This window comes from Pelobates fuscus, chromosome 13 (genome assembly GCF_036172605.1).
Source record: "Pelobates fuscus isolate aPelFus1 chromosome 13, aPelFus1.pri, whole genome shotgun sequence".
Taxonomy (NCBI): Eukaryota; Metazoa; Chordata; class Amphibia; order Anura; family Pelobatidae; genus Pelobates; species Pelobates fuscus.
Genome location: NC_086329.1, coordinates 55,026,461 through 55,098,549, shown reverse-complemented (window position 1 = coordinate 55,098,549; position 72,089 = coordinate 55,026,461). Strand labels below are relative to the sequence as shown.

The 72,089-nt window shown below is 42.5% G+C and overlaps 2 protein-coding genes across 2 annotated transcripts; one reads left to right on the top strand and one right to left on the bottom strand.

Moving 5' to 3' along the window:
* Positions 1-43,458: 43,458 nt before the first annotated feature.
* RPS29 (ribosomal protein S29) lies at positions 43,459-47,493 on the bottom strand. Its single transcript, XM_063438950.1, has 3 exons — positions 47,391-47,493; positions 45,723-45,822; positions 43,459-43,669 (listed from the first exon to the last, which is right to left on the bottom strand). The coding sequence occupies exons 1-3, from the start codon at positions 47,450-47,452 to the stop codon at positions 43,661-43,663; spliced, it is 171 nt and encodes a 56-aa protein (XP_063295020.1). The 5' UTR covers positions 47,453-47,493; the 3' UTR covers positions 43,459-43,660.
* A 10,311-nt stretch (positions 47,494-57,804) lies between these two features.
* Positions 57,805-70,152, top strand: LRR1 (leucine rich repeat protein 1). The gene is made up of 4 exons (XM_063439541.1): positions 57,805-58,216; positions 60,180-60,278; positions 61,525-62,252; positions 67,670-70,152. The coding sequence occupies exons 1-4, from the start codon at positions 58,031-58,033 to the stop codon at positions 67,923-67,925; spliced, it is 1,269 nt and encodes a 422-aa protein (XP_063295611.1). The 5' UTR covers positions 57,805-58,030; the 3' UTR covers positions 67,926-70,152.
* Positions 70,153-72,089: the final 1,937 nt, after the last annotated feature.

The following is a 72,089-nucleotide window of genomic DNA, read 5'->3' as shown; positions in this document are numbered from 1 at the left end:
TGACCAGTCGCAGCCTGCACCGGGGTAAGGAAACAGGGACTTGTATGCAGATCCTGGAGTGGTAAGCTTTTCCAGTGAGGCTGTAAATGTTAATACAACTTTAAATTTACAAATTTTTAATTCAGATTTGCATAATGTTCAATAAACGGTATTACACTGTATTTATTCTCCTTTCCTTTTTTGAGGTTAGTGGAGATTAAGCACAATTAAGAAAAAAATTAAGCTGATCTGAAGATACTGTAGATATATGTTTTGTATGTTTTTTTGATTGATTATTACAATTAATTAAATAATGCACAGGATAGGTGCAAGTGACTGGGATGTGAAAAAAAGATGTGGTATACAGGGTGTGTGTTAATGAAAAGTGAGGGGGAGAATGTCATAGGGTTTGTTCATATTAGAAAAAAAAAATATATATATATATATATATATGTATCATGCACATTTCAGAGACCCTGGTTCCCAGCATTGGCTGCTTCTTTAACAGGCTCTGGGACCTGTAGGCCAATCAAAAGGCAGAATCTTGGGTGAGATTGCTAGGGGTGGCATTTTCTCCAACATCCGTGACTCTATGTCTGTTAAATATACAAGTTATTATACTATTATACATATATAAACCTTAGAAGTGATGGTTTAATGCTCTCTAACTCGGTCTGACTCAGTAGGATCTTACTGACCACTCCAGGTAGTATAGTATGACAACACAGCAACACAGCAAATTTGCACTAATTGATGTCATGCCATTAGAGAAGGAGGGCAGCAATTGGAGGGGTGAAATGGAATCAACAATATATCAAGGCATCTAATTTAGAAGAGGAAAAGGCCAAAATGTTCATTGAGTGGGCCTCTGACCTATGCTGCAGGGAGCTAAGATTCATCACTGTCATAATGATTCAGACCATATCTGACAGCACCCTGAATGCTGTTTTACCAATGAATGTCTATGGAAAAAAAATGTTGTTTTGTATTGTTTTGTTTTTTTGTATACCTTTATTACCGGTATATTGTTTTCTCATTTTTTTGCTACTTATATAAATTATTGCAGAAATAATTTCTGGTGCAGATATAATCAGATCAGGAATCCTAATATATATTGATTTAAAAAGCAATAAACTGACTGTGGGGATGGGGGGGGGGGAGCTGTGATGTGTAGTGAGGGTTTTATTGTCCCACTCCTGCTTACCTTTTGGCAGCAAAGTGGAGTTATCCCTGAAGGTCCAGTGGAGATCACACTGGGGAAACTGGTTCCCAGGGGGTCTAGTGGGGTAGCATTATGGTCTGTATGTCTATTGGGTGCAGACCACTTTGAGAGTTCCATTTAATATTTCACTCAGTAAATGATTTAAAGTTCTACCTACGGTCATTTATATTCACAAGGTAACACTTGAAAGAGATCTGCACCTAATAGAGGTGCAGACCACTCCGCTCCCTCCCTTGACAAAGGGAGGGGTGCAGGACCAAGCACTGAGAGGTTTTGATCTACCTGTTGGATCAGGGACAAAGCTGAAGTACCTGGCTCACAGAGATGGGCCCCTTCGCAGACAGAACCAGAGCCCCAGGCCCATATAGGGGCCCAAGTAAACAATGAATTCCTAAGCATCTTGAAAATATATAGATTTGGCAACGTTAATCCTTGAGCAATCAACAGTTAAATTATTGCAATAAAAAGGACTAAAATTAGCTGCTTTCTATTGGCATTAAGAGCTGGGAAGTGGGTCTTATTTGTAATTAACTGCTAACCCAGCAGAAAGACATTTAGTTGATTTTGTACTTAGCAGGAATTAATAAATGGGTCCTTAAGCAGGGGATGCAGAGCAGGAGATTTAGTGAATTGTGCACCCAGCCTCTCATTACGCAGTAATGACAGAGCTGGCATTTCCTGCATATATTTATTAAAAACCAGAAAATATGTGTGTTAAATGTCCAATTAATCATATACTTAATTTATACATCAACATGACTGTATCATACAGCTATCAAAATGGAATGTAACATTTCAGCCGTCACCAAATGTCGAACCTGGGATAATAACGCATTTCTATTCCATGCTTAACCTGTGTCCTTTTTCATGCTGATAGAATTTATAATCGCGCTATGAACATCTATTTTTTTTATAGAGTGAGGTAACTCTGCCACCTAGCTGCCACTTTAGAAAATTATATTTTTTTCCAAATGGGATAAAAGATTCCATAGAATATTTTTTACGTTTACTTATCTACCACTAGCAAACGTACTTAGCACTTTACAGAATATTATAGCAGAGGAAGGCACATTAAGTGCAGCTTTTATACAATGTCATCATATTTTCTTTATGTAGCACTAATAAGTGAGCTGAGCACTTAACATGATACATTATAGTAGAAGGGATGTAAAGTAAATGCAAAAGTTATACAGTTATATATATATACATTTACTTTTATTTTTAAACAGCGTTAACAGGTGTACTTGGCAGTAACCCTTGTCCTAGGCACTGCTATTATTCATAGGGCTTTATAATTCAAGAAAAATACATTATGAAAATTAGTTTTACACTAGCTTTCCGTATTACATGCAATAAAAACTGTAAAAAGGCAACGTTTAATGTAAGAATGATCGGTGCAGATCGATGCCGCCATCTTAAGTAGATGTGTTTTTTTTTGTGAACTTTACAACACAGGTACAGATTTTAGGATATTTTTACTAAACACCCATGCTTGCTTACCAAGTAGAGAAACCGGTGAGTTTCAAGTGTTGTTTGTTCTTTCGGATGTCTATAAGCATTTTTTTTAAAAATCTTTCTGCTGCACGTATAAGTATTAAAAAGATTGCACTTAGAATTATTGTATTTTTAATAAGTAGTACAACACTACTAGCTGCTATATAGCTGCACATATATTTAACATATATTACCCTTGCACTTATAGGACTTAAGGTTTAAATGTAAATGTATTTTTTGGGATGGTCACTTCTCTAGAATTTACACCGCTGCATAAAACATTGAAAATCACCATGTGAAATATTACATTTTTTTAAATTATATTATAAGACTTGACATCATAATCCATTTCAGACAAGGAAAACCAGGGCAAACATTGTTTAATTTCTCTAATTTTCTGTATGCTTCCTCTATTCTAACTACAAGGTGCAAAGTACATACCTTATAACGATGATTGACAGGGAGCTAAGATGGAGACGCTCAGGTACAGAATAAACAGGTGTGGAATTATACTATTTTTATTTTTTTTTTATTTCACACCTCACAAATACATGTATGTTCTTCATGGGTAAAGAGACAGAATGTTAAAAAAAACCTGGGAAGTGACAGTTTCCCTTTAAGATAAAGCAGCCAACCATGCAAGCATTTAGGCAGCTGGTCGTTTGATTATTATTAATATTGATATTTATTATGGGCCAACAAATTCCGCAGCGCTGTGCAGTGGGTGGACGAACAAGCACGTAATTGTAACCAGACAGTTGGATGCAGGGAAGATTTGAGAATAGAGATTTGTAAGCCAGTACCAGGGTTTTAAATTGAGCCTATGGGAAGCCAATGTAGGGACTGACAGCGGGGGAAAGCGTGGGAGGTGCAAGTGGACAGGAAGATGAACCTCGCTGCCGCATTTATTTTAGACAAACCGGGAACACGTAAGACCACCGAGTAGAGGATTGTAGTAGTTGGATTGTAGTAGAGAGCTGATAGCATTAAATAAAGGCAAATGTGCGCTATGTTTTTGAGATGGAAGCAGAAGGATTTTGAAATTCACTGGACACAAGGGCTGAAAGAGAAGTTGGAGTCAAAGAAAACACCTTGACAGAGAGCCTGTGAGGTAGAGCAGATGGTAGTGCCATTGAGCTGGAGGGAGAAAGACACAGGAATAGTCTTGAGGGACCAAAGAGAAAAAATTCTGTTTTGGACAAATCAAATTTAAGGAAATGAGTAGCCATCCAGTTGAAAAATCACAGAGATGCAGTCACAGATACAAATCAATAGGGGCGGCAAGAGATCAGGAGAGGACAGATAGATTTGTGTGTCATTCGCATTGAAATGATATTGGAAGCCAAAGGAGCTGATGAGTTTATCAAGGGATGCAGTATAGATCGAGAACAGTAGGGGACCAAGGACAGAACTTAAGAAAACACCAACAGAGAGGGATTGGGGAGAAGATGCAGAGAGACAGGAGGAGATCCAGGTGAGAGCAGTGTCTTGTAGACTGAGTTTACCGAGGATGATAAGAAGTTGTTGATGATCAACAGTGTCGAAAGCAGCAGAAAGGTCAAGGAGAATTAGGATAGAGTAGTGACCACTATATTTTGCAGCAATTAAATCATTGGATACTTTGGTCAGAGCTGTTTTGACAGCATGACAAATGTGGAAATCAGACTGAAGCTGGTCAAGCAGGGAGTTGGAGTTTTACTTGACAAAATGGCACTCATGGATATTTCTTATCAATGAACTGAATCTGGCATGGAGCTCTGTTTACACCAGAGCCATAATATACTGCTGCTCAAAAAAATCCCTTCTGCTCTTTAACCTCCACTCACACAGACAATGTCCCAGAAGTCCATTTTGCATCCCTCCTTGGCTGAAACAACTGTCATCCGCACCTAAGTAGAGACAGTAGCTCCACACACTACTGGGACACAGACAGATTACAAATATATAATAATAAAGTGCACAATCAAGCAACTTGACCAAATTCCATTTAGAACTGGATCACACTGATCATCCATTACTGTCTAAGCATGTTCTTGTTTTATAGAATAGACTTTGATCTGTTGGTTGAAGTGACCCACGGGATGGACTTGTTTGATCAGTCGTAGTGCTTGTTATCTATGGGAGAGGAATTCTATTTTGCCAAAGACAACAGTTAATTTCGCCGGGGTATCTTTTTTGCTGGATTTTTAGAAACTTCAAAACTACTGTGCAATCATTTAGGGAACTGATTGCTTAATTATTATTATTATTATTTATTAAGTGCCAACAAATTACTCGAACAGTGGGGGGACGAACAAACACATAAGTGAAACCAGACAACTGGACACACAGGAGATTTGAGAATAGAGATTCGTAAACAAGTACCAGAGTTTTAAATTAAGCCCTATATCTTATGGGAATCCAATGTAGGGACTGACAGAAGGGGAAAGCATAGGAGGTGCAGGTGGACAGGAAGATGAACCTCGCCACTGCATTCATTATAGACAAATCGAGAAAACCTAAGACTATTGAGTAGAAGATTGTAGTAGTCAAGGCAAGGGATGAATTAGCGGGGGTATCTTATTTGCAGGATTTTTATAAACTACAAAACTACTGTACAAACATTGTCTTGTTTCCTGATGGGTCTGAAAATTGGTGTTTCTTCCTAGTTTTTATTCTGTTTCCAATATGAACCCCGCCTTGCATTGTTCTGAAACTTTAACACGCATGTTTGTGTTGTGTTATTGCAATATTTTTCTCAATTTTATGCCTCTTACAGAAAAATAGTTGTCTTTTTATGGCTCCAGATTTATTTTCCTTGCCCATTATCTCATTTCGTTTTTTTTTATACCTGTGTTTCATCAGAAAAATAAACCTCATTAGACTCTAGTATAACAGACTGTTTCAAAAGTTTTGACATATCAAAACTCGGGCAGTTTTATGATTGGATGTCTGTAGACTTCTTGCTCCATAGCTCAGTATAAAATATGAGACAAAGAGAAAACTAAAGACATACATACTATGTAAATTTGGTAAAGAATGTACCTATATGAGATTGGAAAGATCATGTGGTATAACTAATGGAATTGACAAAATAGTGGAAGATCTGCAGAGACATTTTTCAACAGATGAATGGAAATAACTCTTAGAGGTAAAATACACCTTGCCTATATTGCCCGAATCTTGCGACATTTTCTGTTTTTTTCTGTGATTTATTTCTTTTTTAATTGCCATGATTTACTGTTTAGAGAATAAAACACACAGGAATGCCAATTTAGTTGCCGAAGTTGGGAGATGATTGTATGAAGAAAGATAAAAATTGCCATGAATTGCAACATTACAACTATCTAATTTGAATACTTGTATGTGTTCTAAGTGGCCCCTAAAACCAATTTCTTTACCCATGTTTGTTTGTTTGTCATTTCTGTGTAGTTTGTGTTCTGTTCAACTGTATTATGTTAAAATGGAAGAATGTATTGTTTCATTACTCAAATGTTATACATTAATTGAATCTCTCCATAAAAGATTAATTGAACACCAAATAATCAAGCTAGGTATAGAAGTCAGGATATGTTCTTATATTTAATGAAAACAGTTATGTTAATATATGTATTAAAAAATGATGATAAAAAAAGTGTGAAAAACACCTGTTTGCCTAGCGTGACTATTTTTGTTTTATTTTCTTTTTTTCAAAAATTAGAGGCTGACTTCACCAGGATGTGTTCAATTTTGCTTTTCAATTTTGTGTTACAATTGTATCTGTTTCCACAACATATGTGTATTTGACATAATTCAATTTTGCATTTCTTGTACTACTCAAATACCTCAATAACAAATGTGAGGGTCCTGTCCTGCTGTCCTGGTTTGCTCCCTGGTTTCCTGCATCTAGGAATACCTGGTAAATTAATTTCAAATTTAAGGTCAAAATAGATTAGCTGGAAACAGCTATTTTTCCTGTTTGGCTGCTTTGGTCTTAAATTTGAAATTCACTTGAAATCAGTACAGCACAGACACATCCTACATCCCTATGCAGAGGTTAAACATGTACCAAATCACTTTATAAGCACATCGGCAACACTGGCTCGGGCTATCCATAGTGCCTGTCAGTCAGCCTGGTTGGTTTGTACGCATCCCAGGCTGGTACACCAATGGACTCTCCAGTTTACTGTGCAATCCAACACATTAGCATGCAGTTCCTCTACTTCAGTGGTGCCCAAAAGGTAGATTCCCAGATGTTGTAGAACTACAATTCCCATGATGCCTTGCGTGCCTTTAGATGACTTTAGAATGCCAAAGCATCATGGAAGCTGTAATTTAAAAACATCTGGGTATCTATCTTTTTTAGGGCACCCTTGCTCTACATGTTTCTGCCTTCTGGTGGCCCATTGTTGAGAAGTATGCAGTTTGTCCAACTCGGCTATTTTGGCCTAAGCTCTACAGGTCCATTTTCAATTCTTTACAATTTCCCATAAGCTTCCTTGTCTTACATTTCAGATCTGGGGCTGCCTTCCTCTCCAGATATACTGAATGATTTCTCTCTAGTTTCAAGAGTTTCTCTAAAACTTGCTTGCTCTAAAAAAAATAAAAAAAAAAGCAGTAACCGTCTATGGGGATGTGGTATATTTTCGTTCTATTCTTTTTCCCTTATTGCAAAGAGACCACAGATTGTACAGAATTGTAGATCATGTCTTTGTATGTTTATTTGCTTTATTAAGCCACTTAATTTATATATAATTTTGCTGTAGTAATTTTTACACTGTAAACTAATAGATATAGTTATATGAAAATGATTTGTATTCAGTTGTGTTTCTTAACATAATTGGCGTGAAGAAACAGATTGGCGTTCTCTCGCCACGGCTAGGCATTTCTAGACTTCTCATCAGCCAGGATGCTTCTACAGAAAACAGAAAATCATTGATCTCAAAATGAAATACGGCTGGTGTTAAATAAAGAACTGACAGGCACAATAAATTAAGCACATCATCCGTATTCTTTCTCTCAAGTAGAACATGGCTGTATTGAGTGATCCTAAATAAAGTCATTCCCTGCTGGTTCCTACAAGCCTGGAGGAACAGAGGGGGTTAATGAGCAATCATTACCCTCATACAGCACTAAACATATTTAATTTTTAAATGAGATATCATAGAGAGAGAGAGAATGAGAGAGATGGGTGCAGCAATGTAACAGCTGAAAGAAAAGATATATTGGACATTTCTAATCCACAGTTCTTTAGAATGATTAGTGATTTATACAAGATCAACAATGAAATTAAAATTAGAGTTAGGTGAAAATTGGGCAAATTTCTGGCACAGCACTATTTATAATATCATATTATAAAGAAGCCCAATATTGACCCTAACTCCCCATCCAACTATCGTCCTATCTCGCTATTGCCTTTTGCATCCAAGATCCTTGAAAAAATTGTGTATGCGAGATTGACAGACTTCCTCGAGTCCAACTCTCTGCTAGACCCGCTTCAGTCTGGTTTCCGCACTAAGCACTCTGTGAAAACGGCACTGACCAAAGTATCCAATGATCTACTCGCTGCAAAATCTCGTGGTCACTACTCTATCCTAATTCTCCTTGACCTGTCTGCGGCTTTTGACACTGTTGATCATCAACAGCTTCTTCTCATCCTCCGCATATCGGTCTACAAGATATTGCTCTCTCCTGGTGCTCCTCCTACCTCCCCCAGCGCTCTTTCAGTGTTTCTTTCTCTGGCTCTGCTTCTTCTCCCCAACTCCTCTCTGTTGGTGTCCCCCAAGGTTCAGTCCTTGGTCCCCTACTGTTCTCCATCTATACTGCCTCCCTTGGTAAACTCATTAGCTCCTTTGGCTTCCAATATAATTTCTATGCAGATGACACGCAAATCTACCTGTCCTCTCCTGATTTCTCCCTGTCTCTCTTGACTAGTGTCTCTGACTGCCTCTCTGCTATTTCTGACTGGATGGCTGCCCACTTCCTTAAACTAAACTTGACCAAAACTGAAATTCTGGTCTTTCCTCCCTCAAGTGTTGTTACTCCTGTGTCTGTCTCACTCCAAGTCAACAGTGCTACCATCAGCTCCACCACGCAGGCTCACTGCCTAGGTGTTCTCTTTGACTCCGACCTCTCCTTCAAGCCTCATGTTCAATCCATTGCCAAATCATGTCATTTCTATCTCAAAAACATTGCGCGCATCCGCTCCTACTTAACGCCAGATGCGACTAAGGTGTTGGTCCATTCCACTGTCCTTTCTCGCCTTGACTACTGTAATCCGCTTCTCAGTGGTCTTACATGCTCCTAACTTGCGCCGTTACAGTCCATAATGAATGCGGCGGCGAGGCTCATCTTCCTGTCCGCCCACACCTCCCATGCCTCACCCTTCTGTCAGTCCCTACATTGGCTTCCTATAAAATGTAGAGCTCAATTTAAAATTCTGGTTCTTGCTTTCAAATCTCTACATAATGCTGCTCCCACCTATATATCCTCCCTTATACACAAGTATGTCCCATCTAGGCCCTTACGATCTGCTGAAGACTTACGTCTATCTTCTGTCCGTACTCCCACCTCTGATGCTCTCCTTCAAGATTCCCTGAGGGCTGCACCGTTCCTGTGGAACTCGCTTCCCTCCTCCGTTAGATGCTCACCCAGTCTCCACTCCTTCAAAAATCGTTAAAAACCCACGTCTTCATAAAAGCGTATCAATTAAACTGTTAATAGCTTCCAACTGATTCCTCTTCTGCAACTGTCACTAGTCTAATACTATCCTTACCTTTTTGTGTCACTTTACCCCACTCCCTCTAGCATGTAAGCTCATTGAGCAGGGCCCTCAACCCCTCTGTTCCTGTATGTCCAACTTGTCTGGTTACAACTACATGTCTGTTCATCCACCCATTGTAAAGAGCTGCGAAATTTGACGGCGCTCTATAAATATCATAATAATAATAATAATAATATTCACCTAACAGACTCTGTCAACATGAAGCAATACCTGCATGGTTATTCATTATAGTGGGAATTAAAAGAATTTGAGATTTAAGGACAAAATAGCCAAACTGGAAACATTATCTAATCTTCCAGTTCGGCTACTCTGGCCTTAAATTTGAAATTCACTTTGTGTTCTCACGTTAGTAAATAAACCTGCTGGAGTGCTATATAATAAGTGATATTATAGGAAAAAGGCCAAGACATTACTGGGTGCAGTACGTTAAAAATATAACAACATATAACAAGAAAATGTCAGAATAATCTCACTCACATTTCATTGAGCCTAAATGGATTGGCTCACTTTATGAATATTGTTGACTCTTAGATTTGTAAGCTTATTTGAGCAGACCACTTTTCATCTCTGGTATTTAGCAATATTATTTTGTTTGTCAATCTTGCTGTTATATATACCCTTCATATAATTGTAAGGCACTGCAGAATATGTTGGCACTATAAATGCTAATTATAATTATATCAAAATGTACACAAACTTCCATATTATGTCCTCGGGTCCCAAGCTCATAGTAGATGGACACTTGGGTCCCCTTTCCATACACACTATAAATGGAGGGGACAGATAAATAAGATGGAACATAGATGTCCTATCTACCTTGTACCAGGAATCTGTGGATAGGTTTGGTGCCCTCATACACTAGAAACACAGATACTCAGAAAGCAAGCCAGTTTATTATGGCTCAGTGAAATGTGAATTGGGAGTATTACATTTTTATTTTTACACATGTAGTTTCCTTAAAGGGACACTCCAGACCTCTAAAACACCTCAGTGTGTCCTCTTCTTATATTTTTCAAAAAGTGCAGATTTCAATACGAATTTACACTTTTATAAATTTATCTTGCAACACCTCCATGGCTGTCAATCAAACGATTGGTCTTGTTACTTCCTGGTTATTTGGCACAGTGGAGATAAACTCAAGAGGCAGCCAAATGCTCAAAGCACCTTCGTTCACACTGAGATGCATTAGAAAGTCTGTAATTGGACAACCACATAACCCACAATTTAAAAAAAATGCATAATTAAATGCATACATGTTTTCATTGAGGATATACCTACTAAACAGTAATTTGGATGTTTTTTTTATTTATTTTATTATTTGGTTTGTGGAGTGTCCCTTTATATTGTCTCTATATTTTTTGTTGTTGTTGTTTTGTTGTTTGTGTGTTTGTTTGTTGTTCATATTGCCAATGGCCATGCAAAAACAAAAAAAAATAGAAAAGGCACGTATGCATTGAAGGCTCATGCATTTGTTGTAAATGACCAGGTTTTGCAGCTTCTGCAGTACGTTCCTAAACTCTCCCAAGCGCAATGCTCCTATAATACCCACAGTACTGCTTTATATCAGGGGAGCCCAAAAGATAGACCCCCAGATGTTGTAGAACTGCAACTCCCTTGATGCTTTGCATGCAGGGCCGTCTTTAACAAGGGGCAAACTGGGCAGCTGCCCCGGGCCCTGTTGCTCCTGGGGGGCCCAAAGCAGCTGCCCTGTGGGCCCCCTGCCCGCAGCCAGGTCTGAACAGCCCACAGGATACTAAGAAATATTCCGGTGGGCTGCTGCAGGTGAGGTAATCAAGGGCCCCCGGCCCTTTAAGAGAGCTCCAGACCGGGCCTCTGTCTTCCTGCCTGCTGGGAGGAAGTGTTGTGAGGTCACTTCCTCCCAATTAACTGAGTGCCGCTGGGGAGGAGGAGGCATACAGGGAGAGAAGGTGACCAAGAGAGAAGGTACAGACCAAGAAGAAGAAGACTCCCATCAATCTCAGCCATCCAGCTCCCACTGGACTCCAGGGAAGCCACACTTCTGTAAAGGTAAGGAGGGTGGCTAAACTATGTAAATTGATATGTGTGTGTGTGTGTGTATCTGACTGTGTGTGTATCTGACTGTATGTATGTGTGTGTGTATCTGACTGTGTGTGTGTGTATGTGTATCTGACTGTGTGTGTGTGTGTGTGTATCTGACTCTGTGTGTGTGTGTGTGTGTGTATCTGACTCTGTGTGTATCTGACTGTATGTGTGTGTGTGAGTATCTGACTGTATATGTGTATATCTGACTGTGTGTGTGTGTGTGTGTATCTGACTATGTTTGTATATCTGACTGTGTGTGTGTGTGTTCTGACTGTATGTGTGTATATCTGTGTGTGTGTGTATATCTAACTATGTGTGTGTCTCACTGTGTGTGTATGTATCTCAGTGTTAGTGTGTGTATCTCACTGTGTGTGTGTGTATGTGTATATCTGACTGTTTGTGTGTCTGACTGTTTGTGTGTCTGACTGTGTGTGTGTATCTCACTGTGTGTGGGGGTGTGGGGGTGTGTATCTCACTGTGGGTGTGTGTATCTCACTGTGTTTGTGTCAGTGTTTGTGTGTATATGCGTGTGGAAATGCATACATCCCATCTAACATTGCACACAAATACATTCCGGGGGAGTGGGGGTGGCGGGGAGGGGGGCAGGAAAGGGGGGGGGTGGCAGGGGGCGGCGGGGGGGGGGGGGCAGGAGGGCAGGATCCAGGGGGCCCAAGCAAATGCATGCCCAGGGTCCAATCAATGTTAAAGACGGCCCTGTTTGCATGCCTTTAGAATGCCAAAGCTTCATGGAAGCTGTAGTTTTCAAACATCTGGAGAACCACCTTTTGGGCATCCCTGCTTTATATGCACAGCTGTAGAAAAGCTACAAGCCAAACTAAAACTCCCAGAAACCCGTGCTGTGATCCCTCCTATTGGATATTGCATAGTTGTATTACTGGAATCATACCATTGCAAGCTGGTAATAAGACCTATAACGCAAAACCAGTCATATTTTTATTGATTGATTTTTAAATCAAGGATGAATCATTTAAAAAAAAAACCAAAAAAAAAAAAACAGCATAACTAACTGTAATTAAACCTACGCCGAGTGTCATATTAACAGCTCAGGATAGTCAAGGTGCTTTTTCCTGTACTGTTCACTTGTACCTGTCAGTCTCACTGCACACCCTACTTGATGATCTCTGAGACTGACAGACACACTCTCTTCAGTGTACAAAACAGACAGTGTTAAAGGCCTTTTTAAAGTGCTCCTGCGAGTCAAATAACAGAGGCCTTCCTTTATCTGCCATGCTTCGTATTGTGTACAGGCTGTGAGACACAGGTAAAATACTGTAAAAGAACGCAATGTGGTAGCATTTGAGTTAACAGGGGAAATTATGGAGAGATTGTGCCTGTCTCCTGTCACTGCTGCTGCTGGCTGTCATTGTGACACTGGGATCGGCTGCTGAGTGGAACAGGTCATGCAAATTGGAAGCTGAGCTGTCATATTGGGTTTATATCTTCAGTAAAAACAAACCGTCCTTTCTCTCTGCCACATCCTCTGCATGATTAATGCCAAGATCTGTGTACTATATTCTGCATTGTCGCAGTCTGTTTACAAAAGCCGACACAGATTGGGAACGGGACTACATTATCCACAAAAAGTCTAATTTGAAGCACTTACAACAGATACATTGAGATGGCTGGCAGGTAATAGGCGTATAACACTTATTTTTCAGCCTGGCTTTGTATTAGATCTGTAGAATTTGCTCTCTGCCTCTCTCTCTGTACTAGTCCTTAAAACCCCATTAGGCGTTTTCAGACAATTGTACGCTGTATAAACCTTCTGCCTTTATCCTTAACAAGCTAAGAATCTCTCTCCTAGTTTTACAGTAACCTTCATAATAAGTTCTACTTTAACCTTCGTCCCTGTGCTGTCTTCAGCACCAAGGAACCGGACTTACAAATCAGGGATTGGTTTACAATTATACAAAACAATAAAGAAGCAATTATGGCGTAATAAAACAACAAATAAATGGTGCATTTAAAGTTACCAATTGTCAAGTCACTACACAAAACACAACAAACAAAAAGAGACAAAGGTGACAGCGGACAGAGTATTTACAATGAAAACTCTTACCCTACTTTTTAGGTACAATAGAAGAAAACCTATAAAGGAAATAAAAATACCAAAACTCTCGTAGCGCAGTATATTAAGAGAAACAAGTAAGTCTAAATTGGCGCCTTTCAAACATCACTTCTGTAGATTCTACTAAGATGTTGACATTCTTTAGTTACAACGTATTGCGACATCTCTGAAGATTCATAATATAGAATGTCACTCTATTAAAGGACAGTTTTGAAATATTAATAATATTATGAAACTTGTCCACTAAGTGGCCCCTAAAACCAATTTCTTTACCTGTATTTGTTTGTTTGTTTGTCATTTTTGTGTGGTTTTTGATCAACTATATTATGTTAAAATTGAAGAATGTATTGTTTCATTACTCAAATGTTATACATTAATTGAATCTCTCCATAAAGAGAGATAGATTTATTGAGCACCAAATAATCAAGCTATGTATAGACATCAGGATATGTTGTTATATTTAATGAAAACGGTTATGTTATTATATGTATTGAAAAATTATGATAAAGAAATTATGATAAACAACATTACAAAACTATATAACACTACAGCTCTTAACAGCTCAAAAAGAGCATTCTGCTTTTCAAACATTCCATAATATATAATATATAAACTACAAATTTCTTACATTTACCTATTAATACTATTAAGATTTGGAGGGTGGAGCCTAACCTTTCATGGAGTAAGACGCGTGAGCCCTTAGCTCTCCGACCCCAGGCGCAAAATCCGCATCCATCGACTAATATCGCAGCACATCTCGACTTCAAGCACCACCACCCAGTGTGTTACAACTCCATACAGACCTTCCGACATGGGTTGACACAAAAAACTTAAGGAAATCACTCCATCCATGTCCTTGTTTTCCGCGCCAAAGAACGAGAGTTGCCATGCCATCTTACTCTCAGGGCCTAACGGACTCGGGCTCAGAATCCGACGAAAGTGAAAACATGGAAGGATCAGAAACCCCCCTAACCAAGGGGAATCTCCAAAAAATGCTCAGAGAAACTTCCGATGATATAAAGGCCTATAAGGAGTTTAAGCATGCGTGGGATAGGCATAAGGCTATCCTAACTATAAGATAAGGCCAGGGACTAATGAAAGTATTTAGAAAATTGGGCAGACTAGATGGGCCGAATGGTTCTTATTTGCCGTCACATTCTCTCTTTCTATGTTTCTATGTTTACAATGGCTGCGCTCAGGGACATTTTAGCCGCGAGGCAAACAAGGCATTTGCCTTGGGCGGCATTTTCCAGGGGGCGGCAAAAAAAGCCGCCCCAAATGCCCAGGGCAAATGCCTTGTTAGCATTGCGGCTAACAGACATGCTGGTCGGGCAGGTGGCGCTGGCGAGTGGCTGGCGAGGGAGCACTTCCTCTGAGCTGTCTGCTCAGCTCCCTCGCGCGCCGCAGAGTGAGGCTGGGAGCCGTAATATGACATCATATTCCGGCTCCGCCTCCCAGCCTCACTCTGCGGCGCGCGAGGGAGCTGAGCAGAGAGCTCAGAGGAAGTGGCTCTCACCAGCCGCCCGCCCGCGCCGCCCGCCCTGCAACAAACCCCACTAGACCCCAGGGAGATAGAAACCCCCCCCCCCCACCAAGCATTCCCAAAGGTAAGGAGGCTGGGGGGGGTAAATAAAAAAAAATGTGTTAAAGTGAGTGAGTGTGAGTGTGTGTGTGTGTGTGTGTGTATATGTCTGTCTGTTTGTGAGTGTGAGTGTGTCAGTCTGTTAGTGTGTGAGTGTGTGTGTGTCTGTTACTGAGTGTGTCTGTTAGTGAGTGTGTGTGTATATGTCTGTCTGTTAGTGAGTGTGTCTGTTAGTGAGTGAGTGTGTGTGTGAGTGAGTGAGTGTGTCTGTTAGTGAGTGTGTGTGTATATGTCTGTCTGTTAGTGAGTGTGTGTGTGAGTGTGTCTGTTAGTGAGTGAGTGTGTGTGTGAGTGTGTCTGTTAGTGAGTGAGTGTCTGTGTGTGAGTGTGTCTGTTAGTGAGTGAGTGTGTGTGTGTGTGTATATGTCTCTCTGTTAGTGAGTGTGAGTGTGTCAGTGTGTGTCAGTCTGTTAGTGTGTGTGTGTGTGTGTGTGTGTGTGCATGTCTGTTAGTGAGTGTGAGTGTGTCTGTTAGTGTGTGTGTATGTCTGTTTGTGAGTGTGTCTGTTAGTGTGTGTGTGTGTCTGTCTGTCAGTGTGTGTATGTCTCTCTGTTAGTGAGTGTGTGTGTGTCAGTCTGTTAGTGTGTGAGTGTGTGTGTGTATGTCAGTGAGTGTTTCTGTTAGTGTGTGAGTGTGTGTATGTCTGTTAGTGAGTGTGTGTGTTTCTGTTAGTGAGTGTGTGTGTTTCTGTTAGCTAATGTATGCGTATCTGTCAGTGAATGTGTGTGTGTGTATTTAGAAGGCAGGGCGGGGGGAAGGGTTGGGGGGGGCGCCTGAGTTTTGTCCTGCCTAGGGCAGCACAAAACCAGGATACACCACTGGCTGCGCTGGAAAGCAAATCGCCAGCCTCAAGGAAGACATGTAAACCCTTGCCTCACGCACCAGCCATACTGAACAACAACTCTTGGAAATACAGAATAAATCCGAAGCACACGACCACAAGATCGATATCCTGAAAGAGAAGATCCTAACCCTGGAAGACAGCCTAAAAGACTTGAACAATAGATCCCGACGACAAAACATAAGCATCAGGGGCCTACCAGAATCGGTCCCACCGGACACATTACTCCCTACTATTAGGGCAATTTTTCAGTCTCTGCTCCCAGAGGCATCCGGCCAGGAGTTATTTATTGAACAAGCACATAGGGCCCTGTGCCTGCCAGCTCTCAATGCCACCCATACCCAGGGACATTATCGTCAGACTTCTACATTTCCCCATCAAAGAACAAATAATTAGTGCTGCACGTGAGAATCCACCACTATACCAAGGGACTTCCTTACACTTTAACCAGACCTGGTGCTGTCGACCTTGCGGAAGCGAAGAGAGCTTAAACCCCTTACCACTGCGCTGACAGAACAAGGCTGGAGATATATGTGGGGACACCCCTTCAAACTCATGGTCAGGAAGGACGACCAAACGTATACCCTCCATCAAGTTACCGAGATTAAGGACTTTGCCATCCTTCTGGGCATCTCCCTGCAATACCCACCAACTGTGGCCGCCCAACCTACACCATCAGGCACTGGCCAAAGACACAGGAACCTACCTCTCCCACCCTGCCAGAACCCCAGAAAGCAGTGTCCTTCTGCAGCGAGTGGACTTTCCCAGACTGTTACCTGAATCACAGAGCCCAGAGCCAGGGCGTCCTACCTTCCACCTCCACCAGGTTTTTTCTTTCTGAGCTCGGTCCTACACCGTACTAAATCTGCTTGATAGCGCTTAAACGTTAATTATGCTTCCCTGCTTGTCCGGATAAACGGACACTTACAGACCCCCACAATGCAGCACAAAGTTTCATGTTCCCATAGTTGGTCCTAGACCACCCCATGTATTATATTATTTCCCTGCAAATCACCCATGCCAACAAAGGGGACGCCTCCATGCAGGCCTCCCGTCTCCCATAGCCCAAGCACTCCAGGCAAGTGTGTAGTACAATTACCTCCTCACACTAACAGCAAGTGCCTACGGCCACGAATCCATGTAAAATTGTATAACACTTATATTGTTTGTACCTGACCTCAAACCGTTTCTAAATGTATATAACTAACGCATGATGGTATTCAGCGCTAATGTATGTAACTGCACTGCCAGACCCTTTCCTCCTGTACTAATTACCACCACGAATATAGCACACAAGCTCCAATCCCCCGCTGATCCATGCAGATAGGTACCAGCCCCTACAAACCGGCAAGATCCAGAGACCTCCCACCTTAACCCCTCACCCAGGAGCGTAACCACTAAATGGTCAAACCACCCAGGTGCAATCTGGAGAGTTGCAAACACTCCGGCAGCCACAACCTCTCCCAGGTGTAATTATTCAGAGCTTGTAAATATGCTTAACATTGTTTAAAGGGTATCTATGCTAACGACAACACCCAAGTTACAAATAATGCCAGTTCCCCCCACGACCTACCCACAATTATCAATAGTACAATCAAATGGTCTCTCGGTCTGGTCTGTAACAGCAGACATGCACCAATCCCCACAAAAGAGCACAAAGCCCAATGCCCCTGATTCAGGTCAATATAGTCTTTTCAAGGTAGATAACTTAACCCACTGAGAGAGGCTCCCCCATACAGGCCCCCCATCTCCCTTAGCTCACACATTCCTGGCTAGTGTGCAATACACCTACTTTCCCCAAATACCGGAATGCGCTGACGGCCACAACTCACGTATAAGTGTATGAATCTCCGGTTATCTGTAACTGGTCTCAGACCGTTTTATATGCACATGGCCACAGGAGGAAGGCACAGGGCACGAATACAAGTAGCTGGGGTATACGCCCTGCAGACGCGTCCTCTCCCTCTCACCATCACCCCCTCTACCTCTTACCATCACCCTCTCCCATCACCATCACCCCCTCTCTCATCATCACCCCCCCCCCATAAACACAACACACTTCAAGCAGCTACCCCATACACATAAGGTCCCAGACAAAAACGCAAACATGCTCAGACATACATTTACACACACACACACACACAAGGATACTCTCTGTCAGACACACTCTCAGGCACATACACAGGTAAACTGTGCATCAATGTGTATATGTGACAGTGTGTTGTATTGCAACTCTTTTTTGTTAGTGGGGCCTCATGTTTGAGTTTCGCCTAAGGCCTCATAAGGCCTCTGGATAAGACGCAACAACCTTACCTCATCACAGGTCAGAAAGGCTAGACCATAAGGGGACTGACAACAGGGAAAAAAAGCCCGGAAAAAAATAATCTTAAACATTTCTGCATACCCGGACCGGGCCAAACTATCCCTCCAAGGCAGAGCCCCAAGTCCCCACCCGTACCCAAACCTTTTTGCCTTTTTAGATGGTAATAGGTTAAATATTGTACATATTTTTTCATAAATATTGCTCATGATGTTGTTGTTATCCCACGCAAAAGTATACTCCAGGGACCCAAGGACAACCCTTGAGGGCATACTACATGGGCCAGAGGGAACAAACACCTCAGGAAGGCAGTAAATGACCACGACCTATAACAGAACGCCTTACTTCACACATCACATTTCAACCCCCACGGGGCTTGCCCTCTGAGGGTGAAAACCCATGGTACTTTAGGGACTAACACAACGAGCTAGCTCCGAAAGAAAGGACACACAACGACCAAGACCTACAGAAGGCCAAATGGCACAGACTGATGGGGAACTACGCATAGGGAAAAGCCATGAGACGGCAGGCCCCTATACATTTCGGTAAACTGGCAACACTCTCCCCCAGGACAGTGCCCCAACAGAGGAACACCTCCTACCTCTCGAAACCTCAGAGAAGCGCTCTGAGAGCCCGGGGGGAGGACGATCGGCCCCACTGACGTCCAACCTCCTTCAGTAACACCCCACAGACTGTACCCACACTACCCCACCCTGCCACCTTCAGGTTAAAGGGACGTCTCCACTACAAACAAACACCTACCCACCACCCCACCATCTATATCCTCCGCTCACACAGCTCCTGGAGTCCCACTCCTCCTCACCTCGTCTTACCCCCTATCCTTCTTCTTTATTTTTTCCCTTTCATCCTACTTACCCCTCAGCCCCATCACAACACATACACTAACAGCTTCATCACCACACACCACAACCCACACGACATGCCACAATGTCGGCCTCTCTGACATACCTATCTATAAACTGCAAAGGCCTCAACAACCCTTCCAAAAGGCATCAACTCATGTGTTGGGCAAACATATCAAAAGCAGATATACTCCTTCTGCAGGAAATGCATTTCACTCAGAACAAACAGTTCCCTCACCTGAGCCGGCACTACCGGGAAAACTTCTTTGCCAATTCTCCTACGGGAAAACAAAACAGCATGGCCATTGTGGTCCACAAAACTTGCCCATTATCCATCGACCGCAAGGTCATGGATCCACAGGGGCACTACCTCACGGTCGCGGGCAACATTGACACGCACAAATATGCATACACGGCCGTTTCTGCGCCTAACACCCCTTCCAGCTCCTTCTGGCAAACTCTGCAGCACACCTGGCACTCTTTCTAGGTCAGACGGTTGGAGGGCCCTCCAGGCGCCTACCAGTTGAATTTGGGAGACGAACGAGGAGAACATTTATCTGCCTTAGCTCTTGGGGGTTGGTTGCGTGCGCTAGGGTGTGTCTGGCGTCTATCTACCAAGGGCAACAGCGTGGCATTGTAGTCCCCTCCTACTATGTACACAATACATAAGGGAAGCATTAACAGGACATGGGCAGGACAGGACTGTACATTAACTGGGAATACAAGACAAAATAAAACAAAATAAAACAAGACAAGAGATACAAGGCAAAACAAGAGGAGACATAACTAAGTACTATATATGTAATAAACATTTAGACATACATAAATGGCCAAGATGTATGCAGCCCACAACTGCGCCAAAGTACTCCAATTACGGTGGGTCCTAACTGCCTAGAATGCATGACTAAATAAACAACAATAAAACGCACACAGTACTTACCTGCAAAGAAAGGAGTAGAGGAGTAGAGGAAATGAAACCATTGCCTGCAGGAACAGACTGAATCAAAAAGGATTATATGAAACGGGTGTGGCAACAAAAAACAAACATTTAAAGTAATCCAGGAGACTGGGAATTCCAGGAACGGATTAAAGGAATGAACCCAAAAAACCCAGCATAAAGAAAACCAGACGTAGAATAGAAAACCACAAAAAAAAAAGAGTACTGGATAGCATAAGCCAAGGCCATACATCTCTGCCGTCCATATGAGGTCATATGTGTCCCTTCCTGTCTTTCTGCAAACGCCAGACGCATCCCAACCCTCATGCTCTCCCTTGACGCGAAAAAGGCGTTTGATAGACTACTGTAGCCCTTCCTTTTCGCAACTTTACAAAAATTCGGCCTCCTGACACGTTTCATAGATGCACTGTGAACACTCTGCTCTGCTCCCACCGCCAACCTTCTTATTCCGTTCACCCACCCACCCACTGTGAATGGCACAAGGCAGGGGTGCCCTCTATCCCCGATTCTGTTCGCCCTTTCCCTAGAGATGCTCCTACAAGCACTCAGAAAAAACGCACACATCACAGGTCTCAACATAAGGGGTGAAGAATAAAAAAACTGCAGCTTATGCGGACGACCTGCTTGTGATCATAACAAACCCTCACCACTCCATACCCCACCTACTCTCGGCCCTAGAGGAATATGCAGGGGTATCTGGCTATTAAGTCAATATAGCTAAAACAGAGGCCCTATCGATCCAAATTGACCCACTTGACCTTGAAAACTTGCAACGATCCTGCCCATTCAACCTACAAAACACACACATACACTACTTAGAAGTTTACTTGCCGGCAGACCTATCAAGCTGCTACCCCCTGAACTATACACCCATTCTACACAAAATTACACAAGATATACAGTTATGGCAAGACATGCCTATATCCTGGATAGGGAGGCTATACTCCATTAAAATGAACGTCTTGACGAGGCTCCTGTAACTTTTCCAGGCCCTCCCTATACCAATTTCAAGACCAGATTTCAAAAGCCTACAAACCACCATAGATAAATTCACCGGGCGAACAAACGCATCAGAATCAAGCGACAAATGATGTACATGACTAACCGGGCGAGGGGCATTAGCCTACCATATCTAACACATTTTTTTCACGCGACACAACTAGCTCAAGCCCAAAACCTACAGGGTTAAAAGGTGGGTGGACTTGGAGCATGATATCTTCGGCAGACACTTCCCTTCCCTCTATATCTGACTGCCAAAACAAGCCAGGCCACCCATGCCTCGAACAACACCTGCACTAGTTAACACCATCAAAGTATGGGACAAACTGGCGAGCAAAAGCAGACTAATCTCAACACCAACCCCACTTACACCAACACTCCGCAACACACTATTCGCCCCAGGGATGAACCTGATGGACTTTGTGAGATTCTAAGACAATCTCCTCTGCCTGCACTATTTTTTCATGAACCAACAAATAACACCTTTCTCAGAACTCCCACAACAAACCCCATTTAGAACCTTTGACTTTTTTTTACCATATGCAGATCAAGAGCTTCCTCGTCACACCGATTAACAAACAGGCAGGTACCACAGCCCTAACACACTTTGAAAAAACATGCACACGAGCCCCAGTCCAAAAAGAACAGATATCCGCACTCTATACTCAACTCATACAACAAGTTAAGGAGGGATCCCTCACATACGTGTCAGCTTGGGAGAGGGACCTGGGCCCAGCAGAAGACCCCAAAGATTGGGCAGATATATGGTAAGCGACAGCCACATCCACATCCATCTAATAGGCTCTATCCCTACGAAACGTGTTAGACATCCAGAAGATTGAATCAAGCACAGTCACAGCCAGCAAGGATCCGCCTGCAAGCACCTCTATCCACTCTAGATTCCGGATCCGTTGTAATCTTCATCCCGTGAGAGCAGTGCTCATCCCTCGATGTGAGGTCTGTAGTGGAACACACTGTGAAACGCACGTCGTCCTCACCGGCGGTCTGGACACAGAGGATACATTTACTAACATCATCCCCATCCATCACGGTCTGGCTTAAAGGTTCTCTTGCTTTTAACGTCTCCTATAGACTGACTATTTCACTGTGATTTTAGTTTTACCTTAATTTTTACATTTAATAAACTGGTTTTATTTATATATCCAGTTGTTCCCTTACTTTTTAGTGTTTTAGTGATATTGTTAATTTTGCTTTTCAGCAACCAGTTCCATATACTGGTGTGCTTTATTTTATTCTATTCTATCTAGGGGACATTATTTTGATATTTTATCTGCATAAAAGTATACTATTTTGGCATTGGTACCATCCACCTTGTTTTATTTCCATAAGCAGGGTTAGAGGCACCTATGCCATACATATTCATCTGTTCAGTATTTACACTGATATTGGGACATTCAAGTGTTGGAAACGGTTTTACTATTATTAAGCATTAATTTATTACTCATCCATTTACTGATTAGCTCCTGGATACATCGCAATCATGCCTCCACTCGCTAAACATGAGGACAAACCCAACACCATCCAGCTACCCACACCGACTGCACAACGTTCCATGCATCACCACACTGAAACCCCAAGGGGCGATATAAAGTACTGTGTAACAGGGACCCGAAAATGGACTTGACACCCAACCACCCCGTGGTAATCCTACTACTACCCCCCCTCTTTCATCACCCCTGCTCAACCAGATCGCCTCATTTACACCCGTGAGAGGCTGACCGACTTTCACTCTATCTTAATGTTCACTGGTTTTATTTCATTTATTGTTGTTATTATGTATGTTCCTTTTATAATGGCAGACCACAGAAATTAACCAGTATGTGCCTCAAACTGCATCGACCATACGGATGACCTGATGAGCTCACAAGCTCACAGCACCACACCAAAGAAACAATATTATGTGTCAAACCGCCTCATCAATACTGTTCATAAATTGTTTAACACCCCTGGTATCTATTGACTGTAATCTTTTTGAACTGCCTCTAAAATGTAAACATTGCACTTAATGATTAAAGATATTTGAAAAAACAATTATTCAGAATACTATAAAGATTTACTTAAATTAGGATAGTATCACCTCCACTTCAATTATAACACACAAACCTAAGGTGCTTCTAAATTGTTTTTTTTTTAATAAATAACAAATAGCTTAACTCCGCTGGTCACTCACGTACTCTTGCTCAGCCCATTCCATATGCAGTCCACATTGTGTGGTCGCCGTTCGTATAGTGAAGAAAACGGCGGACATCTTGTTGCACGAACACAGGCAGCAGGACTTGGTCGTCGAATGCCTGGAACTCTGAGGCAGCCACTCGACGACCTAAACACCGGTCAAAACACACGAACGCCTGCTTCTGGCTGCGGCAAGCTAGGAGAACCTGGTTCGACGGTTTACTATAATATGAGCCAGGGGATTCATTCGCCTTTTTAAGGATTTCACTATTTTCCGTTCGGATGAAAACGCAAAAACTAGACTGACCCCTATAGCTAAAATCATGGAACTATTTCTGGACAGACTTATTCAGAGTGGTCGGTCAAATCCTTTAACCCCATGGCGATTTTACTGTGTTTGTGGGATATATTGGGCGCTATCTGGGGATATGTAGACTATGGGGGTTCGGTTATGCGAAATATGGTTTTATGTATATTAAAGTGTTTTGTGAATTTTCTAACTTTGAAATATTTGGAGATAATTAAGTTTACTATGACCACTTAACCCAATTATCTCCAGGATAGAGAGGAGGGATTACACTGTTTATGTGGGAGTGTTTTACATTGTAACTGTATGTTGATTGGTTATTGTAATGGTGTCGCTGTTCCCCACAAAGTCCCTGTGGGAGTATACATTGCTTGGGGACTTGCATAAAAGGCCGAGCTGTGGCCTCCATTAAACAGATTGTTTAACCCCTTCATGAAGTCTTGGCTCATGTTTGGGGGATTGGGAGTTTTAATCACTACACCTTCTGCTATACTTGGATTTCGGGAGATTCTGCACGGATATACTCAGCTAGAGTATAGGTGATCCGTTACAAGTTCATACACTTTTGGTCACTTTACACCTATCCACATCCCTTGGACATTATAAAATGCTTAGGATACATTAAGATCTGCTTGATCATTTCATACTGTAGCAGACTCCGGGTAACCCGACTGGTTACCTCCGCTTTTATCTTCCTTCAGCCGCTCAGGAACCATTTTAGAATATAAAGAGACTGATTTCCCCCCAGTAACTGGATGACACACAGCTTTGGAGGTACAACACTGACTGAGATCTGTTTAATTTGTCACAGATAGTTTTACATGCACAGACCCCTGCATGGGGTCTCCAACACAAAACAACAGGGGTTTCAATCCCAAGAAGCTGATGGAGGATGGAAGAGGGACAAATCAGCCAGTTCAAACTGGGCTGGCAGTGTCCCTGTGGCAACGCCCTGCTGTGACAGGAAAAGGAAGGGAGAGGGGGAGAGGCACAGACAAGCAATACATTTTACTTAAAGGACCACTCTAGTGCCAGGAAAACATACTCGTTTTCCTGGCACTAGAGTGCCCTGAGGGTGCCCCCACCCTCAGGGACCCACTCCCGCCGGGCTCTGGGGGGAGGAAGGGGTTAAACTTACCTCTTTCTCCAGCGCCGGGCGGGGAGCTTTCCTCCTCCTCCTCTTCTTTCTCGCGACGTCATCTGCTGAATGCGCATGCGCGGCAGGAGCCGCGCTCGCATTCAGCCGGTCGCATAGGAAAGCATTCATAATGCTTTCCTATGGACGTTTGCGTGCTCTCACTGTGATTTTCACAGTGAGAAGCACGCAAGCGCCTCTAGTGGCTGTCAATGAGACAGCCACTAGAGGCTCTGGAGGCTGGCTTAACCCTCAGTATAAACATAGCAGTTTCTCTGAAACTGCTATGTTTATAAAAAAAAAAGGGTAAAAGCTAGCTGGACCTGGCACCCAGACCACCTCATTAAGCTGAAGTGGTCTGGGTGCCTAGAGTGGTCCTTTAACTATACTTTACAGAGCTGCTGCCCCCCCCTCTTTGTTGACCCAGAGCTGCATATACAGGCACATGTAAAACAGTCTTAAAAAATGGCGCCGCAAGCTTGTGGCCCACGCCAAACAAATCAGGCCATCCATCACATATCTCCCCTCCCCCCCCCCTAGAAATAGACAGCGGGCACTTGGGGATAGGGCACTTAGTGACAGACCAATTTGTCCATCACACACCACGCCTATCCACTGTAGGCATATGCAAATATATTAATCCACAGTGCAACACCTCTTCCAACTTTAAACTCATCCAGATCCATTTGTCTACCATAGAACACTTAAACCAACTTCAGACCAGTTTAAATAAATTTGATTAAAATATAGCACATCTTTCCACTTGAGACCTATGCAAATACTTCAGTCCACAGTGAAACACCCCTTCCCACTTCAAACTTCTTCAGGTCCTGTCAACCACCATGAAACACATCTTCCAGCTTGAAACCCACTAAGATCCTTTTGACCATTAGAGACCACTTCTGCCTGCTTCAGAACAATCTATATCTCTTTTCTCATCACTACCCACTTCAGACTCCTACAGATACACTTGTCTATATTATCAATACCTTTTTTCATTTCAGACCTATTTAGATCCCTTGGTCCACCTTAGAAAACCTCGTTCTACTTGAGACCCACAGAGAAACAAATGTCCATCACAGAACAACTGATTAAGATCATATTGTTTGTGAAAGATCACCTCTGCCTGTTTCTGATCGATCCAAATTCAATTTTCATTACAAAACACCTCTGCCCACTACAGACCTTCTAGATGCCTTTGACCTTCGTTCAGGCGCTGGTACAGCTGAGCTCTGATATAGCTCAAGCAAATGTTAGTGTAATCCCTACAGATCACACGTCATTTTGCACATACTGTATTGAACTATTATTTTTATCTCTGTTTCCCTACAGGTTCAAAGTGTATATCATCCATATATATTTGTGTACGTATACCACTTTATAAATACTCTTTGGGCGCGGTTTCTTTCTTTTGTTTATATGTTCCACCACTCACAAGGTTGGGAATTCTTGTATTAGTTGCTGCAGCCCGCTTTTATCTTTTTTTGTATTCGTTTTTAGTGAGCGCCTATTATATTTTTGCCTTTGACCTTCTGCTTACTAAAACCCATGTGAGAAATTCATGTACGCTTAATTGGACAAACTTTTGGTTTTATCTTCACTAAACTGTTTCTATTCAAGCCGGGCACATACCAAATTAGAAAGTGAAATAAAGGAAAGACAACATTAATCCTCCACCGGTCCAGAAAATGTTTTATTCAGTAAGCCAAGTATTTTTAGTTCCCTAACTGCAACATGTAAAATGAAATGAACAAACTGCAAATACAAGGCCAGTCAAAATCAGCTCACATTGATAAACTGCAAAGCAGCAGTTTTTCCAAATGATCCACTTTCCATAATGTTAACGCTGAGGCTGAGCTCAGCTGAATCTGAAGAATTTAGACAAATATTGTCCAGCTGAGTTCATTATTGGTAATCCCTGTCACATGGATTATGTGATGTGCTTGGAGTTCATCCCTTGGATTTGGTACAAGTTCTGTTACGTTATTTTACACTGTATTTGTCTATAATATTTATTATTATTTGTCATTAAACGGTCACTCAACTGCCCAATTAAGAATAAGAGAAAAATACTATTTAGTAACCATATCCCCAGTGAAAACATGCATGCATTAAATTATGCATTTTTTTTTCATTGGGAGTATATCTATAATCAGCTTGCAAAAGTCACAGATTCCTTGTCTGCAACCATTGCAAACCCTCCCCAGCCCAGACTCTGTATGGGTGTCCATAGACTTCCCGATACAGTTCAATGAGAAGTCTTTGCAAGGCAGGTGCTCTGGTCAACTTGCTGCCTCTTATTATTATTATTATTGCCATTTATATAGCGCCAACAGATTCCGTAGCGCTTTACAATATTATGAGAGGGGGGATGTGATTATAAATAAGACAATTACAAGAAAACTTACAGGAACGATAGGTTGAAGAGGACCCTGCTCAAACGAGCTTACAGTCTATAGATGAGTTTAGCATCACTGAGCTAAAATACCTGGAAGTACTGTACTAATTATCTGATTGACAGCCAGTGGGTGTAACATGGGTAATTTATAAAAGTGCAAATTTCTATTGAAATATACATTTTTTGTGAAATAAAAACCAGACACACTCTTCACACATACATCACTTCAGCAAGCTGTGTGGACTATTCCTTTAATTTATCATTTACAGTATCCTTCCTGCCAATATTTTTGTCAGCTCAATAGGGAATTCTATCATAACATCAATGGCTTGTGTGCATCCTATAACACCAATATTTTTATTTGGTGACTACGTGACGCCAGCCCACGAAACCCCTCCAGCTCTGCCTTTTCTGAATGCACCAAGTGGGTGGGATGGCCCTGACTAAATGTTTATTGAAACCCATTAACCTTTTTTATGAGCTTTTTGTATTGGTACAAATTCATTTTGAAACAATAGATTGGAAATCTGATTTTTTTTTTTTATCCTGCATCTTCCTTTGTGAGTGCAATCAGCCCTCATTTCTATCTATCAAGTTCCATTAATGGAATTCCAAATGTGTTGCCCACCTACTTAGTGCAATTACCAAAATTCTAACAGCAATATGAAAACATTTCCCGATTCTTTGTTAATGTGGGCTGAAGAACTCAAAGTAAGAAAAAAGGGTTCATCAGGATTTAAAGGTTGGAAGTAAACATTTTGGATGTGATTGTTTTATGTGTACAGTTGGGGGGGAGTGGGGGAGAGTGTTAGAGCAACTCTGTTGGTGCTTGTGAAGATGAAGCTGTATATATTTGGGTCATTATTTATATAAATTCTAATAAAGATGTTTTTAATATTATGTCTTTTTTCATTGTGCTATTTAGTGTGGGACATTTTTCAAAGAATTCAGAAATTCGGGTAATACTGTTTTGTATATTGTATCATTGCTCTTATTGTACGTTAAATTGTGAATGGTTATGATGTTAGGAAGATGTCCTTGCAAGCTTACTTTTAAAATTATTTGAAATTCACTTTGAATTCTCACTTTAGCAAATAACCCTGTTAGCCGTGGCAAGTAGAAATCAAACCCTGAGTGAATGTGTTTTGGACCTTTCAGGGTTACAGTGGCAAGCAGGGCCGGCGCTACCATAAGGCGGCACAAGCGTCCGCCTTAGGGCGCACGGACCCGAGGGGCACAAAAATGTCCAAGTGACCGGGGTGAAGGGGTTCTGTGTGCGTGAATGGGTTCTGTGTGCGTGGAGGGGTTCTGTGTGCGTGGAGGGGTTCTGTGTGCGTGGAGGGGTTCTGTGCGTGGAGGGGTTCTGTGTGCGTGGAGGGGTATTGTGTGCGTGGAGGGGTATTGTGTGCGTGGAGGGGTTCTGTGTGCGCGGAGGGGCTCTGTGTGCGTGGAGGGGTTCTGTGTGCGTGGAGGGGTGCTGTTGGTGGGGGGGTGTAGTATGTGTATGGGGGGGGGGTTATAGCATTGATATATTTAAATAAAAAAAAAAAGCTTTATATTTCCCCCCTCTCCCCTTACCTTTGGTCAGGGGAGAAGGGGAACTCTTCAATCCCTGGTGGTCCAGTGGTGGCGCGTGCTGTTCAGCCTGCAGCTCCTCTGGCTGCAGGCTGACTTCGCTCTCCTCCTGCGAGAACAGCAGGCAGGTCGGGGCATTGCCATGGTAACGCGCGGCAACGCTCCAACCTGCCTGCTCGCAGGAGGAGCGTTCTCGCTTGCAGGTTCCTGTCAGACCGGGTAGGGGAACAGAAGCTCCCCTACCCGGTCTGCCTGCTTGGCCACGCTACATTCTGTGACCGGCAGGAGGGGAGCGCATCCCTCCTGCCGGTCACCCTGTAATTGCGCACCAGGAAAAACAATTAAACTTGGGGTCTGGTTGGTGTTTCCACCTTCCAGGCCTCTAGTTTGAGTGTAGCGCTGTATAGATCTATTAGGAAATAAGTATATGTAAACTCACCCCTCTTATTTGCTTGTTAGGAGGTGTACATAAAAAAAAAGAGATATACAGAATAATGGTGCAATATTGCATAAACCCAGTCAATAAATATTTGTAGTGAGTTCTAGTTTACTCACATTTTTAGAGCCTTTTTAGATTTTAGGCTCTAAACTTCCAGGCTTCCGTGTCTTTAAGGTAGACAGTGTGTATCAGGGTCCCTGAGGTAGACAGCTTAACCTTGTAATTGCGGCCCGGGCTGGTGCACACTAGGCGGCCGCGCACCGGCCCCATAGTGTGCCGGCCCACGGGGAAATTTCCCGGTATCCCGGTGGGCCAGTCCGGCCCTGGGTCTCACGCCTGTCCGGTCCATTCTATCTTGAATCTTGAATATAGATGCCATCAAGAGGCCAACACCCCGCCATATACGTTTATATCCACCCCCCCTTTTTTTCCCATTCGGGCCAAATCATAGGTAGAGCCTCTCAAGCCACTGGGCAAACTAGCAGGGCCTCATTCGCCCCATTAGTATAATATCATTTCGCCACTTGGCATTCTTACTAGGCTGCCAGTTCCTAGTTATTGGTTGTAAGTAACCCTTTTTCATTTTATTTCCTCATAGCATGTCTAACATTTCGATCCAGGGTGACGAGTTACATAGTTACATAGCTGAAAAGAGACTTGCGTCAGCCTTCAGCCTTCCTCACATATGTTTTTGCTGTTGATCCAAAAAACCTAGTCTGAAGCGCTTCCAATTTTGCATCAAACTAGTTATCCCTTCCAAGCACTCCTGCCAGGGCAAATTCCCCAAAGCAGACTTAATGATCCTCCAAGTCCAGCTTCAAGTTACAAGACTTGAACTATTCTAAAAATCATAGCTGAATTGAAACTACAAAATGTGCCTTTCCCTGCCACTGTTAGGAAAGCCGAGTTATTCCATTTAATGAAAGCCCAAAATGACAGTGGGGGGGGGGGGCACTATTCAGACTAGCCTGTCCGAACTCCGTAGCATGATGTCTTCTCTTACGGCTTCCATTAATACGATTAATAACCCTTAAGAATCTCTGGAGAATTACAACCTGACCACTGGTCCTGGCGTTACTGCCAGTAAGTATTTCTAGCGCCCCTACTGACCTGAGCCAGCCTACTTCCATTACTGTTTCTAATCCTCCTTCCAAAATTGTTACTCCAGTCCACCTTGTCCCTACTAACTTAAGGAAAGACAATTTGGAAAGTAAGGACATTAATTTGATCTCCCTGCTTATAGCCTCCCAAGACGTTATCGACAATAAGTCTTACTGGTTTGGTGATCTTTCAGTAGTAATGAAAGCTAGAGATCCTAGGCTGAACAAGAAACTATGTATACTGGAGTTTGTGTTGACCTTCACAGGGATGTAGTTTGCACTGTTCACCCACATCGTAGGCAAGAGCTAGATTTATATTTCCATAAACTGGTGGACCTTGGGCATAAGTACGGCGGGTTTGCATACTTCGACTATCATAAGTCATTTTCTGCTAAGGTCGCGGCTGCCCTGGCACAATTTAATGTGCACACAGATTGGAGCCAATTAGATACCAAATTATTTTGCCGGCACTTCGCAGGCCTCAAGGTCACAGGTTGTGCAAATTGCGCATCGACTTCGCATGCCACCAATCTATGCCCTATGGATGTGAGCTTGCCATCGACTAGCCAAACAACGGCACCATACAACTACAAACCACCACAAAAGGACTTGAAAGACAAGCTGGGTCAGCATATTGTTTTTGTTGTCAAATCGCAAGTTTGTAACAATTTTAATGCTGGGAGATGTGGGTATAGTGTCTGTAGGTTGTAACACGTATGCCCAAGGTGTTTTAGAGCACATGCAAAAACCATGTGCTAAAACTTGCTCTTTTGCAGGCAATGACTATCCCCGGTAAAGGTTTACGTAGTAATACATCTCCTGCCTTCTCACCCCTCCAGACATTTGGTTGAGTTTTTGAGCACTGGGCTTTTGGAAGGGTTTCACACGGGTTTAGTCTCTTTTCCCACTGGTGTATGGGAGTGTCCCAATTTACAGTCTGCCTTGCAAGATTCCCCTACTGTATCTTTGCTGTTGAACAAAGAGATAGAAAATGGGTTTGTGATTGGCCCCTTTTTGTCGTCGTCACCGTTTCCAGCTGGAGAACCAGTCCGTAAGTTATTACATCTGGCAAATTTAACAGTAAAAAATGACTGATTATAGATTTCTTGGCTCCTCATTCCTCTACAACACCTAACCTCAATTCCTTGATCCCATCTACTGATTTTTTACTACAATATGCAAGGATATACGATGCCATAAAAGCCATACTCTATCTAGGTCACAACGTTTGGATGAGTAAAACTGATATCTCCAACGCTTTTAACCCCTTAAGGACACATGACATGTGTGACATGTAGTGATGTCGCGAACATAACATTTTCGGTTCGCGAACGGCGAACGTGAACTTCCGCAAACATTCGCGAACCCGCGAACCGGGCGAACCGCCATAGACTTCAATGGGCAGGCGAATTTTAAAACCCACAGGAACTCTTTCTGGCCACAATAGTGATGGAAATGTTGTTTCAAGGGGACTAACACCTGGACTGTGGCATGCCGGAGGGGGATCCATGGCAAAACTCCCATGGAAAATAGGGACTGTTCCCCCTACATAGGGTCACTTGGCAGATATGGATTGACACCTGTCCTCAGGGACCCTGATACACACTGACACAGAGCAGAATAGGGATTGTTCCCCCTACGTAGGGTCAATTGGCAGATATGGATTGACACCTGTCCTCAGGGACCCTGATACACACTGACACAGAGCAGAATAGGGACTGTTCCCCCTACATAGGGTCACTTGGCAGATATGGATTGACACCTGTCCTCAGGGACCCTGATACACACTGACACAGAGCAGAATAGGGACTGTTCCTCCTACATAGGGTCATTGGCAGATATGGATTGACACCTGTCCTCAGAGACCCTGATACACACTGACACAGAGCAGAATAGGGACTGTTCCCCCTACATAGGGTCACTTGGCAGATATGGATTGACACCTATCCTAAGGATCCCTGATACACACTGACACAGAGCAGAATAGGGACTGTTCCCCCTACATAGGGTCACTTGGAAGATATGGATTGACACCTGTCCTCAGAGACCCTGATACACACTGACACAGAGCAGAATAGGGACTGTTCCCCCTACATAGGGTCACTTGGCAGATATGGATTGACACCTGTCCTCAGGGAATCTGACACACACTGACACAAAGCAGAATAGGGACTGTTCCTCCTACATAGGGTCACCATTTTTAGCCCAAGGCAGCTCATCTCATCAGGCTTTTTTTAGTCGAATGTAGCGCCCACTGTCAGTCCCTTCGGGATCCATCCCTCATTCATCTTAATAAAGGTGAGGTAATCTAGACTTTTATGACCTAGGCGACTTCTCTTCTCAGTGACAATACCTCCTGCTGCACTGAAGGTCCTTTCTGACAGGACACTTGAAGCGGGGCAGGCCAGAAAATTGGGATAGCTCAGGCCACAGGTCAAACCTGCACACCCAGTAGTCAAGGGGTTCATCGCTCCTCAGAGTGTCGATATCTGCAGTTAAGGCAAGGTAGTCTGCTACCTGTCGGTCGAGTCGTTCTCTGAGGGTGGATCCCGAAGGGCTGTGGCGATGCGCAGGACTTAAAAAGCTCTGCATGTCCTCCATCAACAACACGTCTTTAAAGCGTCCTGTCCTTGCCGGCGTGGTCGTGGGAGGAGGAGGATTACTTTCACCTCTTCCCCTGTTAGATTCCCGTTGTGCTGTGACATCACCCTTACACGCTGTGTAAAGCATACTTTTTAATTTATTTCGCAAATGCTGCATCCTTTCCGACTTGTTGTAATTTGGTAACATTTCAGCCACTTTCTGCTTATACCGGGGGTCTAGTAGCGTGGACACCCAGTACAGGTCGTTCTCCTTCAGCCTTTTTATACGAGGGTCCCTCAACAGGCACGACAGCATGAAAGACCCCATTTGCACAAGGTTGGATGCCGAGCTGCTCATTTCCCGTTCCTCCTCCTCATTGATCTCAATGAAGGTATGTTCTTACCCCCAGCTACGTACAACACCACGGGTACCAGATAGGTAACAACGAGCACCCTGGGATGCCTGTTGTGGTTGGTCTTCCTCCTCCTCCTCAAAGCCACATTCCTCTTCTGACTCCTCTTCCTCACAATCCTCTTCCAGCGTTGCCGCAGGTCCAGCAAGCGATGCTGATAAGGCTGTTTCTGGTGGTGATGGTGACCACAACTCTTCCTCTTCACGCTCATCTACGGCCTGATCCAGCACTCTTAGCAGGGCACGCTCCAGGAAGAAAACAAATGGTATGATATCGCTGATGGTGCCTTCGGTGCGACTGACTAGGTTTGTCACCTCCTCAAAAGGACGCATGAGCCTTCAGGCATTGCGCATGAGCGTCCAGTAACGTGGCAAAAAAATTCCCAGCTCCCCAGAGGCTGTCCTAGCACCCCGGTCATACAAATATTCATTAACGGCTTTTTCTTGTTGGAGCAGGCGGTCGAACATTAGGAGTGTTGAATTCCAACGTGTCGGGCTGTCGCAAATCAAGCACCTCACTGGCATTTTGTTTCGCCGCTGGATATCTGCAAAGTGCGCCATGGCCGTGTAGGAACGCCTGAAATGGCCACACACCTTCCTGGCCTGCTTCAGGATGTCCTGTAAGCCTGTGTACTTATGCACAAAGCGTTGTACGATCAGATTATACACATGTGCCATGCACGGCACATATGTCAACTTGCCCAACTTCAATGCCGACCAACAAATTTGTACCGTTGTCACAAACCACTTTGCCGATATCCAGTTCCTGCGGAGTCAGCCACTTTTCCACCTGTGCTTTCAGGGCGGACAGGAATGCTTGTCTGGTGTGACTTTGCTTTCAAGCAAGTCAAACCCAAGACGGCGTGACACTGCCGTATCCGGGATGTGGAATAGTACCTGGGGAGCTGGGGGGGTGCCGTTGATGTGGAGCAAGACGCAGCAGCAGAAGAGGACTCAGCCGAGGAGGTTATGGAAGAGGATGGAGTAGGAGGAGTAGAGGAGGTGGCAGCAGGCCTGCCTGCAAGTCGTGGCGGTGTCACCAACTCCTCTGCAGAGCCACGCATTCCATGCTTGCCAGCCGTCAGCAGGTTTACCCAATGCGCAGTGTAGGTGATATACCTGCCCTGACCATGCTTTGCAGACCAGGTATCAGTGGTCAGATGGACCCTTGCCCCAACACTGTGTGCCAGACATGCCATTACTTCCTTTTGCACAACCGAGTACAGGTTGGGGATTGCCTATTGTGCAAAGAAATTTCGTCCGGGTACCTTCCACTGCGGTATCCCAATAGCCACAAATTTTTTGAACGCCTCAGACTCCACCAGCTTGTATGGTAAAAGCTGGCGGGCTAATAGTTCAGACAAGCCAGCTGTCAGACGCTGGGTAAGGTGGTGACTTTCTGACATTGGCTTCTTACGCTCAAACATGTCCTTGACAGACACCTGACTGTGGGCAGATGAGCGGGAACTGCTCAAGCCGAGAGACGGAGTGGCGGATGGTTGAGAGGGGGCAAGGAGGACAGCAGTGGTTGACGTGGCTGAAGATGCTGGACCAGGAGGAGGATGGCGGCTTTCAGTTTGTGTGCTGCTTTTACTCGCGTTGATTCCATAGGCGTTTGTGATGTGCGATCATGTGCCTACGCAAAGCAGTTGTACCTAGGTGGGTGTTGGACTTCCCACGACTCAGTTTCTTTTGGCACAGGTTGCAAATGGCATCGCTGTTGTCAGAGGCAAACACACAAAAAAAATGCCACACTGCTGAGCTCTGCAATGACGGCATTCTGGTGGTGGACACAGCATGCGTTGATTGGCGTGCTGTCGGGCAGACCCCGGGTGCCGATGCATGCTGTCTGACTGTGCCACTAGCTCCTTGCGATGACCTCCCCCTGCTTCCAACTCGTCTCCTCCTCCTCCTCTCTGTCTCCCCATCTGAACTTTCGCCCTGTTCTTCTTCTTGCCGAGCGGGCACCCACGTGACATCCATGGACGCATCGTCATAATCAACCGCTTCACTTGTATCTGACAACTCAGCAAAGGAAGCAGCAGCGGGTACAACATCATCATCATCACACCGTACGTCTATGTGTGTAATGCTGCCTGCCTGAGACATATCCCTGTTATCTACATCCTCTGGCAATAATGGTTGCGCATCACTCATTTCTTCAAACGGATGTGTAAATAACTCCTCTGACATACAGGGTGAAGCGGCTGTGGTGCTAGTGTTGGTGGTGGTGGCAGGCGGGTGAGTGGTATCTTGAGAGGTGCCCGAAGCTAAGCTTGAGGAGCATGGTGCGTCAAGGTTCCGAGCGGAAGCTGTAGAAGATTGGGTGTCCTGTGTTAGCCAGTCAACTATGTCCTCTGAACTTTTCAAATTCAGGGTACGTGGCCTCTGAAAACTGAGCATTATTCTAGTGCTAAAGGGAATCACAGCACCACGACCACGATGGCCCCTGCGGGGTGGCCTGCCTCTGCCTGTCATTTTTTGGGGGGATTAGTGGTACTATGCGTGCAAGCTACTGTGAGACCAGATATGAGTGGCACTGTGCAGTGGCAGAGGTTGGCAGAGTACACACTGTAGGCCTGACACACCCGCTTGAAGACAACTAACTGCTATTCAATCTATAACAGTGAAAAAAGTTTTTTGGTTTTAAATGCACGCTATTGTGACACCAGAAATTAGTGGCAATGTGCACTGGCAGAGGTTGGCAGAGTACACGCTGTAGGCCTGACACACCCGCTTGAAGACAAGTAACTGCAATTCAATCTATAACAGTGAAAAAAGTTTTTTTTTTTTAAATGCACACTATTGTGACACCAGATATGAGTGGCAATGTGCACTGGCAGAGGTTGGCAGAGTACACGCTGTTGGCCTGCCACACAGACGCTTGCAGAAAACTAACTGCTATTCAATCTATAACAGTGAAAAAAGTTTTTGTTTTTAAATGCACGCTATTGTGCCACCAGATATGAGTGGCACTGTGCACTGGCATAGTACACGCTGTTGGCCTGACACACAGACGCTTGCAGACAACTAACTGCTATTCAATCTATAACAGTGAAAAAAGGTTTTGGTTTTTAAATGCACGCTATTGTGACACCAGATATGAGTGGTGGCACTGGGCAAGTGGGCACAGTATGCACTGTGAGCCTGACACACAGATGCTTGCAGACAACTAACTGCTATTCAATCTATAACAGTGAAAAAAGTTTTTTGTTTTTAAATGCACGCTATTGTGACACCAGATAGGAGTGGCAATGTGCACTGGCAGAGGTTGGCAGTGTACACGCTGTTGACCTGACACACCCGCTTGAAGACAAGTAACTGCTATTCAATCTATAACAGTGAAAAAAGTTTTTTGTTTTTAAATGCACGCTATTGTGACACCAGATATGAGTGGCAATGTGCACTGGCAGAGGTTGGCAGAGTACACGCTGTTGGCCTGACACACAGACGCTTGCAGACAACTAACTGCTATTCAATCTATAACAGTGAAAAAAGTTTTTTGTTTTTAAATGCACGCTATCGTGATACCAGATATAAGTGGTGGCACTGGGCAAGTGGGCACAGTATCCACTGTGAGCCTGACACACAGACACTTGCAGACAACTAACTGCTATTCAATCTATTACAGTGAAAAAAAAGTTTGTGGGTTTTTAAATGCACGCTATTGTGCCACCAGATATGAGTGGCACTGTGCACTGGCAGAGTACACACTGTTGGCCTGACACACAGACGCTTGCAGACAACTAACTGCTATTCAATCTATAACAGTGAAAAAAGTTTTTTGTTTTTAAATGCACGCTATTGTGACACCAGATATGAGTGGTGGCACTGGGCAAGTGGGCACAGTATCCACTGTGAGCCTGACACACAGACGCTTGCAGACAACTAACTGCTATTCAATCTATTACAGTGAGAAAAAAGTTTGTGGGTTTTTAAATGCACAATATTGTGCCACCAGATATGAGTGGCACTGTGCACACTGGCAGAGTACAAGCTGTTGGCCTGACACACAGACGCTTGAAGACAACTAACTGCTAATTAATCTATTACAGTGAAAAAAAAAATTGGGGTTTTAAATGCACGCTATTGTGACGCCAGATTTGAGTGGCAATGTGCACTGGCAGAGTACACGCTGTAGGCCTTACACCCGCTTGCAGACAACTAACTGCTATTCAATCGATAACAGTGAAAAAAGTTTTTGGGTTTTTAAATGCAATCTATTGCGACACCAGATAAGAGTGGCAATGTGCACTGGCAGAGGTTGGCAGAGTACACGCTGTAGGCCTGACACACCCGCTTGAAGACAACTAACTGCTATTCAATCTATAACAGTAAAAAAAAGTGTTGGGGTTTTAAATGCACGCTATTGTGACACCAGATATGAGTGGCAATGTGCACTGGCAGAGCTTGGCAGAGTACACGCTGTAGGCCTGACACCCGCTTGCAGACAACTAACTGCTATTCAATCTATAACAGTGGAAAAAGTTTTTTGGTTTTTAAATGCAATGTATTGCGACACCAGATAAGAGTGGCAATGTGCACTGGCAGAGGTTGGCAGAGTACACGCTGTAGGCCTGACACACCCGCTTGAAGACAACTAAATGCTATTCAATCTATAAAAGTGAAAAACGTTTTTTGGTTTTAAATGCACGCTATTGTGACACCAGATATGAGTGGCAATGTGCACTGGCAGAGGTTGGCAGAGTACACGCTGTAGGCCTGACACACCCGCTTGAAGACAACTAACTGCTATTCAATCTATAACAGTGAAAACATTTTTGGGTTTTAAATGCACGCTATTGTGACACCAGATTTGAGTGGCAATGTGCACTGGCAGAGGTTGGCAGAGTACACGCTGTTGGCCTGACACACAGACGCTTGCAGACAACTAACTGCTATTCAATCTATTACAGTGAAAAAAAAGTTTGGGGGTTTTTAAATGCACGCTATTGTGACAACAGATATGAGTGGCACTGTGCACATCTGGCCAGTTTTACCTTGAATGTATTCACGTACCTGGTATCTGCAATAAGGCAGCTGACACGCTATCACACTCTAAATTTCAGTTCTTTCTAATCCACCCGTCAACCGAGCCTCACTCCAAGGATCCTCTGGAATTACAAGACGTGTTAATGGACTAGATTTACTGTTGTCCCAGACTAAAATTTTGGCCCAAGCGGGTCTGTCCTCTAACACAAAGACTACGTATGCTAGAGCATATAAACTGTTTCAGAAATTTCCGTGTGATTTTCAGATAATAAATATGTTTGCTATTGAAAGCCTGGTCACATTTACTACATTTTGCCACCTTTACTTAAACTTAGCATTTAATACAATCAAACTGTTAATGTTAATCACCTTCCCTAACCAAAAAACTTTTCTAGGCTCATACCCAATAAAAAGTGTCTTGAAAGGCACACTAAAGTTAAAAATAGAAACGCCTCTAAAAAGACTGCCTATTGACAGCAGTAAGTTTCAGTGCCTTTCGGACTTGTTAGATAAAGCCCCTTTCGAACCAAATACCAACTTAATTCTCAAAGCCGCTATGTATCTCGTTTTTTATAGTTTCGGAAGACCTAAAGAGTTTACGGTACATAACATTTCTGACCTTGAATTATGCCTTGAGTTTTCAGACTTAATCAAGAATCACGATCATTATATCTTATCCTTACAGCATACAAAAACTTGTCAAGTAGGACACCCAGTATAGATACCTTACTATCCTACAGGTAATAAATGGTGCCCCATTATGGTATTTGACTTATTAAAACATTCTCTACATAATCTTAAATCAAATTCCCCTTTACTCGCAATACACAGCAATCCTCTTACAACTCAAAAATTCATGTTATACACGAGAACATTATTGGTTAAACTTGGTCTCAACCCTGCCTCATTTACGGGCCACTCATTTCGTATGGGAACCGCAACAGCAGTTTCCAGCCATAATACTCCTGCACACATCATAAAAAACATGGGCTGGTGGAAATCTTCAGTACATTGTAAGTACATGCACGTTGAAATATATACCAAATTAGAAAAAGGGTGCACTTACAGGTTTTTCCATAAATTCACTGGTGTTTATTGGAACATAAAGTTACAAAAATAACTGATCGACTTTTCAAACCGTTCGGGTCTTGGTCTCATCATCAACAATCTCTGTATCACCTCTAATCTCTCCAATGTTCAATTTTCATTTGTCTGACCACCGTCTGCTGACCATTGACATCAGCATACCCCATACCCAAATTTCACCACCCTCAACTCACCAATCTCGCAGAACCCTCCACTGCCTTGACCTCCAGCAGTTTTCCACCAAACTTTTTTTACCCATCTCAAATCTCACCTGTCCTAACTCTAACCTAAGGGCACCTCCTACATTTAAACACAGCAAGAACTCCCAATTACAACCCTGGTACACCAAGCTGACCCGATTCCTCCAAAAATGTTCCAGAACTGCTGAACACTGCTGGAGAAAGTGTCACTCTGCATCTGACTTCCTCCATTATAAATGTATGCAGTGCTCCTACAGCTTGGCTCTTTCATCTGGAAAAGTAAACTAATTTAAAGGGACACTCCAGGCACCTAGACCACTTCTGCTCATTGGAGTGGTCTGGGTGCCAACTCCCACTACCCTTAACCCTGCAAGTGTAATTATTGTAGTTTTTTTTAAACTGCAATAATTACCTTGCAGGGTTAAGTCCTCCCCTAGTGGCTGTCTATTAGACAGCCACTAGAGGGAACTTCCTGGTTTCTAGCACAGGTTTTCTGTGCTAGAGCGTCGCTGGACGTCCTCACGCTGTGTGAGGACCTCCAGCGTCGCTCTATTCCCCATAGGGAAGCATTGAAATTCATTTTCAATGCTTTCCTATGGGGTGCGCTAATGCGCATGCGCGGCATTGCCGCGCATGCGCATTAGGTCTCCTCGGCCGGCGGGCGAGATCAGCCTCGCCCAACGGCCGACGTAAGCAGAAGGAGGAGCGGCGGGGGAGGAGGAAGCAGCGACGTGGGACCTGTCGCTGCCTCTGGTAAGTCACTGAAGGGGTTTTCACCCCTTCAGCAACTGGGGATTGGGGGGTGGGAGGGAGAGGGACCCTCCAGTGCCAGAGTGCCAGGAAAACGGATTGTTTTCCTGGCACTGGAGTTTCCCTTTAACACCCTCATAAGCATACTCACCTGCAAACTCAAATGTCTATTTCACAATTTGAATGCTCTTCTTCGCCCTGTTGCTCCCCTTCCTCCCGCCACAAACTTTGCAACTCACTTCACTGAGATTTCTACAATCAGGGAAGAAATATCTACCAATACTTTCCCCAAACCCTCACTGTTCTATACTCATTCACACCTGTTACATACAGAGGTTTCTCCAGCCTCACCATGTTTCCTCGATCCTATTCCCACATCTCATCCACACATTGTTTCCTTCTCTTGTGCTCCATCTCTCTAAAATTTTCAATCCTTCACCCTTCAAACATGCAACCCTAATTCAGAGAAAACCCAACCTTGACCCCCAACTCCCCATCCTATTACTCGCCCTAAGATCCTTACGAGTTGTGTTTAAGAGATTAACAGACTTACTTGAATCCAATTCTCTGCTTGACCTACTTTAGTCTGGAGTCCACACTTGTCACGCTGTCGAGACGCCATTTCTATTCTAATTCTCCTTGACCGTTCTGCTGCTTTTGACATGGTGATCGAAAGCTTTTTTTTTATTCTCCTTAATCTCAGTCTACGGGATACTGCTCTCTCCTGGTGCTCCTACTACCTTTCCCAGCTTTCTTTCCGTATTTCTCTGCCTCTTCTCACCAATTCCTCTCTGTTGGTGTTCCCCAAGGTTCTGTCCTTGGTCCCTTACTGTTCTCTATACTGCCTCCCTTGGTAAACTTATCAGCTTCCATTTTAATTTATATGCAGATAACACGCAATCTACCTGTCCGTTCTCCGACCATCTTGACTTGTGTCTGACTGCCTTTCTGCAATTTCCAACTGGATGGCTGCTCACTTTTTTAAACTCAACCTGTCCAAAGCAAAACTTCTGGTCTTTCCTCCATCAAGTGTTACTACTCCTTTATCTGTGTCTCTCAAAGTCAACAACCATCACCTATATCTCACAGGCTCAGTGCCTAGGTGTTCTTTGACTCTGACCTTCCCACACCTCATCCAGTATATAACCAAATCCTGCCACTTCCATCACAAAAATCAGCATGCATTGGCCTTTAACACCAGACCCGGTTTAAGTGCTGGTCCATGGCGTTCTCTCTAGACTTGAATAAAGTCTAATTTACCATTGTCTATAGTGTAGTTAGGATAACCAGCCTGTAGAGGGACAAATCTCTGCCAGAAGCAAATAGTCACCAACATAATGAATGTAGAGTTGCTGAAAAATGTAAGCTCACCCCCTGCTATCAAACACTAGATGAAGTTTCACTGGGTGATGAGCATTCCTCCAGTCAAGGAGACAAGTGAATGGTCTACCATTAAAGGGACACTCCAGGCACCCAGACCACTTCAGCTCATTGGAGTGGTCTGGGTGCCAACTCCCACTACCCTTAACCCTGCAAATGTAATTATTGCAGTTTTTCATAAACTGCAATAATTACATTGCAGGGTTAACTCCACCTCTAGTGGCTGTCTAGTAAACAGCCACTAGAGGTCACTTCCTGGGTTCTAGCACAGGAAACCTGTGCTAGAGCGTCGCTGGACGTACTCACGCTGTGCGAGGACCTCCAGCGTCGCTCAAAACCTATAGGAGAGCATTGAAATGATTTTTCAATGCTTTCCTATGGGGAGACGTAACGCGCATGCGTGGCATTTCCGCGCATGCGCATTAGGTCTCGGACGGTGGGCGAGATCAGTCTCGCCCACCGGCCGACGCAATCACTGGGAGGAGCGTCGCGGAGGCGGAGACAGCGGCGAGGGACATCGCCGCTGTCCCAGGTAAGTGACTGAAGGGTTTTCACCCTTTCAGTAACCGGGGATTGGTGGGTGGGAGGGAGAGGGACGCTCCAGTGCCAGAAAAACAGTTTTTCTGGCACTGGAGTTTCCCTTTAAGCATTAGCAGTCCAGAGATTGACAAAGATTACTATAGCAGTTTGAAATACCTAATAATAATACCCAATAATCAAAGGACTACAGTAGCTTAATGAAGTGGTCTGGGTGCCAGGTCCAGCTAGGTTTAACCATTTTTGCTGTAAACTTAGCAGTTTCAGAGAAACTGCTATGTTTACGTAAGGGTTAATCCAGCCTCTAGTGGCCGTCTCATTGACAGCCGCTTCCCACTGTAATTTTCAAAGTGAGAAGACGCCAGCGTCCATAAGAGAGCATTGAGAATGCTCTCCTATGGACTGGCTGAAGGCGCGCGGCTCTTGCTGCGCATGCAGCCAGGGACGGCAGAAGAGTCCCAGCGCTGGAAAAAAAGGCATGGGATTAACCCCTTCCTCCCCCTTCAGCACCACAGAAGTGGGACCCTGAGTGTGGGGGCACCCTCAGGGCACTATAGTGCCAGGAAAAGGAGTTTGTTTTCCTGGCACTATAGTGGTCCTTTAACCCCTTAAGAGCAGGGGTTCTCAACCCAGTCCTCAAGGACCCCCTACCAGTCCAGGATTTAGGGATTACCTGGGTGTGTCTAAGGTATTTAGAAAAAGGAAAAAACCTTAGACTTCTTTTTCTACACACCAAGGTAATCCCTAAATCCTGGACTGGCAGGGGGTCCTTGAGGACTGGGTTGAGAACCCCTGCCTTAAGGACACATAACATGTCATTCCAGAGGTTTGGTCCTTAAGGGGTTAAGCTTGCATGCTTGAACTGTATGTGGGCATCATACTCTAATGCAGGTATTTTACATTATGTAGCAGCATTTAGTAATCAGCACTGCTACCAACTGCTTCAGGGTCCTTAGATACATATAAGCACAGTATTTGACCATTTTTAATAATGTATAAATGTTTGACACCTACAAGGGAAAAAATTATTTTATACTAACATTTCAGACCCTATGTGAAATATTGCAAGATAAAAAGACACTTATGTATAAAGTTTTGCATTCCCAATATTGTTAAAGGGTGAACAAATGAGCAAGAAATAGTGTAAAAAGGACAATAGTTTGGGTTCAATATTTATTTTGGGATCTCCCAATTTGATATTTTAACATGTATAAAACGGACATTCTTTTTGTTGTTTGAAAATTGCAGAAGATGTTTATGTCCATAACAAGATGTTCATGTTTCTGTTGATACCAGTGCACTACGAATAATTCTTCTGTGATCATCAGGTGGTGACAGGTTTTTCCATAGAGGGAATAGGTTTAGTCCAGCTGAGGAAAGAACATATGAAAATATTTTTTTAAAAAGGGGGAACGCATACAGATTAAAGGGGTCACTAAACACAACTTTGAATGGTACCTAAAACCAACTCAGAGCTTCAGATTGCTTTTACAAATCACTATTTGAAGCCATTTTATGAGATGGCCCCAAAGAGCAGTTAGTTGCCAGGTTGTTTTTGTAAAAGTTTGTTGTTTGCAAGCATAACTTTGGACTGCCCAACTTCCTAGAAGACAACACCAAGTCAGGGACAGTGGCATGGATGTTTGTTTACAGAGTAGTTCCACCCATTGTAAGTGATAAGTTACTTATTCCATAAGCTTCTTTAGTGCAAGTGTCTTCTTGACAAGGGACGTGTCTACAGACTTAATGGTTTGAGTGAAATAGGGGAGTAACTTAGAGTAGTTTTAGGATTTTAAAGATTAATTTTTGCCCCAATAATTCTGTCAAATAGGCTTGTTTTTACAAACTACTAAAGGAATCATAAAATCCATTTCAGAATACAAAAATTAGTTTTTTTTAACCAAACACACCAAAAACATTTTAATACCTTTAAGAGGCAAACTAATGTTAAATTATACAGTATGCCTGTGCAGCACATCCACAGGATTTCACCTGACTTTCTCACTGCACGTACACTCGCAGCTTACAGTCATGAGTTGCCCATTACCTGACAGTGTCAAAAAAATTTATATGCAGAGTCTGTAGGTATAAAAGCTGCAGCTTTTGCAAACTACAATAGTGTATCTACTAAATCAGGGCTCGACAAATCCCAGGCAGACTAGAAATTTCACCCTGGCGTCTGGGAAGTCCTTTAATTAGAGCGGCCACCCAAGGGAGTATTAAAGCCAGCCATACGGCTGAGGCAGCAAGAAGCCGCCTGCAAGAGCATTGTAGATGGCGTGCGAGCATTAGTATTCCTGCAGTTCCTCTCTGCTCCTTCACGTACTGTTTAATGATGGCAGGAGCCGGAATATGACATCACTCTGGCCCCAGCACCACTACAAAGAGCGCAAGGGAGCAGAAAGAATCTGCAGGTAGATTACTGCTCCCTTCGCACACAGAAAGGTCTGCAGGTACAGGCTATAGACACCAGAATAACTACATTAGGCTGTAGTGGCCCTGGTGTCTATAATGTGCCTTCAGAATTGCATTTTTTTTGTTGAAAACTAAACAGAAAATAAAAAAATAAAAAAAAACTGGCACCTAACTTTTAGCCGGCTCCTACATTCCAAGCAATTTTGTCAAACCCTGTACTAAAATAGTAATTTTAATGACACTCCCCTTATTACATTTATATCTAACTGACACATTTCCATGATAAGGACTCAAACACCACTCATAGAAAAAAGGGAAAGAAATTGTATTTATTGAAGAGGAATGTTTGGAAAACTTATTTTGACAATGAAACTATATCTGTTACTTCACAGAGCTTGTGACATTAAGCAAGCATGATTATTTACTAAATTTGCAGAAGCTGTGACTATAGCAAAGTTAGAGAATTTTTCTAGATCAGCCATCTTTGCTTTAGTTTTCCTATTTGGATTTTATATGCAAATTTCTGAGTTTAGTTAATTGATAGCTTCTGTTAAATGATAAGTTTAACAAACAGTTTGATTTGATGAGAATTAGAGATTACATATAGGGGAACAAAAGTTAAACTATTAATACAAAGTTGAGCCATTGAGATCACCATTTGCTTTCATATCCACTTAAACAGTGACTCAACCCCGAGTCGTATGCACTTTATATAAATGCACAAAAAACTGCAGAGAGACCCCACTAGTCAAAAGCTCAATTAGCCTTTCATCCAGGTCTGGTTTTATCCAACAAATGCCTCCTCAGAAAGTGTATATGTAATTAGTAGTTTACCTGCCAGGAGCAGTTTCACTCATCACATAGGATGTGATTGACTACTTTATAAGTTTACAGCAGAAGCATAACAGGGGACCACAATATACCATAACCAAAGCAGGGAAGTGTCCATTTAAAGTTAGCAGTTTACTTGACCGTTCCAAATTACTAAGGGACTACTAGAACACATACCTTGACAAAGCCAATATCCTTTGCATATTGCCTGAAACATTGACGGCACATGTTCAGTCCATATTTGCGGATCAATCCATGTCTGTTAGAGCACACACGGCTAGGAAAAAAAGAGAAGGCATTAAAATAACTGAATATAAGCCCTAAAGAAAAAAAGAGCCAATATTAAAGGGACACTACAGACGGATTTAAGCTCATTAAAGTGGTGTGGGTGCAGTGTTCCTGTTTCTTTAACCTTGCAATTTAAAACATTGCAGTTTTACCAGACAGACACTGGAGCCACTACCTGACTCCATGAAACAGTGCTGGACATCCTCACGCTTTGCATGAGGACATCAACGTGTTGAGAAAGTCCATAGAAAAGCATTAATTCAATGCCTTTTAATGGGGAAGGCCTAATGCCTTCACACTGATCACCATGCATGCGCATTAGGTTCCCGTGCCTTTTGGCTGACAGAGGAATCTGGTATGTTTTTAGAGGGATTCTAACCCTTTCTGGGATTAAAAACCAAAGGAGGCCAATTTAACGGAATATTCCAAACACCATAACCACAACTACACACTGTGGTCCTCATCAACCTATTCCTATAACATTTTGTTATCACCTCGGTTTAATTTCCCCCTTTAAAATATTGTAAAGTACTGCAGAATAAGTTGGTGCTTTGCAAATGCCAATAAAGGCACATGATGTCATGAGTGCCCTAGTGCCTTATCACCATTGTAATTAGTCAATTATTTTAAGAAAAGTTTCCCCTTGTTACCTGGAGTCCACTAGTAGTTGCTCCTCTCTACCACAGCTCAATGAGAGCCAGAAGCTCTCTTCACCGAGCCAAGCTCATGGGCTTCACTCAACAGAAGACAGAGCAGCTTTTATTTCTCACTGAGCTATATAGAGTGAATATAGTGGTGCCCAGAAAACCTAGATATGTGCCATAACGCTTATTTAGTTTGAGAAACGATGCACATAGCATAAAGACGCATTAGGCTTTCTAGAACTCCAGAGCCCCGAGGTTCAGCAACTTAAAGCAACATCCAAGTCAGATAGGGATGATAGTGGATAAAGTCACACCTCAAATTTTACCAGGGGACATCAAGTGTTAAAGGCCAACACTACCATCGTATAGCAGTAATTATTGTTGCTCTGCCCTAAAATAAAGTTTCAGAATTCACAGAGTTCTAGAACACATGTGAATTCTACAAACGCTCTCTTCTATGCAAGCCTCTGTGCCACACATAACCAGCATGTACCATGGGAAAATATGGATTGAATAAGCCTTAGCAGACAAGAACACTCTGACTTGCTTGCATAATCATTATATTTGGAATTTATATAGCGCCAGCCTATGCCGCAGGGATTTATAATAAAAATGGGGGAATTTAACAATAAATGTGACTGTTACAAAACACTACACGAACAATAGATGAAGATTGGGCTAAATGCATGTTCTCTTGTGATAGGACATGGGACGATGATCTCATGCTGGTGAGGAAGATATTAGTCCGAGAATAGTCCCATGATGCAGTGTGAGACAGCCGCCATTACCTGCCTCCCCGCCATGATGGTCCCCACGAGGCCTAAAGCCCTGGAACCAACACTACCCGTATCCCGAGCCCCCATCCCTCACAGGGAAACACCTCAGCCCTAGCACGGACCACCCTGATACCCACCAGGAGCGGGACCCCTGTCCGAACTTCCTCGGGTGGCTCCAGTACAGCTGCTGGTGACCCATCTCGACCGGTTGCGAGCTCTGAAAAGGAAGAGGAGGAGTCAGGCAGCGGCTAATCAACACTGGCCTGCCCGCTCCCACAATGCACCATGACGGCGGACACGCCCCCACAGAGAAGTGTTATAAACACAAAAGACATAACAGTAGACAGGGACAGTTTGCTCGAATCCCTTACAGAAGCATTTCAGGGCGCACAGATAGCAAGGAGAGGCTGTCTCTAGCGTTTAAAACTTTTTTTTTTTTTACTAAATAACTTTATTGACAACATTATTTGTGACATGTTCGTTGTCACTTACTCTGCCTGGATGCACAGTGATGGCTGTTTTCTGGCACTCCATGTGCTTTGATAAGGTTTTCAGACACCCTTGCTAACAAAGGCTTCATTATTATTATTATTTATATAGTGCCATCAGATTCCGTAGCTTCATCAACAATACATGTTTAAAACACAATACCTTTCGTCTCTTAAGTTTATAAAATCTGTATGTTTCTTTATCTTCTCGAAGGATACTATTATTATTTTATTATTTATATAGCGACATCAGATTCAGTAGCGCTGTACAATGGGATTATAGAAGGGAACTGGTGCCAGCTTTGCCACCTTTTTCTTACAATAGTCCAATGAGCAGGCAGTCATTTTAAATGGTTACCCAAACCACCATAATCATTTAAGTGATATTAAGTGGTCATGGTAGTAGGAATCTGTATTTGCAATGCTTCTGCTGGAAGCACCGCACATACAGAGAAATATGCACCTCTCTGCCAGGGGCTAATAACCCACAGCACAGATGACTTTACAGTCCTGGGATGCCTAACGTCAATTCTGTACATAAAATACATACTTTGTCAGAGCACAGTGCACGCTGGTAGCATATGACGTATTGAGCTTCTCTCTTGCACCTCTGAGCTGGAGAAACTGTCCAATCACAGCCTTCTCTATGAGGCAAAATAGTAGTGTCCAATAGGACATTTTAAATCAAACCCCCTAAAGATTTGGTGTTACCCTTTAACCCCTTAAGGATCAAACTTCTGGAATAAAATGGAATCATGACATGTCACACATGTCATGTGTCCTTAAGGGTTTTAATAAACTTTGGAACATGTGATGTCAATGGCTCAAGGGAACTTAATCAGTTACTCTAACCACCATGACCACGTCTACTTTTAGAAGTGGTCGTGATGCTAGGAGTCTGTATGTGCAGCCTTTCTAATTGAAACGCTGCGTATACATAGTACTCTGCATGTGACTAAAAATGCTCCGGGCTGCCTAATGTTAATTCTGTACAAAAATGATATCTGTTGTCAGTGTGCTCCCTCCACATAGGGTACAACATCCGTGCATTTTTGTTTTCTTAAAGGGACTCTATAGTCACTAGAACGTAATGTAGTTGTTCTGGTAAGTATAGTCAGTCCCTGCAGGCCTTTTGTTGTAAACACTGTCTTTTACGAGAAAAGGCAGTGTTTACATTAAAGCCTACGGACACCTCCAGTGGCCACTCCTCAGCTCGCTACTAGGGGTGCTTCCTGGGGCAGTGCTGCACACACTGTGACATTCAGCGGAAACGCTAAACTTTCCTCATAGAGATGCATTAATTCACAGGTTTCTTAACCTATGGCTGATTTTCGTCATGTGCATGGTGTATATTATACATGGAGGGGGAGACATAGATGGAAGGGGGAGGGAGACATGGATGAAGGGGAGGGGGATACATGGATGGAAGGGGATGGAGAGCAGAGACTAGAATGGAAGGGGGAGGGAGACACGGGAGGGAGACATGAATGGAAGGGGGAGAGAGACATGGATGGAAGGGGGAGAGAAGGAATTTAATGGATGGGGGATGGAGACATGAATGGTGCGGGGGGAGATAAGGATTGGAAGGGAAGGGGGTACATGGATGAAAAGGGGGAGGGGGACATCACGGGCAGAGACATTGATTTAAGGGGGGAGAGTGACATCGGTGGAAAGGGGAGAGACATAATTTGACGGGATACATGGATGGAGGGAGGGAGACGTGGGGGAGATACATGGATGGAGCGCAGAGAAACATGGCTCTAGGGGGGTCAGCATGGATGGGAGGAAGAGACATGGATGGAAGGGGGATAGAAGTGAGCGGAGCGGATTGTGCAGCCACACCTTACCCTGCCAGGTGATTGCAGAGGGACTAGGGAGCGGATAGTGCAATTACACCTTCAGTGTGACACCTTACCTACCTTGCTGAGACTGCAGTTTGCAGACAGAGCAAGTGGAGTGGACACTCCAGACAGTATAACTACTACTGAGATAGTAAGTAACCCCCCAATTGCAGTCTCCATACCCTACTAGATTCCGTTCCACCCAATTGCAGCCCCTTACTCCCGTACTACAGTACCAAACTGCCCTATTATACCCCTATCTCTCCAACAACAGCCCCTAGCCCTCCCACTACAGACTCTATCCCACCAATGTATACAACAGCCTTGAAACACAACTCGGGAAGAGGAGCAAAGCCAGTGAACCACTCATGGACAGCTGTTTCGTTGTTAATGCAACTCATCAGCATGAGGTTGGTTACTGGCTTTACTCCTCTTCCTGAGTTGTGTTTCAAAGCTGTTGTATACAGCAGACACCTACTCCAAGGAATCCATGTATAAAGTGAAATTATGAGGCAAAAATGTGGTTCTTTGTTGACCTCATTTGCATATGCCTACCCAGAATCCCTTGCAGTAGTGAGAAGTGAGATTTCTGTGGGAAAAGCAAGTCTTATGGCTTGACTGGTGTGTGTATTTGTGTTTAGCAATGCATTAACTATTGAACTAGATAGATAGATAGATAGATAGATAGATAGATAGATAGATAGATAGATAGATAGATGATATTCAGTGGTAATTTCATCACAAGTGGTTAAAATCTATGGACTATGCTGAGAATGATACGATGTTATAAATCTCAGAAAGAAAAATTAACATTAAGCCTACATAAGTAAGTCCGTTACATTTGGGAGAGGCTGACTAGATTGACTATTGCACATTAATCATTCACCAAAGTCTTTATTTTTTTCTCTGAACAGTAGTAAAATATTCTGTAACTCATATTAGCTATAAAGCTATTATCATCTAATTATGGCTAATTATCCAATTCTCGAGTCTCTAAATCCTTTGCAGCACCACAGGGAACAATTGTATAGCAGTTTTGCAATGTTACATTTTAATATCTCTATGCAATGAGATAGCAAAAACGAGAGACTCAGTGCAGGCTCCTGCTGTGGGTTTTATGTCATTATTGAGAAACAATATGGGATGTATTTAGCATTCACAGAACAATCATAAAACTATTTAGGGTTTTTAGCAAAGATATCTTTTTAAAAGATAATTTGAGGTCCTAATGACATTTCATAGGGTACAAATGTAGTAATATGCATGTTTCATTACACTCATTGAGGTGATATCTTGCCCGATTTACCCAGCAGCAATGCGGACACCATGAAATGGATGTAAAGACGGTGAAAAGGGGGCTAAGAACCTAAAAGGTAGAGTCCAGAAATGGCAAGATACAGACAGAAAAGACTTAGGGGTAAGTAAGGGCAGAAATATTCTTCATTTGGACTCCATTGTAAATACACAGGTAAATATATAAGAAGTGACTGTAACGGAGCTCCCTGTAACCCGACCGGTTACCTCCGTTAAAGGGATTGCTTCCTAGCTGCACTGGGTAGGGGACCTAGCTCTGCTCACTCCCAGGCACTGGATGGCACTCAGTACTGGGAGTTACAGTCCTTACAAGGATTTATCCTTTCTTCCCTTCAGTAACTGGACGAGACCGAGTTCTGGAGGTACAACACTGAAAATCCAGGTAGGGAGAACAGTGATTATGGCCAGTACCTCAAAAGTGTCCCCACCAACCTCAAGGACCCGTTCATGGAGTCCCAGTGCGAAGACCCCGCAAGGGAAGCGTCCCCTTTCAGGATACGAATGCTCCCCCTGGGTGGTGTTCGCCTATACGAACTGACGGCCACCCAGGGGAGCACTCATTAATTACTTCCCTTGTGGTTTCACACCTTTGTTGAAGGTGCGAACGTTCGGATTGATCAGTGTGAACATTCTAATGGGGTACCGGGGTGGTCCGCGTTCGGGAGACGAATGGGTTCCGTTCGCATGAGCTCTACCGAATGGTCAACAGGGCACATTACACGAATTACATAGAAATACATGGGAAAACACAGTGGGAACACACAGTGCAAGGGACAAGCACACGAATAAGTAGTGGGCATGGTACTCAGTGACGTTGGTCCGTCACAGTGACCATTAATATTAGGAGTGGAAATGGCCTATCAGTAGCTTGAAGAAACACAACAACGGTGGGCCATCTTACTTTACACAATGTGGCATGAAGCATTGTGTCTTAACAGGAACATCAAAGAAGGGGCTAATTACACAATTACATTGGGAGTCATAGTCATGCCTCACAAAACATGTACGGAGGTATGCACTTTTTAAAAAAATCTTTATTTTTGACGTGCATAGACATCAATCGCAAGTGCATCAAAATACATAGAAATACAATTGTATGGCATTCGAGAATACTGCAGGTTTTTTTTTTTAGATAGCGTAGTCACAAAGGCTAGACATACATGTCTAAATAATTAACTAAGCTGAAGCCTTTAAGCAGAGAGGGTAGTGTAAACTTCTGACTATAGAAATCTGACTATAGAACGGTGTAATGATAATTTGTCAGTGAGGAGACAACATAAAAACACTGGATAAGTCAGGCTGAACTAACTCACAAAATGATTGAAAACATATGAGAAAAATGGAAAATCATATTGTGTAACACTAAGGAAAGACCTTTGGATCCCATGTGAAGGGTAAGGGAGGTGGTGGAAAGAGAGTTATCCCCAACGTTGAAGCAGGGCATCCTAGAAAATATTCCCAGGCCCCACGTAGTGATCAACCAACCCCTTCTATTAGCAAGGCACAGTCCCGTACATTCGGACATATTAAGTGAAGTTTCTTATCGAGGATCCTGCAATAAGGTGATCTTTTGATGTGCCTTTATCCTGTGGACGATTGTAAATGCAATGTTATTAAAATGTTGTTTAAATATAATACTGTTTTGCACTATGTTTGCTATTTTATTCCCTTAGATATATGGTACTGAGAATACTGAATTTGGAGTACAGAGGATTCCAGCTACAGTGATTTCTGCTCTGCCTGCTAACTACGGTACTTACCTTTGTTAGAGCAACAGTCCACTATCTACCACATGGTGTGTTATTGTATTACACTATTTGTGATATTTTGCGATGAAGATAAATATGGATGTGGCTTACCTATGTTATGAAGAGTTATGACTTTATAAGGACTAAGGACAAAATCCAAATTTGTAAATATTTATAGGAATTTAAATGGGGTATATTTTGTTGTAGTGGCATTCTTCAACAACTGTAGATGAGAGCTTTGTAAAATATCTTGCAGGACTGCTTTTCCAAAACGTGTCCAATTAAAGGATTATTCCAAGCATTGTGACTAATACAGTCCGCTACTACGGCCTGGTAATGGGGATTTTGTAACAGTTTGCCCTCTTACCTGGATCTCCACCAGGCGCCGAGGGTTCTCCAGTGACCAGTGATGACATCTGACTTCTACAGACTACAGAAGCTGGAAGCCGATCTTGTCAGCCATTCTTTGGCTGAGGACATCAGCTGACTGCTCTCAGCTAATGAAAGCAATTCTGTGCATAGGAATATGCATCAAACTGACATTAGGCAGCTTGGAGCACTTGTTCCAGGCTGGTTAATGAGGCAAAGTTATTTATTTCCTTGTGTGCAGAGTTTCCAAGTGAAACGCTGTTCTTATAGATTCCAAGCACCATGACCACTGAAGTGGCCATTGTGCTTGGAGTAACCATATAAGAAGTGATGGGTTCGGGAAGAAATTGTCTGCATTTTGTAACTTCATTTTCAAACCTCATAGTAGTTTAGGATTATTATTTGGGATTATGCGTATACATGCAAACTGTGCCTTGTGCAATTGGATAATTTCTTACTGGACTAATTTTTATGCAGTTTTGGTATATTCCCTTTCCCTGCCATTATAGCATATCCATTTCCTCCAACGGGATGGAATTATGTCTCCCACAGACTAATCAAGTCACACAATTTGATTGTATGACAGAGGAGTTGCCCGTTGTCTTTTCAATCACTCGACAGAGAGTCTCTGTCACATGTTCTCAGGGAGGACACATGTTTAAATTTGCTCATGTTGCACTTGCTGTGAATTACAGGGTATTTAAGCCTACGCACAAGCTCTTAAACAGGGATCAGCACATGGGCAGCCTGTCATTTTGGCATGCATGAGTGCCAGGTGATACTAACTGTGTTACAGACATGCCCGCACAACAGACCCTCCACCCTCTGGGTTAGGAAACCTGCAGGACAGATCTGCTCCAAAGATTTGAGGCCTGCAATTTGAACAGAAAGGAAAGGTGCTGTTGTAGTAGTATGCCATTGGCACAGCTTGCATTACTGGTACTGTAGCCATGGGGTGCATTATACATATCACGCTCCTGAGGTGTTTTTGTATTAGAAAGAATGCCCTGGAGTAGCATCATTCATGCCGCTGCAAGTACATTTAATAATGCACACAAGTTATGCTTTATGCCTTATACTAGAAACAATCTTGAATCTTTTGAACAGGGACCCATATTGCGATTTTACTATTGAATACTTTCACAAAATAAGACAAATGAATAATATTAGTAGGAGAAAAAAAAAAAAGACGCATCCGCAATTTGAAGGATTTGTTTTGTATACCTTAAATAAAAAGGAAAACTGAGATAGCTGCTAACCTGTCTCAGAAAACTGCAACTGACAGTGGCAAATTTTTTTTTGAAATAGGGTGTATTGTTGCATTTTTTTGTTACATATATATATGGAAGAACACGAAACATTACAGCTCCCTCGCTGCCTCTTCCTCCATTCTCCCCCAGTTGGTCACCTCCCTGGGGGCGCAAGGGTGGTCAGTTGGCCAGCTCTTGGTGTACCCCTCTGCTTGTGGTGCACGTACCCTCTGGGGAGAAATCTGATTGTCAATATTTAGTCAAGAAGAATTTTCTTCCCCTTTTTGTGGAATAATTAGAAATGGCTACATTAGGGAGGGGGTGTGTGTCTTCTTTTCAATCAACAGCATAAAATAATGGGCTTCACGGTTAAGCCTGATTAACTTTACCACGGGATGAGAAACTAGGCCCTAGAAAATGCCTTTTTCCCACAGCTGTCAAAACATCAGATGACAATTATATACACATGACACAGTGGTCCCACGTTTGTCTTATGGGCTACAGTTCTTCCACACTCCTAGACCCAACAACTGTAAAGAAGGTGGTGTATGCATCCTTCTCTCCCATCAATGTACCTTTCAACCAATCTCCCCTACCACTGCCCTATCCTTTACTTCCTTTAAAGTTCACAATGTCCACGTATTTAAACCCACTCCTTTGCTATCATCTACCCCCCCCCCCCCCCCCCCCCCCCCCGGGCATCCTAGGCTATTTATTAAGGACTTTCCTTCCTGGCTACCTCACTTCCTATCCTCTAGCACTCCTTCCCTTATACTTGGGGATTTCAATATCCCAATCAACAACCCCAACTGCACTGATGCCTCTCGTCTGCTCTCTGTAACCTCCTCCTTTGGCCTCACGCAATGGTCTAATTAAGCAACCCATACAGTGGGAAACACTCTTGATCTCACCTTCACTAACCTCTGTACTGCCTCTAATCTCCGATATTCCTTTTCCTTTCCCTCTATCTGACCACCATCTGTTAACTTTTGACATCAGCACAACCAAGACCAAACTGACACCCTCGGCACATCAATATCACAGAAAACTACAATGTCTTGACCTAGAGTGCTTCTCCACTAACCTCCAAACTCTCCTTTTACCTATCTCAAACCTCACCTGCCCTAGCTCTGCAATCTCCTTCAACAATTCCACCCTCTCCTCTCAACTAGAGATCATGGCACCTCCTACACTTAAACGCATCAAGCACCCCCAACTACAACCTTGGCACACAAAGCTGATTCGATACCTCCAAAAATGCTCCAGAACTGCTGGAGAAAGTCTCACTCCATATCTGACTTTCTCCACTATAAATTTATGCTGCGCTCTTACAGCTTGGCTCTTTCCTCTGCAAAAGTAAATTACTTCAATACCCTCATGACCACACTCTCCCGTGAACTCAAACTACTATTTCACACTTTTAATTCTCTTCTTCGCCCTGTTGCTCCTCCTCCTCCTACCGACTTAACCGCCACAAACTTTGCAACTCACTTCACTGATGAGATCTCTACAATAAGGGAAGAGGAAGAGATCTCTCATGTCGCTCCTTCCACTTATAATACTTTCCCCAACCTCACTTGCTCCACTGTTCTATGTTTATTCGCGACCCCTACAGTGGAAGAGGTTTCTGATCTACTGCAGTCCTCCCGCCCCACCACCTGCTCCCTATTCCCTCATATCTCATCCGTACTCTGTCTCCTTCTCTTGCTTTGCCTCTCACTAAAATTCTTAATCTCTCCCTCTCATCTGGCATATTTTCATTACCCTGCAAACATGCGACTGTAACCCCAATTCTAAAAAAGCCCAACCTTGACCCTAACTCCCTGTCCAACTTCCGCCCTATCTCGCTACTGCCTTTTGCGTCCAAGATCCTTGAAAGACTTGTGTATGTGAGATTGACAGACTTCCTCAAATTCAATTCTCTGCTCTACCCACTTTAGTCTGGTTTCCACGCTCAGCGCTCTGAGGAAACGGCTCTGACCAAAGTATCAAATTATCTACTCGCTGCAAAATCTCATGGACACTACTCTATCCTAATTCTCCTTGACCTTTCCGCTGCTTTTGATACTGTTGATCATCAATAGTTTCTTCTCATCCTCCGTAATCTCGGTCTACGAGATATTGCTCTTTCCTGGTGCTCCTCCTACCTCACCCAACACTCTTTTAGTGTTTCTTTCTCTGGCTCTGCCTCTTCCTCCCAACCTCTCTCTGTTGGTGTCCCCCAAGGTTCAGTCCTTGGTCCCCTACTGTTCTCGATCTATACTGCCTCCCTTGGTAAACTCATCAGCTCCTCTGGCTTCCAATATTACTTCTATGCGGATGACACAAAAATCTATCTGTCGTCTCCTGATCTCTCCCCGCCCCTCTTGACTAGTGTCTCTGACTGCCTCTCTGCTATTTCTAACTGGATGGCTGCCCACTTCCTTAAACTTAACTTGTCTGAAACAGAACTTCTGGTCTTTCCTCCCTAAAGATTTGCTACTCCCATCTCTGTCTCCCTCCACGTAACCTGCCTAGGTGTTGTCTTTGACTCCGACCTCTCCCTCACCCCTTATGTCCAGTCGATCGCCAAATCCTGCCGCTTCCATTTCAAAAACATTGTGCACATCCGCCCCTACTTAACGCCAGATGCGGCTAAGGTCCATGCCACTGTCCTCTCTCTCCTTGACTACTGCAATCCGCTTCTCATTGGTCTTACGAGCTCCCAACGAACCCCATTGCCGTCTATAATGCTATAATGAATGCAGCAGCGAGGCTAATCTTCCTGTCCGCCCGCACCTCCCATGCCTCATCCTTCTGTCAGTCCCTACATTGGCTTCCCAAAAGATATAGGGCTCAATATAAAATTCTGGTTCTTGCTTTCAAATCTCTACATAATGCTACTCTCACCTATCTCTCCTCCCTGATACACAAATATGTCCCATCTAGGCCCCTACGTTTTGCCGAAGACCTACGTCTATCCACTGTTCATACTCCCACCTCTGATGCTCGGCTTCAAGAGTTCTCTAGAACTGTGGAACTCCCTTCCCTCCTCCGTTAGATGCTAACCCAGTCTCCACTCCTTTAAAAAATCATTAAAAAAACACTTCTTCATAAAAGCGTATCAATTAAACTGTTAATAGCTCTTGACTGATTCCTCTCATGCAACTGTCATTAGTTTAATACTATCCTTACATTTTGTGTCACTATACCCCACTCCCTCTAGCATGTAAGCTCATTGAGCAGGGCCCTCAACCCCTCTGTTCCTGTGCGTCCAACTTGTCTGGCTACAACTACATGTCTGTTCGTCCACCCACTGTAAAGCGCTGCGGTATTTGTTGGCGATATATAAATATAATAATAATACTAATAATACTATCTATTTACTGTGTTGTACATTCAATGTATTCCAAAAAGCTCTTATGGTTATGAAATACTCATTTTGTATGTGGGGGAGTGGCTTTAACCTTTACACCTTTTTTTTTTACTTGTCACTCAATTAATACGTTTTATTAAAACTCTCCAAAACACACAGGCTGGTTACAGGGCAGCTATAGCTATGGTAAAATTTTAGCAGTCAGGCAATGGCGGGGCAGCGCAATGTGACGTCACGTCTCCGGGGTCCTGAGAGCCAGGCGGGAATGCAGCAGTCGGATTGAATGGGTTTTGTTTACGATGCGATAGTACGTTCAGTGGACTGTTTGCCCGAGTGTACTGAGACTCTATGATCCTGGATGAAAAGGGGGGGAAGGTTTATTTAGTAGAGTTGTTTGTGGTCCTCAGGAGCCATGAAGCTGCAGTGTGAGGTGGAGGTGATTAACAGGATGCTGCCCACTTTCGGTGTGAGGAACCGGGGCAAAGGCACCAGGGCTGTCCTGTCCATTGGAAGACATGAGGACAAAGGCTCAGGGCAGAGAGCTTCCATCTACCTGATGATCTGCACCCTGAAAGACAAGGCTGGCTCCAGATACAAGGCAAGGAAGCCTTAACCACCCTGTGACCAAAAAGCCATAAGCCCACCTGTTGTAAAACTGCAGGTCTTCTGAAAGTTTGCCAAACTTGATAAAACTGGCAAATTGGCAAGGAACGTGTAGTCAACAAAATGGGCTCTATGATTGAAAGTAATGTGGTCAGAACGGTGACTAATAACAATACTGTAATAGTGCTGCATTTATAGGAGTGTAGTTTAACAGTGGTTAGTTAATCAGTACATGGTGTTAATATAAGATGAAAGTTTTAGGGTTCCTCCCAGAGAATTGTGTTTGTACACAGTGAGTAGCTGCATTCAGAATAAAATGCACTAAAATACTACAAAAGCTCCAAATAAAACACTAAATTAAGAAATTATCCTTAAGGGTATACTACTGTATCCATTCTTTTTCCCAGCATGTGCCTTAAACGTTTCAATTATGTGGATGATGGATCCTAGTAAATGCAGCACTGTTACAAGTTCACTGTGATGATCAGTATGTTTAATTGAACACACTAAACCATAACTCCTATAATTATTGTATTAGTACAGTTTTGTGGTGTATGTTTTGAAAGGAGTGTTTGGAGGCAGTATATCCAGGTTTTGTCAAACTGTTGGAGAGGCTTGGCAAAAAACAACAGATCACTCAGTACCCAGAGCCAAGACTCTGTCTTTTCACATCCTCCCTCTTCTGTTCAAATTTTAATATCTTCTTTTAGTACACATTTTGACAGCTAATGAGGAATTTTACTAACTCACATTTGCCCAATAGAGTGTCAGGAACCACATATTTTACACTAACGCACTGTGCCATTCATCCCCTGTATCCCAGAGATTTTTTTGTGCTGCAGAGAATGTCAGACAAAACTGGCATTGTAGCATTTATTAACCACTTCTCATAGTACAGGTGAACAACTGAGCAGTGACAGCGATATAGTCAGCAAAAGCTGGATGGCCAATTGTAACAGAGCTCCAGTATTCCGAACCTCTGCTAAGAACTTCTCCCTGAATCCGCAAAGTAGATTCTGATTATAGCTCTCACCCAAACATTTGCCAACACTTTATTGAAGAAAGTACAGGTATACAGAGACCCCCAGCATGGGGTCTCCATTGACACATAGTAAGCCTGCCCTGGGAGAGGATTTTGACATACTCTGCTTAAATTATTTGTCTCCAGTACACGGATGTGCCTGGCATAAATCTACTCCAAAAACACATTGAAAACATTAAGAACCCCGACACATGTGGTATCCCTGGTAAGCTCATCCCCGAGCCCACACACACACAAATATATATATATATATATATATATATATATAATTTAAATACAATATTTAAAGGCATCCTGCCAACACGGCCACTTCAGAGAGACAGAAGTTCCTCAGCAGAATATTTTGTTAGCTCTCCTGAGCTCCTCAGATGATACCTCTATGCCAATGAGCTACGTCCTTTATTGTAGGGCTTAGCCCAGGAGCACTAACAGGGACATGATAGTTGAGGTGGGGAGCCGTGTAATGCAATCCACAGGTAAGAAATCAGAACCTTCCAAAATGGTTTATTTTAACTTATATTGTCCTTTACAAAGAATTCATATCAAACATTTGCTGACATAGTTGATTGATTATGGTTTCTCTAGTGAAACCAACTGGATCCAGTAACCGATGCAGTGGTACATTCCATTGTGCAGCACTATGGAATATGATTGTGAAAAATTAGGCAGCAGAATCATATAATTCATAGTTTGCAATGTTTAGATTGTTTTTATTTTATTTTATTGTTTTTTTTAGAAAAATACAAGACATGGATTAGCACAGCTAGTCTCCAGTGAATAAATCTGTAATGTTGACCTCTTGCTTCTCTCATAATAGCAGATAAGGTGGAAGCTCTTAGGCATAGGACATGTTTGTTTTGTTTTTTTAAGCTTTATGTTTTTGTTGATTTTTGTTTTGGTTTTTTTTTCCCTCCAGTTGCAAGACAACATAGAGCAAGTGTTTTCTAAGTTTGTACAAGAAGGAAAAGCTACAATTCGATTGAAAGAGCCGACGGTGGATATATGTCTCAGTAAGGTAAGATAATAATAGGTAAACTGCAGGAAACTAACACTCACCTTATTACTGGCTACCAAGTCAATACTTTCTTCCACCACAAGGTGGTGGAGGGAGGCAGAGAAGACCGGTGCCCATGGGACAGCTTTGGGGTTAAACCATTCGAAAATTGTTTAACCCCTAAAGGTAACAAAACATCCATTGACTCTAGCTCCTATAAAAACTTATTTGAGATAACGTTTTTATTAGGTTAAAGCCAGCTGGTGGGTGTTCCTTTCAACTGTCTAGATTCTGTTTTACCATAAAAATGAAAAGCTCAGACATTGTAAGAATAATTGCTCTATCAGAGTTTTGAGGATGAGAACTGGCTGAGAAAAAAATTGCAGAAGTCACTTAATTTTAAATTTTAAATAAGACTCTAGTGAAAGAATGACACTAAACTAAGATTGGTTAAAAAAATGGAATGGTATAAATCTAGTTGCTTAATTAAAATACACAAGAAATTCCATCTACAGGTCATAATGTTATATCCATATACCTGTAAGGAGAGACCTTCCAAGGATTCTGTTTGTCAATGATCCATTATCTCCGAACAGACACACAAAGAGTTTATATTCAATGTTAACACCACGATGACGACTGGGTAGATAAGATAGCCTGCCAGATGTTACCATAGCCTTCACCTTTCTATGAAAATGTGCAGTTCGCTCTGTGCCCAGTACAAACCCATTGTTGTCATATGAATGTGTGCTGTTGTGGCACATTGTTCCTGCTTGTTATTCTTTTGCACAAGTAAAATAAAGAATAATAAAAAAAAAAAAATACACAAGAAATTCGATCCTCTTACTGTGTGGTGGAATACAGCCTGTTTTGCTTGCATGAAACCTTTACAGGGAACCATTACTTCTCTAGAAACAACACTATATATCTTGGTTACAGCACAGATGTTAATTCAGTGGTGTGGATTTGTTCATTTAAGTGTATTGTTCAAAACTGTATATATAAATTGGGAAATTACCGTAGTAAAGATAATGTTAAATATTTGACGTGGCTACTTTATTCTACTTTCGAAAGGAGCAACGTTAAAGGCAACTACTCTGTTAGTTGTAGCTAAACACATTCGTACATGTGTGCATTACACTTAATTGCCTGGTTATTGATATTTATTCACCTTCAGCGAGTCTTTAACATGATGTAAACTGTATACTGTGATATGTTAAAATATTGGTGTTGGAAGGTAAAAAGTAACATTATTTTTGCATTGCAGGCAGATGGATGTGTTCTAAAGAATTTTATTTCTACAGTGGGACTGGCACATAAAGGTACAGATGTCACTGGTGTTTCACTCTCACGTTTGATACCAGCGAAGACTTCTGAAATCGAAAAGCCAAGAGCCAAGATGTTTATTACATGCAAGAAAGATTACCCCATCACGACGTGCTTTCCTTATTCCCTGGAACATCTTCAAGTGTCATACTGCAAACTTGCTCGGGTAGACATGCGGATGCTATGCTTGAAGAAACTTCAAAAACTAGATCTTAGCAACAACCATATCAGGAAGTTGCCCAAGACGATAGGAGATCTTGTGTGTCTCCAGGAGTTGAACCTACAGCATAACTTCTTGGAGTCTTTTGATGTGTCCCTGTGCATCTCCGCTTGGGGAAACACTCTTACGTCATTAGACTTGAGTGAGAACAAACTCAAGGCCCTTCCTGTCCAGTTTGGGCAGCTCAAGGAACTTATTAACCTGAAACTTGATGAGAATGAACTTGTTCAACTGCCATTCACAATTGGGAAACTGAGCAAGCTGCGTTTTTTGTCTGCCACCAAAAACAAACTGCCTTATCTCCCTAGTAGCTTTAAAATGTTAAACCTTGAGAAGCTAGATCTGTTTGATAATCCATTTGAGAAAGCAGAACCCATGGTTCCAGATATTCATCTAAAGATGCCACTGTCCTTACTGGAATGTGCTTCAAGAGTAACTATCAATTACAGGTAAGATTTGTCAATAAAGGTGGAACTGTATTATGGTTCCATTTGACCTGTTTCATTTATTCAAAGATTGGCTTATAATTTTAAGTTATTTTTATGTTTTCTTTAGTGTATATCCATGTACATCTTTTTGGACATCCTGGCTCATAGCCTGATTTAGATATGTGACATGTATATTCCTTAATATATGGGTATATGTGATAGGTACACTAGTGAAGATTAAGATAGTAAGAGGAGCACTGGTCTATGGTGGAGGGGTCGGTGTTCAGATGCGGTCAGTAAAGGGGTTGCTCTTTTTAGGGTCAAGGTAGACACTTTTGACTAGATATATTTACAAAGTTGTAAGGGCAGCTGAGTAGCTCCTAAAAGGAGTTTGTTGCAGAAGTAGCGGATATAGAGAGCAAAGACAGAAATCTGTGCATGGAGAATGGTTAGAGGTCGTGGTTATGGAAGTGAGGGAGTGGAGTGAAGAGGACCAATGTAAAGTAAATTGTGAGATGAGGGAAGAAATATTTGAAAATGTTAATGGGGAATATAGACAAAGAGTAGACTTAAGCTTATTTCTATAAAATATTAGAACTTAAAGGGACACTATAGTCATCAGAACAACTACAGCTTAAATGTAATTTTTCTGGTGAGTATAATAGTTACCTGCAGGCATTTTCATGCAAACACTGCCTTTTTCAGAGAAAATTGATGCTAGGGACACCTGGCTCAGTTCTGCACAGTAGGCAGCTCTGCATGGGGACGCTGAATTTACCTCATAGAGATGCACTGATTCAATACATCTCTATGATGAGGTGCAGATTGTCCAAAACTGCGTTTTGGCCCCACCCCCTTGCCGCTTTCCCCATGGGAAACCATTGGATTGGTTAAAAATCAGCAATTCTGATGATGTCACCAAGGGTGTGGGGCCAGTGCCGGCAGACCAGCACGGCGCTGGTAATAAGGTGCATTTTTCATGCTTTTAATGTGCTATTGAGGGGGGGAGGTTAGCCAATGGTAGTTTTTGCACTATAGGGTCGGGAATACCCAGGACATGCTTGAAAACTAGAGAAATCTCAATGTATCTTTCCTGGTAAAATATTTTATAAATAAAATACGTGTGTGTTCCTGACCTTATAGTGTTCCTTTAAAGAGGATATATCAGAGAGGTAAAGGAGAAGTCAGATAAAGGAAGGGAAAGAGAAGAGTGATTACAGAATTATCCTGTGTAGTTTCCTTATCCAGGTGTATGTATGGCGCATGCATACACAGCCAGTAAAAATTTTACATAATGTGTAGAAAATTAAGGGCAATGAATGGCTGATGGCTGTTTTCCAATGGGAATTGTGATTATTTTCTTTAACCATCCTAAGAAAATGCAGTTGTTAGCCAGCTGTACATCATGGTAAATCTATAGGAAAAACATCTGGATTCTCATGCTGAGCTGCTGTGCTTGGATAAGCCTATACCCATAACACTTTTTGTTTATTGTGGCTAAATATATTGATATGCATATTTGTTTTTTTCAGTTAAAAATCTGAGTATTTTACATTAACGAACCCCATGGAATCGATGCGGGCCTTAGTCCCACTTCTGTCCAGTTATAGAGACATATCAGGTTACAAAGTGAATATGGAGAAGTCCAGTGCTTTCCCTTTAGATCTTTTGGCGACGGACGCGGCACACATTGGCAACACCTATAAAAATTTATTTAGGATTAATACTTTGGTCTATATGTATTTGTATGAATATAAAACTCACATAAGATAACGTTGACAAGTTATTATAAAGGTTTAATTATGGAACTACAAGACTTTGAACAAACATTAATTGATCCGTTAATTAAAAGGTGTTTATATATACCTACTGTCCCCCTAAACACCTCATCTTGAAAAAGCTCAATCTAACGAGCGAAACGCGTAGATCGTGTTTTTGGCGGGACTTTTGAATTTGTAACGATCACAGCAGTATCTGGAAGCCGGCGCTCCTGGGAAGGACCGATTTTAGTGCACAGGACCGGTTCTGAATAATCAGTATCCACGGAGCGGTAACATTCAACTCTTCCATTGACACTCTGTTTGAATCTTGCTTTTACTGTGAATCTTAGAGATAAGCTTCACAATATTTTATTGTAAGAGTTTCTCCTATGGGTTTTTTTTTATATGGGAAATAAAGTTGTAACATTTTTACGCTATGCCAGTATCTTTTCTATTTTAAGGTTTGGATACGTGCAAAGACACAGATTTGACATATATGCTACTGTTACAGCAACTAATCCCTGCGGACTTTTGAAAGTGCCCTCAAATAAGACTGGAATTGAAACTCTTTATTGAATAGATATTTTCTGTGCTGAGCCCTATGTTAAAAAATAGGGGTATATTCACTAAGCGCTGATACATAGTTTGTTTTCATTTTTGTCCTATGAGATGTTTTAAAACTTGGGAAGGTTTTTATTGTATTTCGCAGCTTTTTCTATTTATTCTTGTGGAAAATTGAGTTTGGGGCATTGTCCTAGAAAGTTCACTACATTATCTTTATCTTGCGCTCTCTATACTGTGTGTTTTACCTATAAAATACGTATAGCACCTAATCAGATCAAATATTTGGGGATAAATCTCACTACTCATCCAGAGAAACTGTACTAAGCCCACATATTTCTTCAAATATATCCAGATGTGGGACTTTGCGAGCCTACCCCACATTAGAAAGGTAGCCCGTACGCGGCCTAGCTAATATGAACAAATATGCGATGCTGAGGCATACCAGAAAGGATTGATTAGCACCATATGTTCTCACCTCCGCTTCACTACAACGGACTGTTGTGAATTAAACTATACCGATCGATGAGAGATAGGAGAGGTTTTGGAGGGCATAGATTGGCAAGACATATGGGAGGCAAATAGTAAAATGTCCATGTGTGTAACAATGCAGGAACAGGCTTTTGAAACAATGCTCAGATGGGACACAACACCAGTTAAGCTATATCATATGCATAAAACCCCGACTGACCTGTGTTGGGAACTGTGTGGTGGCAGAGAAACATACCACCAAATGTGGTGTTGCCCAATAGTGACCGCTTTCTGGAAGGAGGTAGGGACGCAGGCATCTCAGATATTACACAAACACATTAGCGTTAACACATAGGTATTTCTATTATCTAAACCTAACGACGGTTGGATGGGAGCAGAGACAGCTCTTCTCCACAACATCACATTAGGGCCTTGGCTCGGACTTGGCTGCAGTCCACTACCCACCTTTGGCCCCAGTGCTCCATAAACTCAAAGATAACTGTGGTGGTCTGCCAGAATATCACTGCCACGGATGCCCTTTTCCCAATACACAACACGAATAATCCCAAAGGTAAAAATATCACATGAGCCAAGACTTAATGCTGGGAGAAGACTGGTTTATTGGCAGCCACGGGGTTTCTCACACAGAAAATGCAAGGAAATCCCTCCCATGATCCTCTGTGCCTGAGATAATTATTGGATACACATTGCTAATTATATTTTCTCTCAGGACAGAAAAATCGAACATTTCTTAACCACCCCAAAATACATGGAAACCCCACAAAAGTCACATCCCCGGATAGACTGGATCTGGGTGAACAATATATAAAAATATCACCCAGATCCGTTCGGTAGTTTTGGATCGCCATCGCGGGGAAGTTCTGACCGGTCTGCCACAAGGTTGAAGCGCAAAATAGTTCCAGGGAAATTGTGGCAAAAGCCGGTCTCCGTTCGTGGGGTTTTGTACGAAAACCACATAAGGTGAATGAAAGCAGGTTCGTGTAGAATGCTCCCCGTGTTCGTTAGTCTGTAACTCCCGAACCCCGTTCGTATAGGTGAACTGGAACGGGTCGTATGTCCATGGTGACCGGTGTTCTCAGGAGTGCCTGGCTAAAATAAGTTCCAGGCACTCGAAGACCAAGTCCCGCTGCCAGCGTTCGTTAGACAAACTGGCCGCCATCCATTGTCCCAACCACGTGCGTTCGCATGCCCAAAATGGCGGCCACCCAGTGGAGCATTCTATTATTTCCTTTGAGGTTTTCGTACAAGATACATAACGTTCTAATTGGTCTTTGGGGTGGTCTTGGTTCTGGAACAAAATAAAATAGACTAAATAAATGTAAGCACGAATCCAAACAAACAAAAGGAGCCGAAAGTGTTATTCCTTCACAATAACTATTTAATGGAAAAATTAACAGCGCACGTATGAGGTACAATAAAAAAAGTTTGATCGGGTTTAGGAACTGTGTGAGACCTATTTGGGGGTGGTGCGAGGGGGTTCAGGGGCTCGAGACGGATGATGGAGTGTCGTGCCCCGCTGTGCTCCATTCCTAGGTCCCCATGCTGTTCTGTCTCGCTGCTCACTGTGCTGAGATAAATTAGGAACTGCACTCAATCCCATTATTCTGAACCAGGGTGCAGCCAAACTAGGACCCAGCACCAGGTCCCCAGTACAATATGCAGGAGACAGAGGAACGTTTAGGCACTCCAAGGTTCAAGAAGGCAAATTTATTAGAACCACATGACCAATAGGAGCAACGTTTCGACCTATAAAGAACTTATAGGTCAAAACGTATCTGCTGTCTGTCACGTGGCTCTAATAAATTTGCTTTCTTGAACCTTGGAGTGCCTAAACTTTCCTCTGTCTCGCTGCTCACTGTTGTCCCCTCCTTCTGCCCCTGCTTGCCTCCCTGGTGTGCCCTGCTGACCGATACCCGGAACTCTTCTCATCGTGTTACTTTCTTTGATTCTTTTCTGTCCTCTCTTCCTTCCATCTATAATGGGACTACCAGTATACACTTCTTACTATGCTAGTACTCCACACTGGATTACGCATCCAAGGAAAACTACAAGAAAACCAGTGTGTCTAAAATAACAATACAAGGTGATATACCAGTTGATAACACTAGTACTGTTAGGTACTTCCTGCAACATAATGCACTTCTGTTGCTGGCTGGACAGCACTTAAATTTCTGTTCTATATAACTTTCCCAATGTACAGACACATACACTTGTACGACTAGAATTTACTTTTAAACCCTTAAGGACCAAACTTCTGGAATAAAAGGGAATCGTGACATGTCACACATCATGTGTTCTTAAGGGGTTAATGTCCATCACCAAGTACTGATGATCAAGGTATACCTATCGCAACTATGTTATGTCTGTTGTTGTATTCCAACAATGTAACATATTCAACAGTCAATTTCCATGTTACTGAAGAATGTAATGTTTCATTTGAAGATTCCGCCACAAGTGGCAGAAATAATAGTTAAATAAAATAAAAAATTCAATAAATATTTGAAATCTTTTAGTTGCTGGTTCAGATAAAAATGACGTGACTTTGAAAATTATGAAATAATCTATATGTTTCTATAATTTCTAGACTCTTTAAAAAGTGTTATATTTTTCTCTGTTCTTTTTCAGAATTCCGCACAGTCCTCATATCCTTCCAGTTACACTCTGCCAAGAACTCTCCATGGCAAAAACCTGTAACTGTGGCCGACCCTGCCTGAATTCTTTCATTAAAGTGATTGTTCTAATGAACCTTCATCAGGTGTCGCAGACGGTGGTTCTTGTGGACACTATGGGAGGTACAGACGCTCCAATCGTCTGCTACTTCTGTTCTCTCACCTGTTACTCGCAATTTCTTGACAAATATCTGCAAAGTTCTAGGATTTGAGATAAACCCAGAACATTTTGGTTATACAAATTATCAGTTTCTGCTTTGCTTCCGTCTAGTAGAGGACATACAAGATTTACAGCGTAATTCACTAAATGAAAATCCAAGGTGTATGCAAAGTGACCTTTAAATTTAAGGTCAAAATAGCTGAACTAGAAAAAGTCAGCAATGCTTTCAGTTCAGCTACTCTGGCCTTAAATTTGAAATTCACTTTGAATTCTCACTGTACTAAATAACTCTGTTAATGTCTGTGTAGGATTGTGAAACCATGGGGCACTTTGCCTGTGTTTCATTTGTCTGGATAAACAGGTGCATTATAAGGGATTTGCAGATGCTGAGATTGACGCTTTATTTGATAGTGAATTCTACATATTCTTAGATACTGTTATCATTTTGTTAGAGGGAAAACACACACTTACGAGATAATTTACTAAAGTGAGAATTGTCAGGAAATCGTAGTGAATTTCAAATTTAGAGAAGCTGAAAAGGAAGGATAGCTGACAGCAGCAATGTTTCTAGTATGGCCTTCTGGACTCAAATTTAAACTTCAACTAAATAACCGTGTTACACATCTATGCGCTAAACAGTGAACTGTATTGTGTTGACCACAAATCTGTAAACCTTAAAGCCAAATAGGTTAGGAAAACTAATATTTAAACTGTCACTTTTCTAGACGTGATTTACTCTTATTCACTTGCCACAGTAAAATGCTACTGAAATGTTTACCAGAGTGAGCAGGGCAGCACAGTTTATTAAAAAACAAAAAATAAATAAAACTCTCCTGGTGCTTTGTGCCCATGGGTATCTGGAAATAAAATATCCTGTGAGTGCCAGACACTCCTGGTTAATTTGCATGGTATGCTCTGACTGTGCCAGGACAGCTGACAATTCTCAGTCAATGTATACGGTCTAAACCTGGTAATCCTGGTAAACCTTGAATCAAAAAAACTCCGAACTGGAATGTGCATGCCTGACATAGCAAGGTAAGTATCAATACATTCAAAATAATTTGAAAGTTAACCGTTGAATGGCTTCCAGTGGCCCCGGGCACCATATGCCACGATGTTGTACTTAGTGGTTATGGTGCTTGAAGTATTCCTTTAACAAAAATAGCAACAGGTTGCTATTTTCATATGACATTTCCACAGTTTTGGTTAAATGTTTCAAGCTGAGTAACAGAATTTTAATATTCTTGATTACCAAATTACAGTAATGATGTAGTAAATAATATTTATTATTAGTAGCACTTTGCTGTTTAGGTGAATTGTACTGTGTACAACATTTTAAATTAAAACCCTTTGCAGGAATTGCTGTGGCAGCAACAAAGTCACAAAAGTCTGCATAGAGCACAGCGTGGAAAGCTACTCATGATTAGATCATTAAAGCAGTTTTGTCACTTTAGTCTCCGACACTGCCCTAGCCTTTCTTGTGGTCCCCTTGCCTACCTAACCCAGCCAATGCTCAGTGAAGATCCCAGGGACTACTGCTACTTACCATTTTAGCGTCCTGGCTGTCCCGCCATGCACGGCGCCACCATCTTGTTACATATACTATTGTGGCACGCCTCTGCCCTCTCTAGGGCCTTTTTGTTACGCACATGCATGACCAGTTCGTCCAGACTGTGTGAGCCTCATCGATAGCAGGAGGTGACACGATGCTGGAAGGAGGTACGAATTGGCAACCGATGATGTTGACAAACAAAGTGGATTTTGATGAAAGCTCCACCTTTTGTCAGCCTGCCATTTCTAAATAAGGAAAAGTAGCCCTATTCTATTCTATAAAACACAATTTCAGCAGGGGTAGGGACTAGGCTACTCAGACGGCACAGTGGAGGGCTACAAATGTAAAAAAATAAAATAAAAGTCAGAGCCACTTTAAATATAATTCTTCTAATATTTGCTTGCTGTGAAATATTTTTCCCTCAGGCAGGATAAACTAAATTCATTCCAGGTTTCCTTTAACCTGACTGCACAAAGGCAATACTATAATAGTTAATATACTGGAACTGTAAGAGGTGCTATCATCCCTTTAAATAATATACCAGGTGGCAGCATAGGTGTGGATTGTGTGGTTTTGTTTTTATTTTTCTTTCCTTTCTTTCTCCCTCTATGAATGAAAAAGGATACATTCTCATATCAGAATTTCAGTGCTGAGGCTGTTGTAGGCTTTTACTGTTTAATGCAAATTACTTTGTACTGCACTAAATGCTTTAATTGTATGCATGTTTTAATAGATAAAATGTTAGTTTTTTTGTTTTGTTTTTTTGTCTAATTTTAATAAAGTTTAATTTATATTAAACATGGTGCCTGGAGTCTGCATGTGAAGCGTTTTGCTTTGAAATGCTGCAGATAAAGAGCTTAACCCCTTAAGGACGGAGTCAAATGTATACATTCTGATCAAACAAAACCTGCAATTTGCACTATATGTCTGTTCAACCAAAAACTTTGAGAAATTAAGAAATGTTATTTTTAGAGTATGGCATGTCATTTGAACTGTGAATGTCATAATACTGTTAGCTTTTATTAAAATACAATACAAATATTTGTATTTAGCTGTGTCTCACGAGTACAACAGTACCCCCGATGTACAGGTTTTATGGGTCTTTAAAAATTACAGGGTCAAATATAGCATGTTCCCCTTTTCAGTTTATACACATAAAAATTTACTAGATTGGTTATGTTGCATTTGAGACCGTAAAGCAGCCAAGTTATGAAAAATACCCCCATCATGGAATACCATTTGAAAAAGTAGACAACCCAGGGTATGCAAAATGGGGTATGGCCAGTCTTTTTTAGTAGCCACAAACACTGGCCAAAATAAGCGTTCATATTTGTTTGTTTGCCTTTTTCACAGATAAGCTGCCCTTTCACAAATGATATCATTAGCGTTATATGTTTTACTGCTCTAAAACACCCATATTTTTGCCGAGTAATGTCATATGGATATGTGGATATATATCCCTTTTGCCCTGCAACCCCACCAGAAAACATCTGTAGGAGTGTTCCCCATTCTGAATTGTTTTAGAGGAGTGGTATATCACCTCATGATCGTCTTATATAACTGTTCTTGTAAAGTCACGCAAATAGTGACTTTAGCTGCTGTCTCCCAGATCCCTTGCTTTTCCCCACCGTCTAACGTCTGTTGTAAGTCTTTTTCCCATTAAGTAACATAAGTGAGAGTGTCTTCGCCTCCTTCGGGTTCAGTAAGTTGTGAATAGATGGTTGTAATCGGGCCTTTTTGAGGGGTTTCCTTCATGCAAAATGTTTTGAAAAATGTCAATGGGGCTCTTACTGCTGCACATACATGGTGGGGTTCATGCAAAGTTCTCTAATCTGTGCAAGTTGTGCTGACAAGTAGTAAAGGTGGAAGTTAGGTAACCCAGGCCCCCTCTCCCCTTTGGTCGGTAAAGTATTTGTCTGAAAACACTGTTCGCTAGAGGAATTTTTTTGAACCATGCAATGTAAACATTTAAACATAACTCTTCTAATATTTGCTTGCTGTGAAATATCTTTTCCCTCAGGCAGGATAAACTAAATTCATTCCAGGTTTCCTTTAACCTGACTGCACAAAGTCAATAATATAATAGTTAATATACTGGAACTGTAAGAGGTGCTATCATCCCTTTAAATAATATTTCTTGGTTATGCAGCCAGGTGGCAGCATAGGTGTGGTGTGTTTATTTTTTTCTTCTTTCTTGCTCCCTCTATGAATGAAAAAGGATACATTCTCATATCAGAATTTCAGTGCTGAGGCTGTAGTAGGCTTTTACCATTTAATGCCCAATACTTTGTACTGCACTAAATGCTTTAATTTTATGCATGTTTTAATAGATAAAATCAGCACTGTGCCGATATAGGATTGTGATGTCCCGTAGCTTGCCGGTCCTATTTTTTTAAATTGAGGTCTGTATGCTGCAGTATTACGCTTGTGTTATTTATACTGTAATTGATTGTATTTGTGCGTATATGAGCTATTATATTGTATATGTTCAGGAGTAGTTTGTGGTATCGTGTATGATACATATGAATGTGGGCTGTGTATTGGGGCTGTTTGTGGAATTGTGTGTGTGTGGATGGATGTGTCACATTGTGTGTTTGGTAGTGTGTGTACGTGTGGGGTATTGCATGTGGGGTTGTGTGCATGTATGTGGATTGTTAGCGTTTG

What these genes read in the sequence shown, in the direction of transcription:
- RPS29 (XM_063438950.1), bottom strand. Translation starts at nt 47,452, where the DNA reads ATGGGTCACCAGCAGCTGTACTGGAGCCACCCGAGGAAGTTCGGACAG. An exon ending in GGACAGGGGTCCCGCTCCTG is followed by an intron (nt 45,823 to 47,390) that starts GTGGGTATCAGG and finishes TTTTTTTCCTAG; the next exon opens with CCGTGTGTGCTCTAACAGAC.
- LRR1 (XM_063439541.1), top strand. Translation starts at nt 58,031, where the DNA reads ATGAAGCTGCAGTGTGAGGTGGAGGTGATTAACAGGATGCTGCCCACT. An exon ending in AGGCTGGCTCCAGATACAAG is followed by an intron (nt 58,217 to 60,179) that starts GCAAGGAAGCCT and finishes TTTTCCCTCCAG; the next exon opens with TTGCAAGACAACATAGAGCA. An exon ending in TGGATATATGTCTCAGTAAG is followed by an intron (nt 60,279 to 61,524) that starts GTAAGATAATAA and finishes TTTGCATTGCAG; the next exon opens with GCAGATGGATGTGTTCTAAA.